Genomic DNA, 72,089 nt, shown 5'->3' with positions numbered 1-72,089 from the left:
TAACAATAGGAATAATGGTGTTTATTGATAAGTTACAAAATACAATGCTGGTCCAATTGAATATCGACCTTACGACTCCTGATGATCCTTTAAGTTTTCAAGTGTTTGCACACGAACTAGGATGAAGTATTTTTACTAGTAGATGTACATGGTTTATTGATGTTCACCAGCCCCAATGTACCATGGATATTACATTGACTGAGTTATCTGTTGGGAGTCTATGGTTGATAGGGGTGGGTTTTAATGTAACATTCTTATACTCTATCGGGTTTCATCTCTTTTATTTGCCATTCCTTCACAGAGGGTACGATATCAAGCACAAAATTGCAAAGCCAATTCGTTGACGATATCCAGAGACAACATATAGACACTGTGAGCTCATGCGAGGGTGGAGATGGCCAAATACGAGCTGAACTGAAAACAAATGAAGATGGAGTGGACATGTGCTGCAACGTACTAAGGACGTGGGAACAGTATGTAGTTATAAATCATATGCCACAAGAAAATATACGTCCATGCAAGAACTAAAACAAAAGCAAGAATTACTTCATACTACACTATCAACATACAAAGATATGGCGGACTTGTTGAAATGTCAAACATATTCTAACTCACAGACAATCCTCTGCTTGCAAATGGACAGACAGCCAAAATAAGAAATTCTATCACGATTTGGAACGAAAATCACGTGATCAAGAGAAAATGATTGCACTGAAGAATCTAAACATAGCAAAGTTAGAATCAAGGGAAACAATTTCGTACGACAGAGTTCTACTTTGGAAGATTACAGATGTTAAAAACAAAAATCAGAATGCAATCACGTTGCCTATCACCTCTCCTTACTTCTATACTGATCACCATGGTTACAAAATGTTTGCCTCCCTCTACCTGAATGGCCAGAGCCTTGGTAAAGTCACTCGCGCATCTTTAGGGGTGGACCATTTGATATACCTGGGGGGGGGGCTTGGAAGAGAAAAAAAAGATGCCAAGTGGATTTGCTTGAGAAAAAATCCGGATATGAGTGGGTGATGGAAAAAAAAGATGGACCACTGCTGCTAGAAAAAAAAATATCTTGGCAGGGAAATGACGCACAGGTTCGAGTATACTGTTCAACCTGCTCGTACCTCTCCAACCAGGACACTTGTCAAATCATGACAAACTGTTTCAAACACATGTCAGGGACCAGTCAGTTTCGTTAGCCTGTGGTACATGTATATATTTGTTCTTGTCTCTGTTTCTTTCATAAATGGTTTAAATATTACTTCATGTAAGGGTTCAAACATAACTATACATAAAATTATACATATAATACATGTATTACCTAGCTACCACACTAGTGACAGAACATGCCATGTAAGTGTCTGGCTGTTTCACAATCAGTGCTTCACTTATCTTGCACTTTGGGGCAAAAGTGAACTTGAAGGTTTTGTTATCGTAATCTTCATACTATTAGATAGTTTATAAAGAACTTAATCTAAATGTTCTAGTCTCTTCAGTATGAATTGTCAGAAGGGATGATATACTTCCTATTTCAGACACTACATGTATCGACACCACAACTCAAATTCAAGTTTCTATTGTACACTAGGTATGACCTCCTGAAGTGCTCTCACACATCAGTAACTTTACTATGCATGCAATATCAATGCCCCTATACCAATGTTACAGGCCCACTTTTATAACATGGAAAACTTATTTAAAAAGGTTATATTTACTTTAGCTTTTCGATGCTTGGCAATATATATCTCAGAGGCTATGAATAACCTAAAAATTGCCTAAATAGAAACAAAAAACTACAGATTTGGCAGGGGGAACCCCTTGGACTCGGTCACCCCAGAGGCCACTCATTCGTTAAACCAACAATACGATTCACCAAAATTGGTAAAAAAAAACTTGAAAAGCTTCTAGGGGAGACCCCCTAGGACCCCCCCCCCCCATAAGAGGTACACATGTCCAAGCCTCAAATCAAAGTTCTTCCCTCCACCTCTTACTGTCAAGATGAAACTTTATTTCAAAAATGTTTCAACCATGTGTAGTTGCTTTTTACAATTGTTAGAGCTCTCTTGTAAAGCTTGCAAATTATTGTCTAAAAGTGTCTGTTAATAGCCTGAAAATTGGCTTTAAGACTATATAAGAGTAAAAATCCTCCAGGGCTTGTAGGGGGACACCCCCTAGAACCCCCCCCCCCGTAAGAGGTAGACATGTTCCAGTCTCAAAGCTCTTCCCTCTACAGCTTACTGTCAGATGCTATGAAACCTTATTCACGGGGGTCAGTGACTTTTTGTTGGCCCAATGGAAAAAACACTGACACCCCCCCCCATCCCCCCAAGCTGGAGAAACTGACCGGTCTATCTGAATGTTTCCGATTTGTATTTTTAGTGTGTCATCATACCATGGCATAAAACTGTCAATAATGTTTATTTAATTGAAAATCGAACATGTATATAATATGTAGTTTTCTAAATATAATCTGTGTGTGATAGAACAGCATCTTTTTACTCTCTGTATTACCCTGTGCGAAAACCAAACAGAAAATTGTGGCAACAAAAGTAGGTGTTCAACATTGACGTAAAAAAAATATCCGGATATCTCAAAGAAGCAAAGAAAAAAAAAGTTGCCAGCATGGGCGAAGGAGAAAAAAAATTATTCTCAGGCAAGCAGGTGGGAAAAAAATAATGACTCGCCATCAATCTTCCAAGCCCCCCCCCCCCAGGATATCGAATGGTCTACCCCTTATTCTTGTGATAGCGAAGGGAGAATATGACGCCCTCTTGCGATGGTCGTTTCGTTTTAAGGTGCCATGACGTTGACGGATTAGCAAGATAGTAGTAGACACGACAAGGTGGAACCCGTTCATCCCGACTCAAGTATAACTTCGTTTAAACAACCGACTTCTGATATGAATGCAGAATTTGGTTTCCCGAAGTTCACTCCCCAAAGATTACTATTTGATCATAAACACTATTATATCAAAAGTGACACCGCCTTTATAAAATAAGTCGTAGACGCAAGGAAAATCATGAACTGTTTTTGATCGAAGACACAGATCACAAACACAGGGGCGTGTAATATTTCATAGATTGTTGTTTTCTTATTGCTTAGAATGTCGTTTTCTTAGGAAAATATCATATCATATCAATATCATATCCACATTGGCGTGTGTTGCAAGTTTTGATGGTCGACACCGGCCGGTGATGACGACGCCTTTGATAGTCTTTTTCTATGGAATTTTGCGTTGATGATGATGGTCCCTTAGATTTATGGGCATGTGAAGCAATGTATTAGTGACACACAAAATGGTTTTGTTAAATACCACAGTACCCAAACAAACTTGGTCAGATATGTTGATTTTCTTTCTGATTGTTTCGACAGAAAGCTACAAGTAGATTCGGTGTATACAGATTTCAGCAAAGCTTTCGATTCAGTTAGTCACAAACTACCAATTCACAGTTTATAGCTAAAACTATGTAGGCTTGGTGTTTCACTCATGGGACATTTTGTTTTTGACACAGAACTAGACAAATTTCAACTCAGACTAAAAATAACAGAGACACAATAAACACAGCAGGATCCTTTGCCCAATCACATTCAACATTGATAAGCATTGCTATTATTTCAAAGTGCATTAAAAACTTTGTTGAACAGGCTTCTAATGAAAACATTACTCATAGACTTTATGATTTTAATGGTTGCAATTGTTTATTTTCTAACTGATAATCAACATTTCAACTTGACAACTTCTACATGCCACTGTTCACAGCACCTATGTAGTTGTTTCTTTTGCATTAGAAGTTGTCTGAGGGTGTGTATTAAATGTCATGTCACATGAGATGAGTGAAACACCAAGCCTACATCATTTTAGCTGTAAGCATGGTAAGAGGGTGCGGTTATAGTGGCCAGTTATTACAATGGTTAGAAAATGTTCTACTGTTTCTGATTGTATTCTGCTACAAGCCTGGTGTACCTGGAATTTAAGAGTAAATACGTGTATACATTCACAAATACGAGAGTACCATTGCACTGCAGGCAACATAAATAGCCAATCAGTGCCATAGCCTGCCCCCCTGAGATTTTGAATACATAACGATGTCATTAAAATCGTTATTTACGTGACGATTCCTAGCATGCGCGATTTAAATTGATGGTTCAAGTCACATGCTAGGCTTGTAAATAAACCAATTGAAACAGTATACTTTTACACTTAATATGAATGCTATAAATGAGTGTAGCACGTAGAGAAAGTGCTTTACGGAAGTGTTACTTATTGTACTTGGCTCTGATGAAGCATACAGGTGTGAATTAAGATTGAATTAGCTGTTGCTTATTCCATCAAGGCCATGAGGCAACACTTCTGGTGTCTATAACAATATTGAATAATGGACACATTTTTTATTATCTCAGAATAAGTTTATCTAAATCTGGAAGACTCCAGAAAAGAATAAAGTAAAAAAAAAGTATACGGATAGATTTAGTCTGTAATGTTTTATCATTGATGATAATGGTGCAAAATCGACGTTTAGTGTGATCACGTGACAGTTGACGCGCTGCTAGCCGTGCTCGAGCTCAAACGCGCGGGAAACGGCATCGAATAAACCAATCAGAACGCTTCAAATCGAACATGAGATCCATGAATTTTCGCTCGAAGCTGGATACCACCTGCTGCCCTCTTGTGCGATATCGCAGTCTGGGGCACAGGGGTGTGTATTATTGCTTAGATTTCCGTTTTCTTAGGAAAATATCATACGAATCTTGCTGATACAAATGTATCAATCTCTGTAGTACTACGTATACTATAAATATATCTCTCCCCCCTGTACAGGTAGGAATACATATTGGTTGTTATATTTAGTCTGTAGACCTGGAAAACAACAATGTATGAAATATTACACGCCCCTGTGGTCTGGTCTAGGCCATGATCTGGGGCGCGTTTTCCCTCTCCTGAGAGCGTCGTGGAGGGCTCCCTACTGTCGCCGCCAAGACCTCTCTCCAAATCCATTTCGACGAGCGAATCAGGTTGCGAGATTGGTGTTCGAAACAGGGGAAGCAAGCTGATTCGCTGAAAGTCAGAAGTCCTAAAGGCAAGATGGCAGCCGCTTCCCATGAAGTTTTCAGATAGGCCTAGCGTTCACCTTTCAACACTGGTAATGCTGACTACAACTTCACAGCCTGTATTTGGAGTTGAAACGATCAACAGTGGATGACGAGAATACAATGTGGAGAAAACAAATCTGTAGCGGTAAGTTTTTTCGTGTGTATTACATGTAAATCAAGTCTTGATTTGAAAGTCAGTGATATCACTCAGTGCACGTACATGTATCACAACATCAGCAGACAAATTGTTCCCAAGGTTGACAGACTCTATAAGTGAAAAAATACCAATGGATATCCAGTGATGGTGTTTTAGGTTTCTTCAACTTGAAAGAGTGACCACGAGTTGTAGGGTTCACTACGATAGTGAAGAGAGATTGAGTTTTGTAGAAACCATGTGTGTATATGTAAACTTCAATCATGTCGCCACGAACACATTAAAGTTTAGTCTGTCCAGGTATGATAAATCTTTCAATCCTGGGATCAATTTTGTAGCTCTTCTTTGTACTGATTCGATGGTGTTGCTTTGACTTGATTTATATGATGTCCAGACTGAGGTCCGATTAGTCTACGATACAGAAAAATAAAAGTGTCCTGGTCGAGAAACTTGAAAGTCCTTCATACTATTCCCAATAGGCAGTCTGTACAATCTTGTTTATGTGTTGGTCAAAGATTAGTTTAGATTTCAACTAGCCCAAGTTTCAACTCGCCCCTATCTCAGTGCATCAGATTTGTGGGCTGACTGCTTGTTTTTATTTTTCATCACATGTTTCACATAAAAAATCTGGTTTTTTTTTTACGAAAACAATGGATGGATAAACCAAGTAGAAAGTCAAAACATAGTGGACGCATGATGTTCTATACCGTAACGTCTTTTACATGTACATAAGTAATGATTATAACCATATGCATAGACCCACCCACCCACTATGCCGTATGTGACTTTTACTGTTGTGCTGTTGATTTTTTTACATTCACCATCACAAACACTTTTTTTGTTAATTCCATGAAAGATTCTATGAGAAAATGTGATTTGACATCAGAATGTGGAGTCATAATGTGAAAGTTTTAGATTCATCAGAATGTGAACATAAATTCAAAAAAAAATCCATGTTACTATCACCTGTCTTTTACAATACATGTATTATGAAGTGAAAGTGAAGTACTGTGATTTAAGAGTTTAGATTTATGGTACCTCTCTTTCACTTTCATTTTTCAAAAGGAACAAGACATGATAGGCGCATAGAATTTTGTTAACTTTATGTTTGAAATGTGAAGAATTTAATAAAACACTCAGAAACATCATGACTCTGTAGTTTATTGTTAAGTTACACATTTTCATTGACTAATTAACAGAATTAATGAAAAATTGTGTTGTCACCCCCAAAACACACTCACTTTGGGTCAGTATAAAATAATCAACACCATGAAAAAATGTATACATAGTCACATTTCTGAAAATATATAGTTTCAGATAGTTACCATCATTATGTACTGAGCATCTTTCATTTTAATGTAGGTAATCATTGTGTCTAGAAACACAGTATGCGTGGTCTTGGTCGATACTACTCGAATGAATCTCAGTAGAGTCATTACCAGTAGTTACTCTTTATGTTGTTGTGTCAGGTATTATGAAGTCATCAACAAATTTACCAATGACTGTGTTTATGTACTCTTTCTTACAGATGGTCTTGCTGATGTGGATATGAGGGATGTGATGGTTTGGTTTGCAGGTAGTTGATGCCATCTCAAAGACTTTCCGCACACCCTCTATGACAAAATATTTGACAACCAGTGTCAGGAATTGTTTTACTGCATCAAAGTTCTTGTTCATATCAGCAGGTATGTTATTACATTGTAGTTCTCTCTAAAATTGCAGAGACTCTTTGTCTCGTAATGATTCCTGTTTATACATCTGTTGCCACAGTACAACAAGATACACCCTCCAGGCATGCCAGTTTTCAATGACATTTGATTTTCATGTTCAAATCATGCAGCATTAGGATGATAACCCCAATGAATGTACTTGCTCTTCTGTGCTCTTATGGTCAATTCAGCACCACCTAAGTGTATCTCACCAGATTGTTGATCAGCCTCATTGGAGACAGTGTAAAGTTTCTGAAAAGACGAGCTGTGACTAGACTGTGTACTCCCAATTCCGGCATGTGTTCGACGACGAAATATGATGTGTCTCAGAGATGTATTACTATCCATGATAAGCGGAACGTTGTCATAAACTAGAGTAAGTGGTAAGTGTGCTCTACAGAGTTTTTTTATTATGCACAGTTTACTGCTATTGAGGCTACTGTGAACAGCGCCCTCATGTGGTGGCTGATGGCGAGGTGGCTGCTACGTTCTGCTGAGTTGCCATTATAATGTACTCGAGTCTTATTGCAGTAAGTATGCGCATATGATGTACAATCGCTATAGTACCAGTAGTAATATGTAATATCTAAGAAATACACCGTCCATCCGCCGCGCCGTGTCACTGTATATTTAACATGTCCTTGAATTTGTATGTATTGTAACAATATCATATCTTTTATCACCGTTTTTGATTAATGTAGACAAGTTCGAAGACCTAGGTATGATTGAATGCTGTGGACCAGCGACATGCATCCCTTACGATAGAACATCATTCATGGTATTAATTGGCAGTCAGCCAAAATATTACGTCATCAAGTAAGTTTTGATACAATATTTTTCACAGTCGAGTCGTTAAACCATATTTGGAAGTGGTCATTTGCATATATTACCATATCATTAATTTATGTAGAACGCGTTTTGACCAATGGCAATCTGGTAATTGTGTATGGCACATAGTTCGCGCCATTTGTAACAAAAAAACATGAAATTTCTTATTTCTTTGTTATGTTAATTACGACATGAAAACAAAATTTGGGGGATGTCTTGTCTATATATCTATAAAGTAAGTTTTTCTGCCTTGCACATATTTCAGTTAGAAAAAAATTGACCAGGGAATTTTTTTTACTATATAATTATTTATGTAGGAATTTAGCATACTCATATGGCAGTATCACTACTTCCATGGTATACTGTGACACCTATGACAGCTGCAATTTCAACGACTATAACATGCAATGATGAATTCCCATGTAAAAATAATTCTTACAGCTGTAGACTGCCACATACACCTAAGACTAACCCGACAGTCAATGTTTCCGCAGTGTTCGACAGGCTAGGTAAAACCATGTGATGAGAATTGCTTGTCCTCGCTGTCTATTACCGGTATTTGTAACTTTAACCTGCTATTGGGCAGGAGAACGGTGCTCTCTACATAGCGATCATCCATATTGTCAATTTGCCCATTGAAATACCGAGATAAAAATATGAATCATGGATAATACAAGTACAGGTATACGTTCATATTATACATATCATTTTAATGGGGAAAAATATATATATATATACAATAATACATACTCGAGTTGGAAAAAAATCCCCTCTAAATTTCTCTAACATGCATCATGTCATACTACACATTGCAGTGTAGATAACTCATTGTTCGTTAATATTGGTAATTTGTACACTAAAAGTAGCAAAATTTATCTGGGCTGGCTAACACAAATCGTGCATGCCAGTAACATTGTACATGAGAGTATGTACTAACAAATCCACGTACGTACGCCAGATTCTAGCAGACTGCACGACTGTACTCGTAGCTCATTCAGCCGCAGACAACACGAGACAAGTGTGTCGTTTGTTTCCAATAACTTGATCATGTATAATTTGCTTGAACTTTACTTTCACAAGAAAATAATGTGGAGTTTTTGTATTTTTAAAAATGAAATTCGTTGCCTATATTTTCACGTAAAAATGGGTGATACGACTGTGGCGTGATTGGTCATCAGTATGATATTTTCCCAACACCACGTTGCACATAGCCAGGTACTAGAAGGTTTCCGTCAAACAAGTGAAACATGAAAACTGCTGATCTGTAGAAACTCAACAAAATTGTAAGTTTTTCCATACTTGTTAAAGGCATTGCCCTTTTTATCATAATTAGTCCCAGCCAGATTGGGTTCCGTCCATCCGTCAGTCCGTCTGCCTGTCCATCCAGAGCCGTTTCTTGGAGATGCCTGGACCGATTTCTTTCAAACTTGGTACAGGGGAAACATACAATGCCATACATATGCACGTCAATTTGTTTTATGATACGATCCAATATGGCCACCTAGCAGCCATTTTGTTTTCAAATTTTCCCTGTCTAAAGCCATAACTCAGACATGCTTGAACAGATCTCATTCAAAGTTGGTATTAGGACAGTGTTCTATAACATACATGTGCATATTCATTGTTGTTGTGATACAATCCAATATGGCCAGCTAGCAGCCATTTTGTTTGTGAATTTTCCATGTCCAAAGCCATAACTTAGACATGCTTGAACAGATCTCATTCAAAGTTGGAATTAGGACAGTGTTCTATGACATACATGTGTGTATCCATTTTCATCATGATACGATCCAATATGGCTGCCTGGCAGCCATTTTGTTTGCAAATTTTCCATGTCCAAAGGCATAACCCAGACATGCTTGAACAGATCTCATTCAAAGTTGGTATTAGGACAGGGCTTTCAGTCAAATGCATGAATGTCTGACAAGTTCATACTATTATTATTATTGTATGAGCATGATTTACTGGAGGAATTATCCATACTGGAAATGGTAATTAGTCACATGTCTACTCATACTCGGACCGCGGTCTAAAAATAAAGAAATCTTAAACGATATCAATGTAAATTGTCTGTATTCAGCGAATAAGATGACGTCAAACAAACAAGGGGATGGGATGTAAATAGAAATGATATGCACGTAACCTTGTTGATTACCGTGGACGACTGAAACCATGCTCATGACTTCAAAAGTTAGACATTTAATTATGTACTCACTCTCTACGACGAGTTGGACTTCAAAAAGCATTAATTCTATAACATTTATATTCCCAGTGACAGTTATTTTGAAGTGAAGGTGTCAGAAAATTAACGTTTCACATTTTGAAAATTTGAAGATTGCTCTCAGTCACGTTGTCTCGCTCGAAAATGTCCCCCAATCAAACTCACCTTACCTACAGCTATCGTGGTTTCTAGTATGGTGCCTAGTTTGAAAATGCAGTGGTGATTCTTTTTCTAAATCGTATATAAACTCTACTGAAAAGTGAATTTTACAAACATCTACCCGGGATATCCCCAAACTCATTTTCATGTAGTTTAAGAGAAATTAATTTACATCAAAAAAGAGTACAAGTCACCATTCAGACTGTAGTGTAGCAATGTCGGTGGGTACAGGTACGTGTATACGGTACTTGCACATTCAGAGTGATAATGCAATATTGTAATGGTCATCATGTAGCTTGCTTGTATCGACACAACACGTCTCTTATGTTCTGTGTACTTCCTGCTTCAAATTTGACGTAGATGTTCTCCCTTGCATAATCAATGAACATATAAATGAATATGTAACTGAAGGAGGTCACGTAATTTCTGATATCAGGTGAATAGTAGGGTAACTGAAAATATTAATATTTCACGAACTCCCTGGTGAAATTTTTTCTTACTCAGATATGTGTAAGGCTGAAAAGTACATTTTATGACTGTAGTTACTGGACATTCCCCAAATGTTGTTTTAAATTCGTAATTGACATACCTATTTTTAAAAATGAGTATTTTGTTGACAAATGGCACGAACGCTACGTTCGGAAATAATTTAGCACCCTCTCATTGGTTGAAACATGGTCCAACGTAATACACGTATGTAAATAGAATGCAAATGAGCACTTCCAAATATGGTTTAACGACTAGGCTGTTTCAGAGGAGGATGGAAGGGGTGCAAAGCATGATGGGTAACACAACTGTGAAAGCTCATTACACAGTGAGCCTCCAATGTGTACACTTCGATCATGCAGGTATGTTTACAATGGTGGCTGGCTCAGTGCTCACCAGCCCTAGTTATGGGCATCAACTTGCACAATAATTCATCATATTGGATACTTTAAAAGCGAAAACCTCGACTGATATTTCTCCCTCCATGCTAGAAGAATTGATTTTGGAATTATTGATAGGAATACTGTGATTTTTCGGCGATTTCGTGATGAATATTACTTGACCCCGCTGAGGTTGTAAATTTTGGCCTGGTTTTTCGCCCATTTGTTGTTTTGCCCAAAATTTACAAATTTTGCAAAATAGATGGATTCTTGTGTACTTTTAAATGGCTATAGTTAGAAATAGACAAAGTCTACTCAAGATTTTTGGTAGAAAGTGGGTTATCTGCCCTGGAGTTGAAGGTGACCTCCTTTGACAAGTGATGTGACATGACAAAGCAAACAGGTGAGCTTCTCACAACTTGCTCAACTACTGCTGTAATTTAAATCACCGTGCACACCCAATTTCAGCATTGACCCTACACGAAAGGGTATATGCATATGATTTCGCACGTTTGAGATATTTTCAAGTAACATGTAACTTGCAAATTCGATATCACCCTGCAATCATGTGTAATAGTGACACCAGAATGAAAGCAACTCGTGTAAGCAGGTCTTATTTTTGAGTGCAGTGTTGTGAGTACAGCGCCTCAACTTTATTCAGTCTAGCTGACTAAAACGTTAGATGTCTACCTTCCAAAATACAAACATTTGCTCCAAAACATAATAAATAAATAAATAAATAAATAAATAAATACAACTACAACAAGAGTTCGGCCTTTGTATTATAAAGTTTTCTATTGCCATAAAATGTGCGAGTCTCTCAGTTTCGCATATTTTAATCCGACATGGTTTTGCTCACTTGTCTGGCAATGCGACAAACATGTAGCAAAATTTGCTCAGGCTACGTAAATTGTGGTAACGTACTATGATGAGGTATTTTTGATCATGTAAGCATTGCAAAATATATAACTAGCAAGGTAGATGTAATATATGTAATTTTTAGCTGGAATGGCAAGATTTGTAGATACCAACATATATCCTCTGATATTTTGAGTGACTGACATGAAAGCCATGTGAAGAGGAAAATATTCACTACATGGATCCGTAATACGATTGTTTTCTGAACATATTAAAGCTTAGACATAAAATAGGCCTTGGAGGTCTCAATTGTCTATCATACAAATTTGTAATACATGACGTTGTTGTACATTAATTTTTTTAACAATTAGTTTGTAAGATGTAAGCTAAATTATTTCTTTAGCTATCATCAGGGGCTAGGAAAGGGGTTTACGTTAAATTATATTCAGGTCTTTTTCTCACACAAGACAAATTTATAGAAGGCAACACAGAGATGGTTTAATACGAGACAAAATGTAACATGAAGAACAGAAGAAAGTCCAGATTTGGCACAGCAAATCGACTAGCGATAGCGACGAATCTGAAAATAAACAGAAAAATGTCTTGATAAGAGTGAAAAGGACAAAATTTTAAGGATACAAGAGGAAATGCTGTCAGTGACAATTAGTGTTATGGGTAACGATCACTGCACGACACGAGAGTGTCATTAAGCACGTCCGGCCAGCAAGTGTATGACAGCCGTCAATGGTACGGCCAAGCCACTTCATGTGGGTCGACATCTTGAAAACATCCAAAATCAACAAAAAGTAGTGACAATTTATACACATTATAAAGCAGGGTATTTGGGAGATTGATGCAGAACCATGAAATTCATGAAATTAATAGAAATGTGACAAAAGCATACATAGAAACATAATTTTGTGTTAAAACGACCGAGGTGAAAAACCCGGAAATGTAGATATCGATGACATTGACTTGTCGAGTACCACAGTTTGTGTTCGTTTTAGACACACCATAAAAACTGAAAACACGATTACCATGTTGCATTACACTGGTAATGGTCATTTAAAAAATAGTGATCATCTGAACGAAATGACGCAAATGGTAATAAAATGGATAAAAGCATGAGGTACTCACCGGTCACATGGGTGCCACGTGAGACCCTTCTGGCCTCCTCTGATATTTTTGTCGTCTGCGCTATTTGTACATTTTGGCTGAGGCTGAGGTCACTGCCGGGGACACTGTATGATATATCTGCATGTACTGTATCAAAGCTATCAAAATCAACATCACAGATAACGAGTGCTAGTGCTAGTACTGGTACTGGAGCTAGTGATGGAACAAGCGACATACACACACACATTGAAGACAATGATGAAATGAGTGAATTTTATTTTGTTTTTCCACAGGATATACCACTTCAAAGTTTACTTACATTTGCACAAGATGGTTGTCATGGAAATGTGAAAGATATCTTGTGTGATGAAAATAATGATGAGAATACCAAGAGCAACTAGTACATTGCATTCTTGGGGTGGGTGCTAAGCAAGGTACACTCCTTTCTTATATGTACTACTCGCTTTGAAGAAACACGTATTGATAGGTCATCATGGCTAAAACAAAATTATGAGAGAACAAAACTTTTAAATGATGTAGACACCTTCAAAAGATGGAACTTTGTTGTAAATCATTACATAACTAAGTACAGCACTGAAAAGAGAAGAGTGTGTATGTTTTATATAATCAATGTTGTTTATAAGTTTATTTTACAATATCTTGCCAAACCAATCAGAGGTGAAAGTGATGAAAAATAGATGAACTTCAAAATATAATTCCTGATGTTGACCTTGTGATTTCTAATCATGAATTGTCAGGTAATGTGAGATATGTGGCAGGTTGGGCTGTATTCAAGACTATATCACAGTGTAGTAGAGTTGTTAAACAGAAGAGTAAGAATGTCAATGACTTCATTTATGTTTGGGAAATTTTGAAATCTTTTGTTTGTCAGTTGCAGCATAATGTAAGTAGTTCATCATACCAGTATTCACTCTCTCATATAGAACGTAAGAATGGAGGTGGTTTACTTCATATAACTGATAGTTTATTTGTTTTTTGTTTTTTTTGCAAATGTAGAGAGTGTTGCAATGAACCTAAACTGAATGGAATATTTGGAAATTTTCAAAGGAAAACTGACACAAATTGTGAGAAGTATTTTGCTAAATCATCCATCTTTGCAATGCATGTGGTTTCAACTTGTTGAGCCTTTTGTAATTTCTCTCCCAGGTAATGGAGAGGGGGGTGGGGATGGGCAAGGTAAGTTGTGTCCAAGAAGGCAGTGATCATGAATTAGCCAGTGATCAGCCAAGTGTAAATGAATTAAATGAAAATATTGACAGTGGTCTTCTTCAAGAACATGATAGTGATCTTGAAGAAAATCATAGTGATGATGATGGAGAGGGGTTGACAACAAATTATTTTCGTACGAACATTTAATTTCTTGGTATTTGAATATGAGATATAAAGCATTTAAGAAAGCCATGAGACAGCTACTTAATAAAAAAAATCAATCCCACTACAAAAAGAACTATCTGTTTCAGGGAAAAGAAAAGCGGCTGTCTGTAATGTGTCATATGTTTCCTTTCAGTCAATTATGGATGATAGTTCAACCAACAAAGAAGTGTCTCATTGTTTACTGAAAGCAGCTGCCCTGTCCGATATTAATAAATTACAGTCCCTTTCAAAGTTGTTCAGAGTTGCAACTTCTTTTTTTATCATACTGTATTCAGAATAAAGATGTGCGTATATCAATTATTAAGGAGAAACTGTGTGTCTTGTTGAAGGCAAAGGTTTTGCATGAAGCAAAGATACATCGCCCCTTTTTATTAAATCCGTTAATTTTACAGCAATTTCGTTTGAACGGTGTTTTAGCAGCCACTGACAGTGCAGCTATTTCTCCTAGCACCTCCACTGAGCCCATTGATTTCACCACTAACACATATTCTCTTTCAGATATAGCTGATATGCCAGTTTCTAAACGGAGACAGGTTCGGTTGCCCAAAGAACAGGTAGCAATACTGGAGGATGACCATAGTAATGGGAATGATGCTAGTACCTGTCAAAAAAAGGCAGAGGAATTCAGTTGTAGTATAGAGAAAATCAAGAAATGGCTTACAACTAACTGCCAACTATTGCATATAAGTAGTGTCCTATTAGTCTCACCTCATGTCATAAATTCTAACTTTTTTCCATATCATTGTCTTTTCTCACATATTAGAAAGTTGCCAACCATGGAGTGATGTGTACAGTTGCTATACCGGGTCTTGTATTCAACCATCTGGATGTACACATTTATTGCTTGGCCTGTTTGGAAATAAAATGAGTTATTATTCTAGATGAGCAAGACAATAGGTAAGGTAAAATATTCAATAACGGGAATACCAGGCTATTAAGGTTTTTTATAAAATGGTGACTATGGTATAAAAGTACAATATTTTACCAACTTTCGGTGTAAAATGTGTTTTATAGTGAGACATCATATGAAACCACTAACCCCTTTATTACATCGCTACCAAAATAAAAACTAAAAAGAACAGCGGAGCTATTCTGACCGATAGGTCGCTTGTTCTTTTATACCAACTCAGATGAGAGAGATGATGACTACATGACTAAGTGGTCAGGGTGAACTCACCCATCTATAAAGCATATACTTAGTCTAGTATATGATTGGCTGTGGAAAGCCTAAACTTGAACATTTGCTTTGGTTCAGGTGCACAGAGGATAATAGAATGAGACCAGCTTGCAATAGATTAACCTACAAAGGTAAAAGCAGAGCATTCATGTTCAGTATTCAAAGAGACCTACATGTCTATCAGCTAATCAGATTGCAAGTACACTAGTGCTGTACAAAATAAAGTCTATTTCTAATCATCGAAAAAAGTGAGACCTTGTCATGCAGTCTGGTGGTGATGAATCATCCAGATTATTTACATTGTGTGGTGTGTTTTGTTATTTTGGCATTTCACTATTTTGCCATTTATAACTAGTCCAAATAAAACCTCAACATGATATAAAGTAATTGGATTTTGTTCACTTGTACATTTTCAGAGAAACTGTGCGTGACATAATAAACATACTTCAGCCAGATAGACTTGCTGCAAAAAGATATGGAAGATTAACAAGACGACAGTACAAAATGAAAGGACCAAACCACATGTGGCACATTGATGGATATGATAAATTAAAACCATTTGGTATATGTTTCCATGCTGCAATAGATGGTTGGAGTCACCAAATTTTATGGACTGAAGTTGGAACAACCAACAACAACCCTAGAGTTGTGTCTAAGTACTATGTTGATGCAGTCAGAAAGTTATAGGGTGTGCCATGAGTCATCAGGTTGAATCCAGGTATTGAAAATGACATCATGGCTGACATACACACTTTTGAGAGAACAACACAATGATAGTTTGGTCCATGTCTCTGTCATGTTTGGATCTTTATCTCACAATCAAAGAATTGAATAATGGTGGCATTATTTTAGAGACAGTTATTGTTCCTATTATATTGATTTGTTCAAAGACATTAGAGACAGTGGAGTGTTACATGTTGCAGATCCTGTACACACTGAGTGTTTGCAATTTTGTTTCATTCCTGTAATAAGACAAGAACTGTACGGTTTGGTAGAACACTGGAATGTTCATCCTGTAAGATCAATGAAAAATGTGACATGTCCAAGAGGGAAGCCAGATTTCTTGTACTTTAACCCAGAAGCATATGAGGCCATTAACCAAATGAAGAGCTTGGACAATGACATTCTTCAACAGTGTGAAGATATGTGCACAGAACCTACTGAGGACTGTGGTGTGGACTTTGCTGAACTTGCTTTTCACTTTATGCTGTCCAACAATTGGAATTTACCTACAACAGCTGACCAAGCCATCATCCTATTTGGCAATTTGCTCGCCCAAATTATGAACTATGAGTGGATTAAAAGACATGCTTGTTAGCACAACTGAACTTATAATGTTCAGAAGTGCTATCTGTCTGTGTAGCCACACTTGCTAATCTACCCCTGTAGTCTCAATGATATCATTTCAGGTTTGATCGAGTCCTTCGGGTGGCTTTGAATCCAGGACCGACCATATAAGGCTAAAAATGAGGCCATCTGAATCTGATTCTGAATCTGAGGCTAACTTTATACTCAGTCAAGATTCTGATGCTTTTAAGACTAAACCCCCCAAAATTATGTTTTGCGTCCCCTCCACCCATATCCACCCCTGTGTGATGTTAGTCAGGGGTTTAGCTATATGATAAGATAGAAAATTAATTTTTGAATAGGGTTACTTCAGTTTACATACAGACATCATTACATTACATGAGCAGAAAGAACGTCTGGATATTTCAGGTTAAAGCCATGGTGTCATCTACCAATACACCCCATGGGGGTTCATGTGACACAATGAATATTGCGCACCCATTGCCAATTATCAGAATATACTATATAAACTGAGTAGACAATATGTTTTGAGTACTTAATAATGGCTAAATATACTATACATCAACACATGATCAGTGCAAGTTATGTTATGCAAGTTCAGTTATGTATCAATATGTAGCAGTACTTCATTGTTCATACTTTGACCTTAAGCACTGTAAGGGCACTTGTATTTAGTGGCTGTTTATAAACCAAATATTGACTGAATATAATTTTCATTTCCACAACACAAAATCACTGGACAACTTACAAAGTTGAGCAGCACAGCTGACTGTAGTATTCTATAAAATGATGGAACATCTTGACCTGCTTTATATGTTTATGTATTCAATATCAGAGATTTCTACCTATGTGGGTGAATTGATGGAGATCAGAGATTTCTACCTATGTGTGTGAATTGATGGAGATCAGAGATTTCTACCTATGTGGGTGAATTGATGGAGATCAGAGATTTCTACCTATGTGGGTGAATTGATGGAGATCAGAGATTTCTACCTATGTGGGTGAATTGATGGAGATCAGAGATTTCTACCTATGTGGGTGAATTGATGGAGATCAGAGATTTCTACCTATGTGGGTGAATTGATGGAGATCAGAGATTTCTACCTATGTGGGTGAATTGATGGAGATCAGAGATTTCTACCTATGTGGGTGAATTGATGGAGATCAGAGATTTCTACCTATGTGGGTGAATTGATGGAGATCAGAGATTTCTACCCATGTGGGTGAATTGATGGAGATCAGAGATTTCTACCTATGTGGGTGAATTGATGGAGATCAGAGATTTCTACCCATGTGGGTGAATTGATGGAGATCAGAGATTTCTACCTATGTGGGTGAATTGATGGAGACTAGCAAATATTCAATATCAGAGATTTCTACCTATGTGGGTGAATTGATGGAGATCAGAGATTTCTACCTATGTGGGTGAATTGATGGAGATCAGAGATTTCTACCTATGTGGGTGAATTGATGGAGATCAGAGATTTCTACCCATGTGGGTGAATTGATGGAGATCAGAGATTTCTACCCATGAGGGTGAATTGATGGAGATCAGAGATTTCTACCTATGTGGGTGAATTGATGGAGATCAGAGATTTCTACCTATGTGGGTGAATTGATGGAGATCAGAGATTTCTACCCATGTGGGTGAATTGATGGAGATCAGAGATTTCTACCTATGTGGGTGAATTGATGGAGATCAGAGATTTCTACCTATGTGGGTGAATTGATGGAGATCAGAGATTTCTACCTATGTGGGTGAATTGATGGCGACTAGCAAATATTCAATATCAGAGATTTCTACCCATGTGGGTGAATTGATGGCGACTAGCAAATATTCAATATCAGAGATTTCTACCTATGTGGGTGAATTGATGGCGACTAGCAAATATTCAATATCAGAGATTTCTACCTATGTGGGTGAATTGATGGCGACTAGCAAATATTCAATATCAGAGATTTCTACCTATGTGGGTGAATTGATGGAGATCAGCAAATATTCAATATCAGAGATTTCTACCTATGTGGGTGAATTGATGGCGACTAGCAAATATTCAATATCAGAGATTTCTACCTATGTGGGTGAATTGATGGAGATCAGAGATTTCTACCTATGTGGGTGAATTGATGGAGATCAGAGATTTCTACCTATGTGGGTGAATTGATGGAGATCAGAGATTTCTACCTATGTGGGTGAATTGATGGAGATCAGAGATTTCTACCTATGTGGGTGAATTGATGGAGATCAGAGATTTCTACCTATGTGGGTGAATTGATGGAGATCAGAGATTTCTACCTATGTGGGTGAATTGATGGAGATCAGAGATTTCTACCTATGTGGGTGAATTGATGGAGATCAGAGATTTCTACCTATGTGGGTGAATTGATGGAGATCAGAGATTTCTACCTATGTGGGTGAATTGATGGAGATCAGAGATTTCTACCTATGTGGGTGAATTGATGGAGATCAGAGATTTCTACCTATGTGGGTGAATTGATGGAGATCAGAGATTTCTACCTATGTGGGTGAATTGATGGAGATCAGAGATTTCTACCTATGTGGGTGAATTGATGGAGATCAGAGATTTCTACCTATGTGGGTGAATTGATGGAGATCAGAGATTTCTACCTATGTGGGTGAATTGATGGAGATCAGAGATTTCTACCTATGTGGGTGAATTGATGGAGATCAGAGATTTCTACCTATGTGGGTGAATTGATGGAGACTAGCAAATATTCAGCTTCTTTGATGTAGGACACTCTTGGCTTTAATAAATTGGATGGTATAATTATGAATATTTGTAATGGGTGTGAAACATTTATCATGTGCAGCTGTATGTGTTTGTGTGTGTATGTGTGTGTGTGTGTGCCGGGGGGGGGGGGGGTACAATGCGTCTTTCTGTAAGAGACTGCCGCATTGCAATGTTTATGTGACTTTCATAAAGGGGTGCAGTGAACAATGAATACATACATTATCAGCTGCATACAATATTTCGTGTAATTTTACATGTCAGAAGATTTTGGCATGAGGTACACACACACTCATATGATCAACCTATCACAGGGGTAAAAATACATTCTTACAGGGGGTAAAATTAGATCACAGACCAGTTTTCAGATTTAGAAAAATAAATAATGATGTAGTAAGTTTTTTTATTTACTTTAAAGTGTTCTTATACACATACCTTGTATATAGCACACTGTCAAAAGTATTTTCTTCTTTCAATAAACACAAAAATGTCTTGGATGATAAAACATGTTTCAATACAAATACAGATCAACTAGAGTTACACAGTGACTGTTACAGTTGTCTTTCAACATTTTACTCATACAACAAAAATGTACTTTATATTTTGTCAATTCTATCAATACTGTACTGTTCAGTCATCACAACCTAGTCCATACATGGTCTAACAGTATACGCCAGCTTTGTACAATTGAAAGTGATGAGATGTAATGTAGTTGCATTCTGACTGATTACTTTTCATTGCCTTTAAACACTTACAAAAGATATCAAAAACCTAACATAGAAATTCTTGCCAATTGTTACACCACCATAATGAAATATACCATTTCTTAAAATGAATAAATACTATGCATAAAAAAGGAACGTTATTAGATTATGATGTGAAGAAATGCAATCTAATACATACAAAACTTGTTTTGGGACACATTGCACAAAAATAAAAACCAAGTAGGTTTTCATGTTCTCTGATATATTAATCATGTTTTGGTTTTACTATCATTTTCATAAGTTTAGACTGCTATCCATTATAGCGACAACTACATGTATATCAATCCTATCAGTATTTTCAATGTATCTCTGTTGCTAGTACAGTGCAAGAACATCATCATCATCGACTTCAGTCCCATCTTCCAGAACTATACGGAACTCATCGATGGTATTCTCAAACTTGAACTTCTGTTAACATGCAAAGGACAAGTTTAAAAAATCCATGAATATTTAGGATGGGCACACATCAAAACCATCAACACATGCCTAGCAACAACCCAATGCCCACTGCAATAGCCAAGTGATAGTACATACAGCAAAGATAGCAACAGAGATGGATTGGCAAGTGAAAACCCATTTTTAAAACAAAGTTATACCTAGCCTAGACAACAAAGAAGTTCAACTCCAGGTGAGACAACTCGTTTGTGTAGGACCACATTAGCAGTTACTAGTAGTAGTACTATAATAGTAGCTATACTAAATATAAACAAGAAAATTCCCAGCTTTTGTCGTAGAGGGCTCGGTCGCACTTTAATATTGGCGGCAATACTTAGTATCTTGACCGTAATTTGTCAAAACTAGTCGTTGCCTCATCTGAGTCGTTACAACTCGTTATCAATCATTACTACTCGCTGCTACTCATTACGTCTCCTTACCTGATTCACAAAAACCCGAATATAAAAGCATATCTGACATTTTCCTTAGCCACGATTCAACATGCACTACGACTATCATTATGTCATCATAATTTCAGTGATTTCACACATATCCAGGGTAGATCATCCCATCGCCTATAATAAGATCAAAATAACCAATACATTTTGAAACTGGGGGAAATTATTACTAAATTTGTAAACTTTAGAAGTTGGCGAAAGTTTGCGGGTGACAAATCAGAAATCGTGTGCAGATCAACACAATCGTGCAAGAACCACGGGCAAGAATTGTTGTTACCATAAAGACACGTACCTTTTAGTTTGGTTTCTTTTATCTTTTGCCCCATCTTGGGTCCACAATTAATTTGAAGAGCATGGGCTCGGGTTTGGACATTTTCAGGGTACTAGTATGTAACTACCATGCGATCAAATGCGAGCGCACGTGATACCACATCACTTCTGGAAACGAGGTTGTAAACAAACGCGCAATCATTGAAGTGTTACAAATTGCCAAAATCAATTTATTTATATCATTTATATTAAAATGAAAACATGTCACAGTGGTTTACAAGTCGTAGGTCGCAGTTATGCAGCTCGCAGCTCGCAGTTGTACAAGTCGCAGGTCGCAGTTATAGAAGTCGCAGGTCGCAGTTGTGCAAGTCGCAGATCACAGTTGTGCAAGTCGCAGTCGCAGGTCGCAATTGTGCAAGTCGCAAGTCGCAGTTGTGCAAGTCGCAGGTCGCAGTTGTGCAAGTCGCAGAACGCAATTGTGCAAGTCGCGGGTCGCAGGTCGCATGTCGTAATCGGATTTCCAGCATTACGCATGTTGATGTTACGTCCCAGTCCGCCCTATTCTATTTATATTTCAGCACGTTTTAACACAGGCGGAATAGGCATCCAGAGTGGTGCATTTTTATTGTCTTAATAAAATGTACGAGACGCTGTGTAAATTCATGTTTACTATTGTTTCCACCAACTGATTACAGTATACAGTACGCATGCGTTCCAATGTAGCGATAGTCGCGTGCTGGATGCGATGACCACACACTGCGTTCACTCCTAAATAGTATATAGGCTACCGATTCTCTATTGATAAAATTGATACACACTTGCAATCTTTCGCCATTTTCATCTCAATTTACCGTCAAACTTAACAAAATGCCACCAGGACCCGAAATTTATCATATAAGGTCACAACAAAATTCACACTTTGGACGTGGTCACTGATTATTTTTCAAATATGAGTGGGTGATGAAAAAAAAGATGGACCACTACTGCTAGAAAAAAAATGTCTTGGCAGGGAAATGATGTACAAGTTCGAGTGTACTGTTCAACCTGCTCGTACCTTTCCAACCAGGACATTTGTCAGATCATGACAAACATTTTCAAACACGTCAGGGACCAGTCAGTTTCGTTGGTCTGTGGTACACACACACGCACACACACACACACACACACACACACACACACACACACACACACACACACACACACACACATATATATATATATATATATATATATAGTTTTGGTAGTACTGGAACTCTTTCTTGGGTGTAACCCATATATATATAGTAAATAGTATCAAACTCGTAGAATAGAGTGCTCGATGCTTGGGTAAGCAGCTGGGCGGGAATAATCAAAGTAAGTTGGTTGGAACTTGAGGTGCTTAGTTGTAACTCCAACCAACTTACTTTGATTATATATATATATATATATATATATATATATATATATATATATAATATATATATATATATATATATATATATATATATATATATATATATATAACTCGGGGAGTATCAATCTGCTAAGACAGTGCTCTATACCGCAGTGGCAGAGAGTAATAGTTTTGGTAGTACTGGAACTCTTTCTTGGTTGTAACTCGGAGTTTCACGCATAGTGCGATCGTCAGACAACTCCGAGGCTTACTCTCTGGGTGTGCTGTATATATAGAGTGTAGACAATAGATATACCATCACTATTGTCTGTGTCGGTAGGTAGGTGTTGTATGTGTGGAGGTGTTGGTTGTTATTGTGTGAGTTATTGGGTGCGGACAAGTAAGTGTTGGCGGGTTGTTACATGTTGGGCTTTGATGTTCTGTTAGTTAACGGGTTTAGTTTAGGTGATGGATGCTCTATTGAAGTTGGACAAATAAAACTTATTCTCGTGTCGGCATTTGGATATCAACTCAGTTCTTTTGTTTAGTGTGGAGCTTTTGTCTGCTTTAATAATAGTTAGTTTTTCGGTTAAACACAGGTTGCATCGTTTTGTTTTATTGGTGTATGCTTGGGCCGTCTTGCTGATGGACCAGGATACGGAAAAAGGCTCATTGTTTCTTTTCAGTTTCCAAATGTGTTTTGATAGTTCTGTGCTGTTTTCGTGTTTTTCATGTTTGAATGACTGTTTGTGGTTGGCGTGTATATATATATATATATATATATATATATATATATATATATATATATATATATATATATATATATATATATATATATATATATATATATATATATATATGTTTGTTCTTGTCTTTGTTTTTTTTCATAAATTGTCTAAATATTACTTCATGTAAGGGTTCAAACATAACTATACATACAATTATACATATATATATACATGTTTTACCTAGCTACCACACTAGTTACAGAACATGCCATGTACATGTTTGGCTGCTTCACAATCAGTGCTTCACTTATCTTGCACTTTGGGGCAAAAGTGAACTGAAGGTTTTGTAATGGTAATCTTCATACTATTAGTTTCTAAAATATCTAAATTGTTCTAGTCTCTTCAGTATGAATTTGTCAGAAGGGGTGAATATACTTCCTATTTCGGACACTACATGTATCGACACCACAAATCAAATTCAAGTTTCTATTGTACACTAGGTATGACCTCCTAAAGTGCTCTAACACATCAGTGACTTTACTTAAAGTACATGCAATATCAATGCCCCCATACCAATGTTACAGGCCCACTTTTATAACATGGAAAACTTATCTAAAAGTTCTATTTACTTTAGCTTTTCGAAGCTTGGCAATATTACCTCAGAGGCTATGAATAACCTAAAAATTGCCTAAGTAGAAACTGTTACAAAAAACTGCAGATCTGCCAGACGGAAACCCCCTGGACTCCATCCCCCCATAGGCCACTACTTCGTTAAACCAACAACTGAAGATTCACCAAAATTGGTAAAAAACTTCAAAAGCTTCTGGGGGGAGACCCCCTAGGACCCCCATAAGAGGTAGACATGTTCCAGTCTCAAATCAAAATTCTTTTCTCAAGCTCTTACTGTCAAGATGCTATGAAACTTTATTTCAAAAATGTGTCAACCATGTGTAGTTGCTTTTTAAATGTTAGAGCTGTCTTATAAAGCTTGCAAATTGCTGTCTGAAAGTGTTTGTGAATAGCCTGAAAATTGACTATAAGAGTAATAATCCTCCAGAGCTTCTAGGGGGAGACCCCCTAGAACCCCCCCCCCCCACCATATGAGGTAGACATGTTCCAGTCTCAAATCAAAGTTCTTTCCCCCACCTCTGTCAAGATGCAATGAAACTTTATTTAAAAAATGATTTAACCTGATGTAGTCGCTTTTTACATGTTATAGCTGTCTTGCAAAGCTTGCAAATTATTGTCTGAAAGTGTCTGTGAATAGCCTAAACATTGCCTTTATAAGTAATAATCCTCCAGGGCCTCTATGAGAGACCCCTAGAACCCCCCCCCCCCCCCACTCTCCATTCACACACACTTACACAAGAGGTGGACATATCCCATTTTGTTGGCCCAATGGAAAATAACACTGACACCCCCCCCCCCCGGCTGGAGAAACTGACAGGTCTATCTGAATGTTTGAGGTCACCAATCAAGTTTCCGATTTGTATTTTCAATGTGTCATCATACCATGGCATAAAAAACTGTCAATTATGTTTATTTAATTGAAAATCAATCATGTATGAAATGTTACGAACCGAAAATATAGAGAAGCCAAATAGCACACGGTTAAATACTTTCCCCACAACTTCCAGTCGAAACAACATACGGTCAAACACAGGACACTACACAGCATTACACTTAACAACTATCTTATTTAATTCCGTTGTAATGAAACAAAATATACTATAATAATAAATCTTGAAAGTGTACATGTATTACAGGGTTTACAAACTTATAAACTAAAAGGGTTCCAAATGTTCTATATATATCAAAATGTTCGGTTATCAAACTTGACTGGCGACTTGACTCGCGACTTTTAGTCTTACCGGTGGTGCACACAAACTGTTACCGAGTACAGAGCCCAGGACGGCGAGTTCGTTGAGTGTTGAAGGCGGCTACGTGGGACAAACTTCTACTCACGGTTCCTCCGTTGTACCGAAGGGTCTAAGAAGTATTTATCTCCAAACTTTGACGTCGATGTCCGCACCATTCATATCTTACGTCAGGGTCCGCTTTACTCTCAGCAATGTCCAACTTTACAGGGGAACGACACTTCTCCGGACAGCTACAGTGAAGACGGGCCTCCCTTGACGAAACCACTGAGAAAACTTCAGGAACGAGCCGTGGACTGCCTCAACTCCCACCTATTGTAGAACAGCCGACGTGGCACTGTATTCCTCGCTATTTAAAGACTATGTTAATTAACAGTAGGTGAATACACCTGGTCATTAAAATAATGCATAACAAATAAGACAAGTGGTTTAGGAACCAACCAATAAATACTCTATCATCACAGAAATATGTAGTTTTATAAATATAATCTGTGTGTGATAGAACAGCATCTTTTTACTCTCTGTATTACCCTGTGCGAAAACCAAATAGAAAATTGTGGCAACGAAAGTAGGTGTTCAACATTGACGTAAAAAAATCCGGATATCTCAAAGAAGGAAAGAAAAATAAAGTTGCCAGCATAGGCAAAGGAGAAAAAAACAATTCACTGACAAGCAGGTGGTGAAAAATAATGACTCTCCAATCTTCCAAGCCCCCCCCCCCCCAGGATATGGAATGGTCTACCCCTAATCACGTGACCATATTAGCACCTTCGACATTCGCGCCAAAGAAAATTTACGGAGAGGTTGTAGCCGCAGAACTTATAAGGTAACTTTTCCTGCTTGTGATAAAATAACTTTTATATATAATTTTTTTTTAAAAATAGACGTGTGTGGGGTTTCTCATACTACTCTATACGTTCGCCAAGTCGCCAAATGCGAAAAAAATACCTTGCTTTTTCATATTTTATAATGTACACGACGTCGACATCAAACAACATGCCCTAAACTTTAGGAACAATAACACCATATCTAGTTCATTTGATCACCGTTGGCTCTTTTTCACCACAACACTGACCAAAATTGACGCGAATATTATGTATGTCATGCCTGCAGTACGTGTTTGTATTAGAGAGTTTCGGCTGTACGTTCAACGTGTACGCGCACGTGTGACGTAGATTTTTGTGCTACTCCGTCGCAATTTTGACCTACTTCTCTGCGTTACTATTTTCGCGGGCGTTTCGAACGTGGCGACGGCTGTTTATATGTAAGTAAACAACGTGGAATATCTTTTGTAAAATCATCACAAATATAATCAGGTGGTGTTGCTGTCATTGCCAAGAAAAATCTCAAGTTTAGTGTGAACAAAACATCTTCCTTCAAGACTTTTGAGGTACTAGATGCAAATATGAATTTGGCATCATCGACAATTCGTCTGATTGTCATTTATCGACCTCCGTATTCGCATAAAAGCTGTAAGTGGACAGTAACTGATTTTCTTGATGAATTTGCAACCGTTATTGAAGGCATCATTCACGCAAGAGGCCATCTTGTCATTGCTGGGGATTTTAACATACATACTGATGACCCTAGCAATAATGATGCCACACATTTTAACGACTTTCTACACTCTTTTGGTTTGGAGCAACATGTTAAGTTTCCGACACATGATAAAGGACATACACTGGATCTCATTATAACCAGAACATCGGACGTGTGCGTTCACAACTTCACCAGTGGCTTTTACCATCAGACCATACATCGTTACATTTTGACATCCACTTAATAGACCACAGGGAGCTCAGACTCAGTTAGTTTTGATTACAAATACAAACAAACAAACAAAATACAAACAAGTAAACAAACAAACAACTAAACAAACAAAAACTAACAAACAAAATAAACCGACAAACAAGTAGATACATACATGAGTAAACGACAACAAACCAACGAACAAACACTAACCCCACCCCCACCCCCCTATGGTCACATCTGGAAATAACCCAAGATAATTCATTTTAGATACAATAAAAGTGAAAATCTCGACTGACATTTCCTCCGTGATACATTTATCAATTTTGGAATTATTGATAGGAATGATGATTTTCGGTGATTTTCTGACGCATATTTGACGCTTATGTCTTATGTCGTCAATTTCGGTCGGTTTTTCTCTCAAAATTTACAAAATTGATGGGGTCTTGATTTTTTTAAAATGGTGTCGTAAGAAAAGGACTACATCCAAATGTTTTTTCGGTAGAAAGAGAGTGATTTGACCCAAGTTTGAAAATAAACTTGTTTGACAAGCGATGTGACAATTCTTAGGCTAGCTGCAATAATCGTAGCTCAGGATGTATAGGCGTACACGGTGTTTCAACGCATCTTCTCGGCGGACAGAGAAACCTCTTATCCAGAGCTACAATAATTGTTGCGTTTGCTACACTGAAATCTGGCTTGGCCAAGTTGGGCTCTTGTACTGAAATTTTATTTTGCCATCCTACAAACAAGATTGGATTGATACATGTATGAACATAAAATAATCTATAATAGTATAAATCTTGCCTCGAAGTGTCAAGCAGGGTTTGTGAGAGAATGGATTTGTTGTACCGTCATTCGTGAGTTTGTAGCAAGTACCGAAGTAGGTTTACAATGTGGATTATCTCAATAGGGCCATGGTTACAACAAGCCAAGATTGGCTGATTCAAGCCAGTTCACTCAAGATAATCTTAATTCCATTCATAACTTGTAGTAATTGAAGTGTTGTTTACCATACTCTTGATTTTACAAGGAACTAAACCTGTGCTGAACGCTAATTAAAGTACGACCTTTTAGCACAGTGTCTTCGGACACACGAGTTAAGAACACCGGGACGACTGCATTCATCACCCGTATTAGCACATTACCTGTTTATCAGCCCTTAATGTAAATGTTCAACAAATCTTTCCCCGTTCTTACTTTATATTCTTTAACACCATCAAATATTGGTTATCCTAGTAGATTTAAATGAGACTAGTAACTTTTACTCTGGTCTTTTGACTCACTCTTTCACATTCACTCAGTGCATGCATCTGTATACTAGTACATTGTATACCGTACGTTTGCTGTTCACGCTAGCTAGTTGTGTTGCAATCTGATTAAAATCTGATGTTAGATAGGCCGGTATTCCTGTATTTACCTTTATTCCATCATTATTGTGTCTTTTACGTGATTTTTTTTTCCAGCCTATCTAACATCAGATTTTAATCAGATTGGTTGTGTTGGGACTCCGTTGATCATCGTCGCGTCGCTAACGCTAACCACAGCTTCTTTTACTGCAGTGTCAACAAATCACTGTGTGAAAGTCCATCATTTAATTCTCTTGTACTCCCTAATTATAGTTTTTAGGACTTCTTGTTGAGGAAGTTGTATGTGTGAGATACCATGTAGTTTTTCTGTGTTGCCGCAAACTTTGCGGCAGTTGTAATGATTCGCCATGATTGATGAGGCTGTTGTTATCTGAAACGTACTCTTTGAGAGACGGACTTTGATTGGTCAGATTATCATGACATCATTGCATATGAATATGTATTACGTATGTGTGAGATACAAATTTGACAGCCGTAAAATGCCAAGAGTTTTATTTCAAAATGTAGTGGTAGAAATAATAACTCTTGTTTGTGAGAATGACACTTAATAATGGCTAATGTATTCATTGAAAGAAGCAAAGTTAAACACTTTCTGAGATTCACTAATTCAGTGGCTGAATGTTTGAATTTGCTGCAATAGTAGTACATGTGTATAAATTTTATCATTTATTTATGTCTACACAGATGTCGGTAATGAAGATTATTATGAAGTATTTAAGGAAATTAATAAAACGGAAAAAAAAGGGTAAGTATTATGTTGCACAATATGTAACTCATTTTTAGCACAACCGAACTGAGGTTCAGTAGTGCTATAGGGATCGCCCGGCGTCTGTGTGTGTGTGTGTGTGTGTGTGTGTGTGTGTGTGTGTGTGTGTGTGTGTGTGTGTGTGTGTGTGTGTGTGTGTGTGAACAACTTAAACTCAAAAACTGCTGAACCGATTGCCATGATATTTGGTGGGTCCATTACCTTGGGTGTCTAGTTGGGAAATTGTTCAAATCAAAATGATCGCATCACAGATGTGTGATTTGGGTCAAAAAATGTGATTTTTGGTAAAAAAACTTAAACTCAGAAACTACTGGGCAGATTGGTGCGAAATTTGGTGGGAACATTCTTAAGGGGATGTAAAGTAAGATTTGTCCATGACGGGATGATTCCATCAGTGATATGCAAATTAGGGCTAAAAATGTGTCTTTTTGGTTAAAAATCTATAATTCCAAAACTACTGAGCAGATTGGGCTGAAATTTAATGGGAATGTATCTAGGGATGTATGGACAAAGAAATATTAAGCATACCATGATTCCATGAGTGATATGCAAATTAGGTGTAAAAATGTTCATTTTTGGTCAAAAACTTATATCTCAAAAAGTACTTGGTCACCGAGTCTGAAACTTGGTGAGATGTTTCTGCATGTTATTCTTCAAAACATTTTAACAAAATTGGCCCTAGCAACCATGACCACGCCCTTAGCAACAACCAAATGGCAGTATATTTTGGTCAAATAACAACATCATATGGTAGGCAAATGAATAAACATTCAAAAAATGTATGCAAATACCGTAGCAACCATGACCACGCCCATAGCAACAGCCAAACGGTCGTGTATTTCACAAAGATAACAACAGGGATTAATAGACAATTGAATAAACATTAAAAAAAAACGTATGTAATTGATATGATATATGATATATATTTTATTACCCGATCAAAAATAAGTACAATACAAACGTAAATTATGCCTAGCAACAAGACCACGCCCATAGCAACCAAATAATCACATATATTGCAAAGATAACAACAGGAATAGAAGACAAATGAATAAACATTCAAAAAATGTATGCAAGTGTGCCTAGCAACAAGACCACGCCCATAGCAACAGCCAAATGATCACATATATTGTGAAGATAACAATGGAGATTAATAGACAATTGAATAAACATTCAAAAAATGTATGTAAATATGCCTAGCAACAAGACCACATCCATAGCAACAGCCAAATGATAGCATATATCGTAAAGATAGCAACATGGTTGGATAGGCAACTGGATAGTCATTCACCAAATGAACACTTATTGTTCGCATGTTAGCATTTTTAAAAACTACAGTTGTGCTACAACGCCATTGGCGGTATTTTTAGACTTAGAACAACTGATCTTCTTAGGTTCATTAGTGTTATAGGCATGGCAAAGTGGCTGTCTGTCTGTCTGTCTGTAAATGCAATCTGCTTTTCTGTTATTGTCACCTCCAGTTCTAGTGTTCTGAACAGTGTACAAAGCTGGGAAAGTTTTAGGCCAATTGTACTGATTTTGACCGAGGGAAATGAAGCTTGTTAGCCCGTTTAAACATTAGAAATGAGGATATTTGTAGCAGACATTAGCATTACTTCCAACAATATAATTATTTTACCTGTGACATTGAAAGTACAGGCAGAAGATAATTTCTAGACAACATTTTCTTCAGAACTAAAAAAGTACTGATCATCATAAAATAATGTCCGGGTTAATATCAAAGTACAACTGATGTTCATTGGGAAACCATATTGAAATGACAATAAAGTTGATTTAGGTGTGACGGTAATCAGGCTATATTTGATAAAATATCAGTCATCATAGAATGAAAAGAATAAATGTGATTGGCTAAAATTTATTGGACATCTGATGGTTGTTATGTATATCTCAGTGGATAAAAAACAAACACTAATTTGTTTGCGATAGACTTCCATGGTAACATTTAAAATAGCACCAGTCATAGAATATATCAATGTATGTTAATTCTGAGTTTGTTAAGGGTCAATTAATGTCAAACTTCCAATCAGAATGATGCGAGAAAATGAGACAGAAAACAAAACTGCGTACGTACCAACAGTTTAAAGGAGAGTATAAAACTGAAAAATATGTGTTGTTAAATCTGTCACAGAGTGAACGTTCATTAATGGCATAATTTCGCTCCGGTGTATTGCCTCTCCGTATCGAAACTGGTACGTTTCGTCATGAACCGGTTGAAAGGAGAGTATGTGAGCTTTGTGATGATACAGATACTGTAGAAGATGAAAGCCATTTCCTCTTTCACTGTAAATTTTATTCAGATCTTCGAGCTTTGTATTTTGATTTCTTTGACGTAGCGACCTGCAATATTCCTCCTATTGGTGATAAGTTTAAGCTATTACTTCAGGATAATTTGAAAGCTATGGCCAAATTTATTGAAGTGGCATTTCTTAAACGCAAAAACTGTTTATTCAGGTTAAGTTGACTTGTTATTCGAATTTCTGTGCTTAGCTGTTTGACTACCTTTTGTTTTGCAAATTACTGTTGAGGTGACTTATAAGTCCACTTGTTGGGCTGGGAGGTGTTATTATTTAGTGTTCTTTTTTTTGTCAATGTAAACTTTTCAGGTAAACCTCATGTCACTATAATAAAAAATAAAAAATTAAACATAGAATAAAATTTAAACAAGAAATGTTGGTGACCAAAATGTGATGTTTTAACTCGGACCACTATTTCTTATATTCTATATTGGGGTGAGGTTTCAATGAGGTGGAAGTTTTCTTTAGGCATCATTTGATTCCCGGAATGACCAAACTTTGATGTAAACTTACTAATTATCATCCACTAAAAATGTCATCACCTACATTTTAATGTACAATCCATAAAAGAATGTCTAACTCATAGAATTGACTTGAAATAGATTGCTTTTCAAACTGGACGATGCCAAACAACCCTATATGTATTTTATCATAGATGTATCAGGAAGTGTAACATGTTGTTACACATGATGCATTGCTGTGATTTTTGTGAATGCTGTGATCAGTAGCCAAAAGTTTGCTTTAGAAGGAAAAGTAGAAATGATGTTTTGGCATACATTTATATAGTCAACATGAATTCTATAGCTTTTAGTTGTATAGTTTCCTTGGATATTACCATGGCAACCATCATAGTATCCATAGCACCTTTCCAGTTTACAGATATCACTAGTTTTGCAGTATCAAAAATATTTGCATGGGTACACACCCAAATTTTTTTTATTTCAAATATGAATAAACACTATTTGGAGAAAAATGTTTGCAAAAAATATAGATGCAGTACTGTATTGATTATGCTGTGTCGCTGTGGGTCCTATGCTAGAATTTAGAAAGGCTAAAGATCATGTGTATGCTCCCATCACAGGATGTGTTCAGGATCCTTAACAGGTATTCAAACTGTTTTATTGTAGACAATATCCCTCACCTATTTGAAAGTATAGCATGTTCTATATCATTGTCTATGAATGTATTGCTCTCGACCAGATTAATGCTTCCTTGCTGTTATTTTCAAGTGGAAATCGTACTATATTTTGGATGCCAGGGTTGTTAATAGAACTTTGCAAACCCTGTAAGAAAATAAACAGTAAAACGAACAATGTTGTGTCACACAAAAACAATATATCTATTTAAAAAAATGGAAAAGTATTGTAGATAAAAACAGAATTAAAATTATTGCAGCTAGAAAAAATTATAAAGTTGAAATATCTTGCTTTCATTTATTTCCACTTCTTTATTATCAAAATTATTACCGTTTGATATTAACGTATTAATACATATTCATATCATGTGCTGAAATACTATGTTTTGTAATTTAGTACATTTAAAATCGCCTGCAAACTCATTTCAAATAGTATGATGCAAATGCTAGAATACATAAAAATACTCACTAGAGGGCGCTGTACTTCAAAAATTAGTGTGGGACACTGAATATTTTTGTCACATTTTGATTTTTTAAGTCTTTGATAAATTGATTACACCTGTAAAAATTTGGGAGAACCTGTAGTGTCATTTAAGAAATAATACTGAGCCTCCTTAAAGTAAAAAAAAAACGTGAACCCCATATTTGGTGGGACCCCGTATTTGGTTGGTATATTGTTAGCACAACTGAACAGAGGTACAGTAGTGCTATAGGCATTGCCCGGCATCTCTGTCTGTCTGTCTGTCTGTCTGTCTGTCTGTGTGTGTAAACAACTTAAAGTCAAAAACTGCTGAACCAAATGTGCATTTGACGTTTGATAATGTGATATGTTGTATTACAAAATGCTTTGACTTCAGCCTGGAAATAAAAAATTCTTGTTTTATTGATGTAATGAAATCATTAAATCTTTTATGGGCTACTTCACACATCAGTGTGAATGGCATAAAGATTAACATCTGTTTAAGGTTGCTTGGCAACCTAGGCCTGTTTTTAGCACAGCTGAATTAAATCTTAGACACTATGATTAAAACAAGTTCATATAAATGCACACAATCCTTAGGCATTCAAAAAACAGTTTGTACAAAGAATAAGAAGTCAAACATTTTATGGGGAAAGAAAAATAGTCATATCAAGACCTCCATGATCATACTGTGTTTGGCAGGGTAATTTCCTGCGTGTACCGCTTGCCATGATATTTGATGGCTGTATTACCGTGGGTGTCTAGTTGGGAAATATAAACAAATACTGGGAGAAAAATAGTTGGTATGGATGAGGAAGGAAAGAAAATATATTGACATGGTGGGAAAGGAAATACTTAGAAAGATTTTACATCAGTGTTGAAATAAATGTTAATTCTTATATTGATAGCTTATGAAAGTGCTGAAAAATTATTTTAACAACTACATGTACTTTTTACAAGTGAACAAAAAATTGTATGCTATGCTATAGTATGAATATTAATTAGGCCATGAAAATTAATATTATTTAGGACACCTATTGTGGAGAGAACTTTTCAGTACCCACAGAAACTTTCAAAGTGACATTTTTTGATAATAAACAAAAGAAAGACCAATCAATCACAACAGTGCATTTGTAAGCCACACAAAAATACCCCTCTATTTGGAATGAGCAAGCACTTTTTGATTAGGGCAAGTACTTTTTGTTTTCTACTTGCCCAGTGGACAAGCAAAATTGTTTCATTATTTTGACCCCTGATTATCAGGGATAAATAGACAAATGAATGTATGGATAATCATTCAGCAAATGAATGCCTATACCTAGCATGGATCAGCATAACGGAAAACATTTTAAAAAACTGTACAGTTGTGCTACAACGCCATTGGCACTATTTTTCAAATACAAATGACCTTGTGTGTGATTTTGGCAAAAAAATGAGGTTTTTGGTAAAAAACTAAAGTTGTGCTATAATGCCATTGGTGCTATTTTTGAGAAACTTCCTGAAAAGGTAGCCAGAAAAATATTGCCACCTGACTGAATTTCCTGTGATCATAGATAATTTGAATGATAAACAAATGTATGGTTACTATGATTTATAGTGTTATCATGTGTATAATGTTGAATATTCCATTTCTTTACAGTAGTGGAGCCAGAAATGATTGAAATGAAAGTTCTTAAATTGGTAAAAAAGGTAATTAGAAATTAAGTTGATTCAGATGTCTTTATTTAAATTTATAATTAAGGCTGCTTTCACAAAAACTTGTTAGGGGGGGGGGGGGGGAGGTCGGGAGATTTTTTGTAAAACCCTAATTTTTTTTCAAGTACCCCCCCTGCTATATTCCAAAATTTTCCAAGTACCCCCCCTGCCAAAGCCCAAAATATTTCAAGTACCCCCCCCCCCCCTACCCGAATAAATTTTCAAGTACCCCCACCCAAATATTTTTTTTTTTTGGAATACTCTTCCTGTGCGTTAACATTCCATACCAAGTACAAAACTGTACATAATACACTTAATACCAACTTTGTCCATTATATATATAATCAATTTGTATATTGTGTGTGTGTGTGTGTGTGTGTGTGTGTGTGTGTGTGTGTGTGTGTGTGTGTATATATATATATATATATATATATATATATATATATATATATATATATATATATATATATATATATATATATATATATATATATATACATACACAAACACAATTTAAAACAAAATGTTATGTTAACCTGTGCATTGCCTTTCCAAAAAACAATATATACTTGTAAATGAATTACACTTTGAATAACTCTTGTAAAATGATCAGCAGACCAACTGAGTCATTGTTTTCTGTTCAATATTGTATTAGTACATTATACTAGTAGTGTTACAGTTGAATGTCATTTTAGTTGTATTTGCAAATATTGTGATGCACATGTTATCTAAAGAGAGTTTTATACTGTGTTGTTCCAGTTCAGTTTCCTAAATGTGTGCTAAAAGAAATCAAATTGGTCTAAATAACACTGAAAAAACTCTTAATAAAATGCATTGCCATGTATCCCGTTCTTGTTTGATGTAAATTAGTTCAATATAATGTCAAAAGAAAATAAATGTATGACTCAAAAATGCCAGCCACATTTCATCTAACAGAATAGGAATCAAGTGATATATATTAGTGGTAATGATAATTAAGATGGCCCTATTATCATAGTAATTGTATATCTTAATGAACCTGGTAATACATTTACCTTGTAAGAGCCTGATTATTGGACTGGTTTTGACGTTAGATTACAAAGGTGAATGCAGGATTTTAAACAAAGTCTCAGAATGTGTTTATTTAAATTTTTAATTTCCAAGTGGTAGCTCTCCTTCCAGATCTTGTGTATATAAACATGGCATTGTCATCATCATCATCAGACCCAATTTCTCCTTCAACTTCATCAGAGTTGGAACTAGCTGTATCATCATTCTCACTGTCACTGTCATCAGATGACAAATCACTCTCACTTTCTTTAGATTGATAATAGTGGCATCTTACAGCCTCAACTTTGTCTATTTTGTGCATTCCTGCCACAGCTGGAATTTCATAGTTGGAAAGGTACTTATCAAGTTCTTTCACTTTCAATTTGGAAATGTCACCGTTTCTGACAAGCGCATCCCAGTCATATTCATCAAATTTTTTTTCAGCACATTGCTCCCTTTTTCTTTCCCTCATAGAGGCAAGTGTTCTCTGTTGTTCTAAATGAAGGATTGCTCCCTTTAATATCTCTTTCTTGACACACAGTTTCTTGCTTAATTCATCAAGTTTCTCAACATTTTTACTTGACACTAACCCTTTACTATACAGGTTCACTACCTCATTCCTGCCATATATCTTTAGGGTAACTTTATATTGAGAATTATGTCAAAGTTTATTTATTTATCTTTATATTTACAAGTAATAGTATATTCACGCAAAGTTGAAAAGTATGTGCAAAAAACTTAATATAATTTTTCTCAGCTTGTGAGATATTGTCTTCTGTTTCACATGTAGCAGACGTTGCCAATATGCTAATTTTAGGAAAAATTTAGAATGTGTTATTAAAAGTTTATGTCATATCTATAGGATGAAAAAATACCTTGCACAGAAGTTTTTGATACTTGTCAAGTATGTTTTAGTGCAGGTGCATCTTTTGCATTTTGATGGCAGGCTGAGATGAACCTTTTCCAACTCTTTTTTTTTAACTTCCAAGAGCTGCAAATGTAAAATGTTGTCTGTCATATTTGTCTGTCATTTAATACTAGTAAGAATTTACATGAAAAAGTTACATATCATTGTGATAACCACAAACCAAAACACAGTCATGTCACAAAGAATATTTTCAGTACAGTGTAAAGGTAATTTCACACATTAAAGGAACCAAATTTCAGTAGATAGTAGTGTACATGAAAGACACTGGTATTTTCAGACAAAAAACAATCTGTACCACTCAATTCGCCCATTTCAATTTATCATTACATTAACAGTTTATTAAAAGAAAATTAAAATTTGACTTTTTGTTTTTCATTTTACTAACTTGTGAGCAACTGTTGTTTGTTGTTGTTGTTGTTGTTGTTGTTGTTGTTGTTGTTGTTGTTGTTGTTGTTGTTGTTGTTGTTGTTGTTGTTGTTGAAAAAGGAAGACCAACATTTTAAAAGCTTATTTTCCCATGTTTGAAAAGTCATGATGTCAATTTATTTTCAGGTACCCCCCTACAACCCATAACATTTTTTCAGGTACACACTACCCATATATTTTCAAGTCCCCCCCTAAAATCTCCCGACCCCCCCCCCCCCCCCCAACAAGTTTTTGTGAAAGCAGCCTAACTATTACAGTGGACAATGTGACATAAATGGGGGAATGTTATCCCACATTTCTTTTCAATGTTTATGTTGATTCACTTAACAGGTCACTGTCTCAGGGTTGGTTGTGAAATGGGTAGAATTGCAATTAATAATTTGTCATATACGGACGATATGTGTCTCATCTGTCCATCTATCAAAGGCCTCAGGAAACTTATTAATCTCTGTGAACAATATGCTGATGATCATTATATCATTTATAATGCTAGAAAATCTAAACGTGTATACATTAAGGCATCCACAAAACTGTCTGTCATTCCCCCGATCAACCTTTGTGGGAATATTCTTGAATTCATATCAAGTTTTAATTACTTGGGACACATTTTTACTGATGACCTGAAAGACAATCGGGATATTTTGAAACAACGTAGAGCACTTTGTGGTATTGAGAAAGTTTTCTGCATGTACTATATCGATGAAACTGCGTCTCCTCACAGTATTTTGTAATAACATTTCTGGAAACCATTTATGGTGTGACTTCAATGTAAATAGTGTGCAAATTGTCTGTCACAACTATACGTTCCGGAGGCCGATAGTACTTCCAAGTTCTGCCAGTGCATCTAGAATGTTTGTTTTCAATTCAGTTATTTCTCTCTCTGTTTTGAGAAGAAGGGCGGCATTTAGGTTTATGTTACATCTTTTTGACAGTCAAAATGTTCTGATTAATCATGTTGTTACACGTGATGTATGGTTTGGTGGGCTTCAGGCCCAATGGTTGAAGATTTTACATTGATTTTTTTCTTTTAAAATAATACCCTTTGTCATATTTTTTGTTTGTATTTGTCTGTTAGGTAACAATTAAACTGTCTTGTAGTATGTTTTTGTTCTTCTCTGGACTATGGGTCTGTAATAAAGTTTAAATAATAATAATAATGATAAATGGAAAAAAGAATGAGTTTGTGGTTGTAATTTTTGTCCACCAGGGTAACCCCCCTTCCAGGTTAGCGTCCTGACTATTGGACTTACCTCCTGGCTCTGTAATGCATTGTAGAAATAATATTTTGAGGTTGTAATCCCATATGTATGAAAAGTTGGATTGACAATATAGTTATTCGAGTCATCTTCTATAGAATTAGGTGTAACTTTATCATCTTGTAGTATGTTAGTCTGCAATGTAAATAACATTTGGCAATGATCAGATAAAAACCAGGTTCAGTGGCTGAACACAGAAAACAATGGATCAATCCTACTGAACAGACTATGACTGACAATGGTACATGTATAATCTATTGTACTACTACCTTTTGTTTGGTGACATTGAAATTTACCCATAGAGTCACCAGGGCAACAACCATTTAGAATTACAATTTCTGAGGAGTCAATACACAGATAAAGAAGTAATTCACCATATTGGGTTTTTTTTTGTAATGTCCTGTGACTGTCTTGGTTTAAAGTCTATGGAAGCTGCTGATGAGTAATAGTTCAGGTTTGGATGGATCACTTTATCATTTTCCATTTTAGTACAGGCATTGAAATCACCTATCAGGATGATCTGTCCAAACTTATAATATTTTATAACATCTTTTTCTAGTAGCTGATACAAATTTGCGTCTTTCCATTTGAAGATGCTGGAGCCTTGAGGACTCATATACAAACTAAACAAAAATATTTTCGTCTAGATTAAAAATGTTTTTATCAAGACGGGTCCAAATAAATTCCGCAGCTGCTTTCCATTTGCCTTATTCCATGTTAATATAATTATGCTTCTGTAATAGAATGCCAACTCCACCAGAGTGTGCACAAGCATTTTTATGTTTTTTCTTTCTATATGAATGAAAGTAGCTGTATTTAGGGATTTCGATCTCAGAGTCAATGCTCGTTTTTGTTTCAACAAAACTGATAAAATCAAAATTGTTCACAGTATTTAAGAAGTTTTTATCATTAAGTTTGCGTTCAAGGCTACATATATATTCCATGTGGAAAACTTCAGCATGGTTTTACCAGCTGGTTGTATGTTACTCACAGTCTTCTCCCTGAACAAGGAAACAGGGGCGCAGTGCCCTCTAGTAAATTCTTGGTGCCTCCTTGCAAGTTTTGACAAAAAAAAATGAATTGAATATTTTTTTTCAACAAATGGGGCAAAACAAATTACTTCTCTTACAGTTTTGCTACGATCTCATGATCGCCATTTTGGAAAGTCAAATATCTCGGTAAAGCGGCTACTAATGTCAAACTTTGTGCGAATCACATTCATGCATACTTTTTTCAAATTTGTCATTCATTCTATAGCTTTCAAACAGTCAACATGTCTTCTCTTCTCCTGTGAGGAGAACAGAAGTTACTCAGCTGTTATGCATAAAGGCAAAGTTATCTTCACCCTTATGTGTTGGACTTTTGTTTGTTTTGGTAGTGGTATGGTGATGATGCAATTAAGCTTTTGAAAATGGATTTCATTTTGTAGTAAACACTACAACTGTCTTGAAACATCTTGAAAATTGCTGCAATTTTTTTATTTTGTTTTGTTACACTCTCAGCATTTGTGTTAAAAAGAGCTATTTAAGCATTGCCAACTATTTAGGACAAACTATTAAAAAACTAATTTTTTGACACAGGTAAATTTGGCTTAATTCTGTCACTATTTAAACATTAAGATATCAAAAACTCACTTTGACACTTCAGTTGTGTTGAAATTCACATGATTAAAGTGGGTTAAAATGGCTAAAAAAAGTGCCACCAAAAGCCACCATTTCAAGATGCAAATTTCAACCCCAGAGTGTTGCGCGCTTTTAGTGCTTTGCTCTGCTCAGCAAGAATTACCCCCTCTTGTGACAAAATCCTGGGGAGAACACTGCCTCATACTAACAGTTTTCAGATGAGAATAAAGACAAAGGCACAAAAAACAAAACACAAAACCAACAAAGCAAATCAAAAAAGAATTACGTATTTAAAAAGGGTATATTTGTATGTACCACGGTTTTGACCCACCCAACTTTTTCAACTCATGTAGACTTTTGAGTCTTGATTTTTAAAGCATTATGTAGAGATATGACCCTGGCCCCTCTTTGAATACACTTATGACTTTTGACCCCATATGAACAAGGTTGTTTCCATAGGTTGTTTAGGTCATCTTTATCAGAGGTAGATGCCCCTCTGCCTGGCCCTGGGCAGCCAATGAACTAGCGGTGATTAAAGCATGTATATGTAACATGAAAGTGTATCAAAAGTGTTCAAAACTCATGACATTTGACCCCTTTTGCTGGCTAAAATGTAGACTATTGACCCCTATTATTTGAATTTTTGTAAAGTTTGTGGTTGTAATATTTGTCCACCAGGGTACATGTGTACCCATTGCCCACCAGTATACCCCCCCCCACCCCCTCCCCCACCCCCGGAATTCTTGCCATCAACCAATTGTGAATGATTGACTTGTGACACTGCTAGGATCTTAGGGCCTAGTTACAGGATGCAACTCGACGAGCAGTGCACCAATGAATTGCATCATGTACTCGCTCCGTCATAGGGTCTTGTGATGTCACTAGGTGTGTAGCAAGAAAACCGACATGTCAGTTTTTCTGCGACTTGTCGCAAGTTGCTTCATGAGTTGCACCATGTAACCACATCATTGTGTCGCAAGTAATAACCTTTGACATATACAATGTACCGATGTGTTAAATGACGTTCAATGTTATGGCCGCCATGTTTTTAGTGTAAACATTCTATTTGGAAAGTCTTTTTGATTTATCACCATGATTACCACTTATCAATAGTATACAACGTCTATGAATGCTTGATCTCTGCTGAATATCATTTTATTTCCAACTTGAATGCAAGTAGTGACGTCGGAAGGATCACCATCGCCATAAACAAACTTTCAATTGAATATGGTTTTACTATCGATACCTCAACAAATTTTCAGTCATTTTATTGGTAAATATTAGCAATTTTATGGCATTTCTACCAAATTCTTACAACTAGAAGACTTGACCTCTATGACCTGTAACTTTTATATATCTACGCAAGTACAGCAGTTAGCTCTTGCGACTTGCGACTTACCATGCAACTAGTTGCTTCGTGTATGCGTTCTGTTGCAGTTGCTAGCCTTGTCGCATGCAACGAATTGCTTCGTGAGTTGCATCGTGTAACTGGGCCTTTATACTATAGACGTGAAAACACAAACTGATACAAACTAAACTGAATGAGAGGGTTATTCCCATACAGAGAGGTCTACAGTGTTTGCTGTCCAAATGAGTCATTTTCAGGAAAGAATCCCTAGACATGGGTCAATTTATGAATCATCGGTCTATAACTTTGGCAACAACCTCATGCTTTAGAAAAATTCCCACGCGGCATCAGAAAAAGGTGACCAAGTGGAAGATTTTCCTCGAAAAGTCCCTAACAATGTGTCTTCATTTTGCCTTATACATCATACATGGGTCGATGTTTTCAGCATGGGCGGCACACCCCTGTCTAAAAATTTTCAAAATACCCTTAAATTTGGAAATTGCCCTTATTTCTAATTCCTTTATTGCAGTGTATATTATTAGAAAATGACTTGGCCACTTGATGTTATGCATTCACTTGTTCATAATTCTGTTCATAAATGTTAAGTTTAATAATGGCACTGACTCAAACTCCCCTCTCTTCATTGAGCAAACTGGTAATTTTAGTGAAAATGTTTTTAAACAGGTTTGAATAATGAAATGTGATGAATGTCCTCGATTTCAAAATGGAAATTAAAAAATGTCATCAAAAAGTTTTCTGTACTACAACTGTTTCAGAACTAGATACTAGTAATTCAATTCACTTACTACTGGCTATGTTGTCCACCTTATGATATTTGCTGATAAAATTTTACTCAAAGTATATAGTCACTCAATGAGGATACTCAATTTAATCCTGACTTTCTCTAAAGTGATAGTTGTTTGTACACAAGTTAATACTGTTTGGGAAAGACAGGATTCCATATGACTTGGGGAAGATGTAAAATCTAATTTTCCTGATAGCTTTGCACACACTGTGTCTGTACTATACAAGTCCTGGCTAGAGTAAGTAGCCCTTTAGTAGATCATCATAAAACAAGTTTTTTTTTTTATATTTATAAGATTTTATTGGTAACTTCAGTTGTTTACAATATAAGTTGCTCTTGTTTTACATAATAAGATGGTGTATTGTTATCCATTTGTTACAGTGCCTTTCAAGTTTGTCTTTGTTAACAGCTATAATATACTCACAGTGATAATTGTATTTCACATGGTTCAAGTATAGTGCAAAGTGCGGTTTCATGTTTTGTGTTTCTAATTTAGTTTATCAATCATTCATATTAATATATTCTCCAAGAATCCCGGGTGATATTGTGTTCACCTTGGAATATATTTCATTCTTGGTAGTTTATGGCGTAAAACAAAAATTTAGCAAGCCATTAAAGAAGCAAGTCCACTTGTTATCAAAGAGTACCAATATTTACACATGTGATGATGGGCTCTTACATAACACAAGTAAACAGTGTAGTTCACAGCGTAAGATCATTTCTAAGGAGTGGGTCAATTGAGGCAAACCTTATCTCCGTCTTATATCAGTTGTTATCAATTTATTAGGCTATTATAAGTAACACTACAAACAGCTTTAGAGATGCAAACAACTTTTATGACACCCGTTTTCGTCAGGCAAGCCCGCGGGTTTGTTGCACTTGGACCGTTAATGGCTTGTGAATGTCATGAGGAGGTTTCATGTATTAAACTTGGTGACAGTCATGGATATCAGAGAAAAAGTGAAAGACAAACACATTTTTTTTTTATGATAAGAAGACATGTAGTTCATACCAAACTATATAGTCCAGTCAAAATAAGGTTTGACCCAGACATCATTGCAACAGAAATTATTTTTAGTGCATCTTACTCGAATTTTATGCTGAACAACATATCAAAAGGCTAGAAAAATAAGTGTTGGAACATGGGGAAAATAAGATTTATATTAATTCCCAATCTTTTTTCTTTTTTCTTCATTCAGCCAGAAAATACTTGTGACCGAAGGGTTGTCACTACCCATTTAGCTAGTACTTGAAGTGACAAAGCCCCTTAGGTCACTCTTATTTTCCTTGAATGAAGAAAGAAAAATAGTGGGGGGGGGGGGTGACATCTAAGTACATATAATAATGACACTTTTCCTTGGTATTTATTTCTCTAATCAGAAACATATTGATCATTTTGTTTTTCAGTCAGAGGAAGTGGTGGTGGTTAGTCGTCAACCAATGAACCAGGAAGAAATTGCTGCAGGGCATGAAGGAGTGATTGAAATGGACATCAACAGTAGAAAACCACTCAGGTAAAAAAATTATGTTTGCAAACCCACCAATTTAATGTTTGAATTAGACCAATTCATATATACTCAGACAATATAACAACCTTATGATAATATGCCTCATCTTATGTCAACAGTGCAGATACATAACCGCAACTTCACCTGGGACTACTTTGCATCTAAAGCCTTCAAACATTCTGATAAAATGAGTTCTAATCCTGTGTCCAAAAACATGTATTGGAAAAAGTACAGTTCACAGAGATTTATTTGACCCATACTTTAATTCTGGCAACATATTATTATTTGCCAGCAGTTGAGTATAATATTTACAAATTACTAGGAAGTTTGGTTTCTTTGAAGGAACATGTACATCTTGTGTGCCTCATGTCTATAAGTTTGTATACATCGTGACTGTCTGGTAACTACCCCTTGCTGTCTATGAATCTGTGATTTTCAGGGACAATGAGTGCTCCATACAATAGATAATCACAGAATATGTGTAATGTTTTGGCATAAAATCACCATCACTGAGGGGTTTATGTATGAATTCAATTGTTTGTCTGCCAATGAAGAGCTGAACATGTTTTTTGTTTCTGACCGACATCTGTTCAAAATTATACGAGCAATTAGTAAGTTAAACATACATGTACATGACAAATATGAGCTTCATTACACAATAGTTTATGAAATATCACTTTAAAATGACAACAAGTTCTGAAAATACAAGTACAATAAATGAATGATTTACAGAAAATAGAATTATAGTAAAATTCACCAATGGTAAGTTGCACCTCATCTCTTATGGGGTCAACAATTTCCATTGTGACTTCTTCCCCATTGTAAAGAAAAGTATTACCACCTATCAGCTATGATGACCTACAGCATGAGGTATCAATTATACCACATGTAAAGATGAACATAATCAGTGTTTTTAAATCGGTAAACGTTCTGGGGTTCACGATCAATTTATTAAATTTTTGTATGTGGCCATGGTCAATGTGAAACAACAGCAAACACGTACAAATGTAAAATGCTTTGAAAATCGTGTTTCAACTAATAAAGAAGGCAATTTTTTACAAAACAAAGATAGTTGATGACGGTACCGCACCACACCACTGAACTGAGGCCAGCCACAAATCAGAACTAGTTTTACCACCATTGATTATATGCAGAAAACTTGCCATTAGCTACATGTACCATCATTTTATTAGTCCCTGCCGGACGAATAGATTGGGTTCCGTCTGTCCATCCATCCGTCCGTCCGTCTGCAGCCGTTTCGTGGAGATGCCTAGACCGATTTATTCAAACTTGGTACAGGGGCAACATACAATGGCATACATATATGCACGTCAATTTGTTTCATGATACGATCCAATCTGGCCACCTAGCAGCCATTTTGTTTGCAAATTTTCCCTGTCTAAAGCCATAACTCAGACATGCTTGAACAGATCTCATTCAAAGTTGGTATTAGGACAGTGTTCTATGACATACATATGCATATTCATTGTTGTCATGTTACAATCCAATATGGCCGCCTGGCAGCCATTTTATTTGTGAATTTTCCATGTCCAAAGCCATAACTCAGACATGCTTGAACAGATCTCATTCAAAGTTGGTATTTGGACAGTGTTCTATAACATACATGTGCATATCCATTTTCATCGTGATACGATCCAATATGGCTGCCTGGCAGCCATTTTGTTTTCAAATTTTCCATGTCCAAAGCCATAACTCAGACATGCTTGAACAGATCTCATTCAAAGTTGGTATTAGGACAGTGTTCTATGACATACATGTGCATATTCATTGTTGTTGTGATGCGATCCAATATGGCTGCCTGGCAGCCATTTTGTTTGCGAATTTTCCATGTTCAAAGCCATAACTCAGACATGCTTGAACAGATCTCATTCAAAGTTGGTATTAGGACAGTCTTCTATGACATACATGTGCATATTCATTGTTGTTGTGATACGATCCAATATGGCCGCCTGGCAGCCATTTTGTTTGTGATTTTTCTATGTCCAAAGCCATAACTTAGACATGCTTGAACAGATCTCATTCAAAGTTGGTATTAGGACAGTGTTCTATGACATACCGGTACATGTGCATATCCATTTTCGTCGTGATACGATCCCCCATACCTGACCTTTCCTTTATTGTTGTAGGCATGTTCCATGTCCAACAAGCAGACACAACATATCTAAGTCTGTTTGATTTAGGTTCACAAGTGTTGTTGCGTGATCAGAGTAGTGATAATTCCTTAAAACCCAATCACAGCGGGGACTATGTCATTCTCAATGACTTGTTTTGATAGTTATACATGCGGATGTACATGCCTGAATCATTTCTCTATTTAAATGAATTTTTCAGTATTATACAAAGAGGATTGTACGACGAGAGATTCCGTGTTGTAGTCGACTCTGTACTAGAGGACTTTAATGTTACAATATCTTCATACGGACAGATTGGTATGGGCAAGACGTTTACTATGGAAGGTCAGTTATTTAACATATCAATTATTTGTTGAATTAAATGGTGGGATCGTCTTTGCTTATGTCAGGACCTTTCAGGAGAATATGTAAGTCTGTATAATATGTAATGTTCCAGTTTCTAGTACATAGCTTAGTTTTGTGAGTTCTTGCTACTGTTTTTATTAATCAATAACTAATTGTAAAGAGGCAACGCTATTAATCAGTAACAAATTGTAAAGAGGTAACTATTAATCAGAATGATTGAATAAATTTCATAAAGATGTTTGATGCATTTTTTTTCAAGACTCATAAAAGTTAATTTAAAAAAAAAATAGCAAAAAGGTTGCATTTTGCAAATTTACCTTAATCTTGAATTGATGTGTTAAACTCCAAGTTTAACTTGTAGTTGTCAAGATAATGTCAAATATTGAGAACGAATACAAAATGCTCAAAATTATCTGAGCAATGGTAATTGTAAACTTACATGTACATGTATGATATCATGTTTCAGGTGTATGGAGTGATCCAGACCTCCGAGATTTGATTCCAGATTCCTTTGACCACAAATGTACACACATATCCCAGTCAGAAAATCCACAGTATTTAGTGAGAGCATCATACTTGGAGATCTATCAGGACAAGATCAGTGATTTGCTTTCCAAAGTCCAGAAGGAGATGTTAGAATTGAAAAAACGACCAGATACTGGTGTTTATGTTATGGTGAGTATTTAGAGTAAAATAGTTTAACTTTTCAACTTGCAAACTGCACTAGCTGCAAGTGGGACATTATTGTTTGATATCAGGATCATGTTTGATCATTGATTTTAGGGTACAGAACCAAACATCAGTTTGATGGTATTCATTGTAATATCATAAATGTATACATACATTTACCCATAGTTTGTTCAATATTGTTGAAAGTGTATGTTACGAGTACGGCAAAACATCTTTAAAAAAAACATTTCCTGTTTCAGCTAGTGTAGATTTAACATTGCTATTATCATGGCGTTCAAAGCTGTAAAACCAAAGTATATGTAGCTATAAAGTCATATTTATATGCATTATTATCTGTTTAAAAACACTTAAATTGAAAAATCATAACTTTAATATTTGATGGATTTATGTAATGTTATTTGTTCTCACTGTTTTTTAGTCCCCGCGGACGAAGTCCGGAACGGGGACTTATGGATTGGGTTCCGTCTGTCCATGCGTCCGTCTGTCCGTCCGTCCGCAGCCGATTCTTGGAGATGCCTGGACCGATTTTTTTCAAACTTGGTACAGGGGCAACATGCTATGGCATACATATACACGTCAATTTGTTTTATGATACGATCCAATATGGCCACCTAGCAACCATTTTGTTTGCGAATTTTCCCTGTCTAAAGCCATAACTCAGACATGCTTTAACAGATCTCATTCAAAGTTTGTATGAGGACAGTGTTCTATGACATACATGTGCATATTCATTGTTGTCATGATACGATCCAATATGGCCAACTAGCAGCCATTTTGTTTGTGAATTTTCATGTCCATGGCAAAGCCATAACTCAGACATGCTTGAACATATCTCATTCAAAGTTGGTATTAGGACAGTGTTCTATGACATACATGTGCATATCCATTTTCATTGTGATATGATCCAATATGGCTGCCTGGTAGCCATTTTGTTTGCGAATTTTCATGTCCAAAGCCATAACTCAGACATGCTTTAACAGATAATCTCATTCAAAGTTGGTATTAGGACAGTGTTCTATGACATACATGTGCATATCCATTTTCGTCGTGATACGATCCAATATGGCTGCCTGGCAGCCATTTTGTTTGTGAATTTTCCATGTCCAAAGCCATAACTCAGACTCCATTTTCATTGTGATATGATCCCCCATACCCAACCAATCCTTTATTGTTGGAGGCATATTCCATGTCCAACAAGCACACACAACATATCTAAGTCTGTTTGTTTTAGGTTCACAAATGTTGTTGCGTGATCAGAGTAGTGATAATTCCTTAAAACCCAATTATAGCGGGGACTATGTCATTCTCAATGACTTGTTTCATTTATTTACAGGATCTCATCTCATTTGATACAAAAAGTGTGACAGAAATTGAGCATGTGGTGAATGTAGGTAATCAGAACAGAACTGTTGGGTAAGCAAGCTTCTTGTTATTCTCATTGAATTACAAGCATGAACTTGGTCTTTGTTGTTTCACATTGTGTTGTTTAGAAAAACAATAATGAAGTAATTTTTGTTAGCACAACGAAACTGATAAGGTTCAGTAGTACATGAGGCATGGTTAAGTGTCTATGTGTCTGTCTGTCTGTCTGTCTGTCTGTCTGTCTGTTGATGTGTGTAAACAACTTAAAGTCAAATACTGCTGAACTGATAAGATTCAGTAGAGCTAAAGGCATTGCTAAGTGTCTGTCTGTGTGGATGTGTGGAAACAACTTAAAGTCAAATACTGCTGGACAGATAAGGTTCAGTAGTGCGAAAGGTATCACTATCTGTGTCTGTCTGTCTGTCTGTCTGTCTGTGGATGTGTGTAAACAACTTAGTCAAATACTGCTGAACACATAAGGTTCAGTAGTGCTATAGGCATCACTAAGTGCTTGTCTGTCTGTCTGTCTGTCTGTCTGATTTAGGTAAAAAAATGTGGTTTTTGGTAAAAAAAATCTTAAGCTAAAAAATATAGCTGTATAGCAGCATATGTCACAGGTTTCAAGACGTTCCGCCTGCATGCACACATCAAGTTGTAGATGATGGGATACGTGAAAGTAGGTCAAATTCCATCCTCAAATTTGGGGAAAAAATTTTGGTCTCATAGTTACCTACATTCCACCAAATACCATGTGAGATATTTAGAGGTTGGTCAAAGATCATCCCCCATTTTTTTGAGGGGAGGGGGGATGAAATTGGTTCTATAGTACACCATTTAAACCAAAAACTGCATCCCCAGCCCTATTGGGTTGCCTAGAATTAGACATGTGCATAATAATTAAATTCTAAGGTCAAAGGTCATCCCCTATTTTGAGGGAAATATTTGGTCCCATAGTTACCCACATTCCACAAAATACCCGGTCTGCACATGTTGTACACCAGGGATCAGCGAGCATGTAATTGATTTATCGATTGATTTGTCATTAGGTTGAATGATTAATCGATTAAATGATTGATCCAGACAGTCAGACACTGACTTTGCCAATTGCCTATAGCATTTCTGAACATTATCATATCAGTTCAGTTGTGCTAAAAAGAGCTGTCTGGCAGGCAGAGCTATATTAAAAGTTAGTCCTGCACCAAGAGCATAATCGTGTTTAGTACCTGTAAATCCCTGTAGCTCCACTGATAACATCATGTAATTGTAATCCAATAATGTTTGCATTAGCCATTATGGTTAAAAGAGATATAAAGACAATATAATAATTTAAAATGAACGTTCATTTTTTTTTCAGTGCAACTAACATGAATGAGCACAGTTCTAATTCCCATGCTGTATTCCTTACATTAGAATGTAGAGAGGTAAGTAGTAGTATCTAATTACTGTGTTTTCACTTTAAAATTGTGTTTCTTTTTACAGCCAATTCAACAAATTAAACAATGATAATGTTTACATAGATGTTGCATGTTGATAGATTAGTAGTATTGGTTTCCAAGTTTACAATGTATTTCACTTGTACAGTAAAGTACTTGAAAATTTTAGGACCTTATCACAGTTGGATACTGATACTAAGCAGTCAATGGTTTGTCCAGTGAATAGACTTTTCAAAGAGTTTTGTGCTTTTTGTATCTTAATGTTCAGGGAGAACGTTCGAAAGAAGCAACAAAAATTAATTTGCCTTTGGCAGTGTTGGATAACGTAACCTCAGCTACTCTAGTTAATGGCAAGAGTACACACATTCCATATCGTGATTCCAAATTGACCAGACTTAAAGATTCTTTAGGTGGTAATGTCACGAAAGAGATGGTAGCTAATATCGGTCCTGCTAGATACAACTATGATGAATTTCTGACAACATTGAGGTATGTGATAGTTTTCTTTAGCTTAATCAGTTGGCTTCTCACCTGGCATGAGGAGAGAGAGGTACACTTCAAGTTAGTCTGGAAACTAATGTGGTCTCTAACTATTAAAATGATGTCTGGCCAAAGTCTCTCAATCAGCAAAAAAGGCATGGTTAAGTGTCTATGTGTCTGTCTGTCGATCTGTCTGTCTGTCTGTCTGTCTGTCTGTTGATGTGTGTAAACAACTTAAAGTCAAATACTGCTGAACTGATAAGATTCAGTAGAGCTAAAGGCATTGCTAAGTGTCTGTCTGTGTGGATGTGTGGAAACAACTTAAAGTCAAATACTGCTGGACAGATAAGGTTCAGTAGTGCGAAAGGTATCACTATCTGTCTCTCTTTGTCTGTCTGTCTGTCTGTCTGTCTGTCTGTGGATGTGTGTAAACAACTTGGTCAAATACTGCTGAACACATAAGGTTCAGTAGTGCTATAGGCATCACTAAGTGCTTGTCTGTCTGTCTGTCTGTCTGATTTAGGTAAAAAATGTGTTTTTTGGTAAAAAAAATCTTAAGCTAAAAAATATAGCTGTATAGCAGCATATGACACAGGTTTCGAGACGTTCCGCCTGCATGCACACATCAAGTTGTAGATGATGGGATACATGAAAGTAGGTCAAATTCCATCCTCAAATTTGGGGAAAAAATTTTGGTCTCATAGTTACCTACATTCCACCAAATACCATGTGAGATATTTAGAGGTTGGTCAAAGATCATCCCCCATTTTTTTGAGGGGAGGGGGGATGAAATTGGTTCTATAGTACACCATTTAAACCAAAAACTGCATCCCCAGCCCTATTGGGTTGCCTAGAATTAGACATGTGCATAATAATTAAATTCTAAGGTCAAAGGTCATCCCCTATTTTGAGGGAAATATTTGGTCCCATAGTTACCCACATTCCACAAAATACCCGGTCTGCACATGTTGTACACCAGGGATCAGCGAGCATGTAATTGATTTATCGATTGATTTGTCATTAGGTTGAATGATTAATCGATTAGATGATTGATCCAGACAGTCAGACACTGACTTTGCCAATTGCCTATAGCATATATATACTGAACATTATCATATCAGTTCAGTTGTGCTAAAAAGAGCTGTCTGGCAGGCAGAGCTATATTAAAAGTTAGTCCTGCACCAAGAGAATAATCGTGTTTAGTACCTGTAAATCCCTGTAGCTCCACTGATAACATAAAGTAATTGTAATCCAACAATGTTTGCATTAGCCATTATGGTTAAAAGAGATATAAAGACAATATAATAATTTAAAATGAACGTTCATTTTTTTTTTCAGTGCAACTAACATGAATGAGCACAGTTCTAATTCCCATGCTGTATTCCTTACATTAGAATGTAGAGAGGTAAGTAGTAGTATCTAATTACTGTGTTTTCACTTTAAAATTGTGTTTCTTTTTACAGCCAATTCGACAAATTAAACAATGATAATGTTTACATAGATGTTGCATGTTGATAGATTAGTAGTATTGGTTTCCAAGTTTACAATGTATTTCACTTGTACAGTAAAGTACTTGAAAATTTTAGGACCTTATCACAGTTGGATACTGATACTAAGCAGTCAATGGTTTGTCCAGTGAATAGACTTTTCAAAGAGTTTTGTGCTTTTTGTATCTTAATTTTCAGGGAGAACGTTCGAAAGAAGCAACAAAAATTAATTTGCCTTTGGCAGTGTTGGATAACGTAACCTCAGCTACTCTAGTTAATGGCAAGAGTACACACATTCCATATCGACGTGATTCCAAATTGACCAGACTTAAAGATTCTTTAGGTGGTAATGTCACGAAAGAGATGGTAGCTAATATCGGTCCTGCTAGATACAACTATGATGAATTTCTGACAACATTGAGGTATGTGATAGTTTTCTTTAGCTTAATCAGTTGGCTTCTCACCTGGCATGAGGAGAGAGAGGTACAATGTACACTTCAAGTTAGTCTGGAAACTAATGTGGTCTCTAACTAAATGATGTCTGGCCAAAGTCTCTCAATCAGCAAAAAAGGTTCTTCATCCAATCAGTGAACCCCAGCAGCTATAGTGATGTAAACAGTGTATAAGTAGCATCCTGAGCTGACAAATATACCATATTTAGATATTACATAACTGCCCTAATAAACGCTAAGATAGTAGATTCACCATAATCTACCGACTAGCCCACAGGTCTTCCTATATTTTTAATACAACATGCTTTCCTCTAACCAAATTACTGCTCCTGTAACATAGTAGGATAAATAAAGGATCACCACTGAGAATATTAGAAGGTAAAGTCTATTGGTTTCTATAGGGTGCTGGTGCACAGACAGACCCAGTAGCCTTGCCATGCAAATGTATAGTAGATTCACCATAATCTACCCAGTAGCCCACAGGTTTTATGAGTTCAATCTTTCCGTTTTTATAGGTGTCATAACTTGACCAATTTTCAGTTGTTTTTTAAATAGTTTATATTTTTGGAGAGGGCAACATCTGGTAATTACAAAAATATCAAAGTTTACCACTGAAACCCCAGTTATATAACTGAACACAGGCGTTTTCGGCGCCCGCCAGTGTCAATATACAAGGTTCACACATTCTCAAAATCCTTTAACTCCTTTCTCCAAAGTTATAGGTATATCTTAACTTGACCAATTTTCAATTGTTTTTTAAAAAGTTTATATTTTTGGAGAGGCCAACATCTGGCAATTTCAAAAATAGCAGTGTCCACCACTAAAAACCGACTTATATTACAAAAACTGGCGTTTTTCGGTGCACGCCAATGTCAATATACAACGTTATACACAAACCCGCTTAGTTTAACTACTCTCTATGCTTTACTATAGGAAAATAGTAAGTCATATACATTTACACTTGTGAAATTAAAACCGCCGAGTCATTCACATAGTTTTTTAATGTGGTAATTCTACATTTATTGTAGAAAGTAAGAGTGCTAATATTTAGTCTGTAAGGCTGCTTTCACAAAAACTTGTTGGGGGGGGGGGGGGTCGGGAGATTTTAGGGGGGGGGGACTTGAAAATATATGGATAGTGTGTGTGTGTGGGGGGGGGGGTACCTGAAAAAATGTTATGGGTTGAAGGGGGGTACCTGAAAATAAATTGACATCATGACTTTTGAAACATGGGAAAATAAGCTTTTAAAATGTTGGTCTTCCTTTTTCAACAACAACAACAACAACAACAACAACAACAACAACAACAACAAAAACAGCTGCTACAAACAACAGTTGCTCACAAGTTAGTAAAAATGAAAAATAAAAACAGTCAAATTTTAATTTTCTTTTAATAAACTTAATGTAATGATAAATTGAAATGGGCGAATTGAGTGGTACAGATTGTTTTTTGTCTGAAAATACCAGTGTCTTTCATGTACACTACTGAAATTTGGTTCATTTAATGTGTGAAATTACCTTTACGCTGTACTGAAAATATTCTTTGTGACATGACTGTGTTTTGGTTTGTTCATGTAAATTCTTACTAGTATTATATGACAGACAAATATGACAGACAACATTTTACATTAGCAGCTCTTGGAAGTTAAAAAATAAAAGAGTTGGAAAAGGTTCATCTCAGCCTGCCATCAAAATGTAAAAGATGCACCTGCACTAAAACATACTTGACAAGTATCAAAAACTTCTGTGCAAGGTATTTTTTCATCCTATAGATATGATTATAAATTTTCAACACAAACTTTTAATAACACATTCTAAATATTTCCTAAAATTAGCATATTGGCAACGTCTGCTACATGTGAAACAGAAGACAATATCTCACAAGCTGAGTTAACAGAGAAAAAGTAAAATAAGTTTTTTGCACACACTTTTCAACTTTGCACGAATATACTATTACTTGTAAATATAAAGATAAATAAATAAACTTTGACGCTATATGGATGTATTCTCAACACCATTAACAAGAGATGATGGTAGTGAAAGACCACCAGATGACTTCCAACCCCGTGCACGACTAAAACACCTGTATAGTAAAGGGATAGTGTCAAGTAAAAATGTTGAGAAACTTGACGAATTGAGCAAGAAACTGTGTGCCAAGAAAGAGATATTAAAGGGAGCAATCCTTAATTTAGAACAACAGAGAACACTTGCCTCTATGAGGGAAAGAAAAAGAATGAAAGAAAGGGAGCAACGTGCTGAAAAAAATTTGGTGAATATGACTAGGATGGGCTTGTCAGAAACGGTGACATTTCCAAATTGAAAGTGAAAGAACTTGATAAGTACCTTCCCAACTATGAAATTCCAGCTGTGGCAGGAATGCACAAAATAGACAAAGTTGAGGCTGTAAGATGCCACTATTATCAATCTAAAGAAAGTGAGAGTGATTTGTCATCTGATGACAGTGACAGTGAGAATGACGATACAGCTAGTTCCAACTCTGATGAAGTTGAAGGAGAAATTGGGTCTGATGATGATGATGATGATGATGATGATGACAATACCATGTTTATATACACAAGATCTAGAAGGAGAGCTACCACTTGAAAATCAAAAATTTAAATAAACACATTCTGAGACTTTGTTTAAAATCCTGCATTCACCTTTGTAATCTAACGTCAAAACCAGTCCAATAATCAGGCTCTTACAAGGTAAATGTATTACCAGGTTCATTAAGATATACAATTACTATGATAATAGGGCCATCTTAATTATCATTACCACTAATATATATCACTTGATTCCTACCGGTATTCTGTTAGATGAAATGTGGCTGGCATTTTGAGTCATACATTTATTTTCTTTTGACATTATATTGAACTAATTTACATCAAACAAGAACGGGATACATGGCAATGCATTTTATTAAGAGTTTTTTCAGTGTTATTTAGACCAATTTGATTTCTTTTAGCACACATTTAGGAAACTGAACTGGAACAATACAGTATAAAACTCTCTTTAGATAACATGTGCATCACAATATTTGCAAATACAACTAAAATGACATTCAACTGTAACACTACTAGTATAATGTACTAATACAATATTGAACAGAAAACAAAGACTCAGTTGGTCTGCTGATCATTTTACAAGAGTTATTCAAAGTGTAATTCATTTACAAGTATATGTTGTTTTTTGGAAAGGCAATGCACTGGTTAACATAACATTTTGTTTTAACTGGTGTTTGTGTATATATATACACACAATATACAAATTGATTATATATATAATGGACAAAGTTGGTATTAAGTGTATTATGTACAGTTTTGTTCTTGGTATGGAATGTTAACACATAGGAAGAGTATTCCAAAAAAATTTATTCGGGTGGGGTGTGGGGGGGGGGGTACTTGAAATATTTGGGGCTTTGGCAGGGGGGGTACTTGAAAAATTTTGGAATATGGCAGGGGGTACTTGAAAAAAAATTAGGGTTTTACAAAAAAATTTCCCGATTCCCCCCCCCCCCTCCCAACAAGTTTTTGTGAAAGCAACCTTAAGGTATGGTAAGAAAAAAAAGTTTTTTTTTCAGACAATGTAGCAATTTGGGAAATCTGTGCACTACTTTATACTAATGACCTGTGATCTCATTTTGCCTCTCCACATCGAAAGTATATGCGTCATAACTTCACTAATATTTAATTGTTGTTTAAAATTTTTACATTTTTGAAAAGGAGAACATCTGACAATTTCAGAAATAGCAGTTCTCAAAATCCCTAACCTTTGTCCAAAGTTATAGGTGTCATAACTTGACCAATTTTCAATTGTTTTTTTTAAATACAGTAGACCCTCGCTAACTCGCGGGTGTCCGGGTCCATCAAGAAACCCGCGACTTAGCGAGGGCCGCGACTTAGCGAGGTGCTCATTATATATTCCTAACGACACATTAACACACGTCACCGACTCACACGTCAGCTTTTCTTCATTCTTCAGTAATGTGCTGGTGAAACTAGTACTGTACATGTTTTTATGAGTGCAAGTTCATGGGCGATATTCATTTAAAAAAAAGATACGCACGAAATCAAAGTTTCAATATTCAGTAAATCTTTTCACGAACATGACGGTATGTACTAGTATTCGAAATTTATTGTGATGGACGCATGGACGTAATATTTCCGGGTTGCGGAAGTGCAGTTTTGACTTTTATATCATCGAATAACGGGATTTGTTTTATATATTCTAAAACAACAACTAATTTGTTATGTTTCTCAGTACAGTAACATTCCTAAATGATGGGGTTGAGTTGAGAAATCGCAAGGTTCGGCAACACGTGGCGTGATGCATGATGTCGGTAGATAAACATAGAGACGCAAGTGATGAACGTATTCAGTTATTCGTAGCCCGAAATTTCGTTATATAAATGACGTTTTTCCTCAAAATTTTGAAGAAACAAAACGTTTTTAGGTGACTTCTAAATCAATCAAATCAAGCGATATATTAATGAGAGACAAGCTTAAGTTATTAATTTGTTTTTGTGGACAATGTTTGAATTCGACTGACGAATCCTGCGACTCGAATCTAACACGATCAATGCACCGTTCACCAGCCAGACGAAAATGGTCGACATGTTTGTTGACTAGCCGAGAAGCGCATACGGAACTTATGAGGCAGTCCGAATAAATAGAAGGCGATTGCTAACATCAAAGTCAATCCGCGACACCTCTTCATCGAAACACGAACGAGTTTGAAATTGGCAGGTGTGCCATTTGTTTAAAAAAATACACAAAGAGGAATTCCGAAAACAATAGGAAAACTAAAGAAAAAATGGGATCCAAGGTGACACCCGCGACTTAGCCGAATCCGCGACTTACCGAGGCGCGAGTTAGCGAGGGCCCACTGTAGTTTATATTTTTGGAAAGGGCAACATCTGACAATTTCAAAAATAGCAGTGCTCACCACTGAAAACCGATTTATATTACCAAAAAAGGACATTTTTTGGCGCCTGTCAGTGTCAATATACAAGGTTCACACATTCTCAAAATCCCTAACCTTTGTCCGAAGTTATAGGTATCATAACTTGACCAATTTTCAATTGTTTTTTAAATAGTTTATATTTTTGGAGAGGGCAACATCTGGCAATTTCAAAAATATCAGTGTTTACCACAAAAAACCGACTTATATTACCGAAAACGGGCGTTTTTCAGCACGCGCCAGTGCCAATATAAATACACAAACCCGCCTATTTACTACTCTCTTAAACTTTACTAGAGACTGTGGTATATTGGTTAGAATTTGTGATTGATTAACAAAGACATGATGTTAATGACTGTGTGGGTGGCTGTGGATGAATTTTAAATTGCATCTCATGCATCTCAGGACTTCTACAGTAAGGACTTCTACAGACTACAGTAAGGACTTTGACTATATTATATATACTGTGAGTGGATATGTAAATGGTAATGATAGCTAGTGTATAGCTATGTGAGTGGATATGTAAATGGTAACAATACTGTATAGGAACTAGACTATGTGAGTGGAGGTATAAATCGTAACAATACTGTATAGGGACTAGACTATGTGAGTGGAGGTATAAATCGTAACAATACTGTATAGGAACTAGACTATGTGAGTGCATGGAGGTATAAATCGTAACAATACTGTATAGGAACTAGACTATGTGAGTGGAGGTATAAATCGTAACAATACTGTATAGGAACTAGACTATGTGAGTGGAGGTATAAATCGTAACAATACTGTATAGGAACTAGACTATCGTGAGTGGAGGTATAAATCGTAACAATACTGTATAGGGACTGGACAACACTTCACTAGAGTTGCATGAAATGTACCGTACCAGTAGACGTTAACTGGTTACAGTACTTCAGGTGGAATTAAAGGGATGTAGGTTTGACTCCTCCATGTGTCACTATATATGCTCATTATACTAAGTCTTTGATAACTTTGACTGGGTAACACTTGCACAATTAACTTGCCAATGCCATGATACACTAAGCGATACCATCTCTTAGCTAGCTTTCTAATAAATCCTGTGAAGTGTTAGAGTCCTTAATACCCATCATTAGATTTATCTTGAATGCAAAGATATCAATTCAACAAGCTTTCATTTCTTGTCTGTTTCTATAGATATAATGGCAAGAACATGAAGAATAAACCGAAGATTAACGAGGATCCAAAGGATGCTTTACTTCGAGAATTCCAAGATGAGATTGTAAGACCCAAATCACAGCTGGATAAGAAGGGAGGAGGTGGTCAGGTGACATTAAAGAAGAGACAAAGAAGGATGACTGCAGGTATGAATTATGATTAGAATAAAAAACTTTCCATCAGATGTATATCAGTATAAATGAAATAGTATATAGGAAATAGGAACAGAATATATCAAATACTCCATAAGAAACGAGATATGTATCATTGACATGACGGAAAGCCCTTTTAAAAAGTTGGACCTCACTTCCTCACATTGTTATTAAGTGATTAATTAAATTCAAATATTTGAAGGGGTTAAAAACTACTGATAAGGAACTGTTAATAATGTCAACAGATACTTGTCTACTGGTACTACTTTTGAAGGATGCTGGAGGTGGATGTGTAGTTGTTAAAACTAAAACCTGAGATTGAAAACAGCTGGTTATGTGTAGTAAAATGTGGTGGCCACTGCAAAAAGAAAGTTTTATTTGTTTTTACCATGTTAATGTTCGATAAAGATTTTCACTGCAGTGTACTAGCTACTACTTTCAGTTTTTAAGGTGACGACGGGGCTGGGACACTGTCAAGTTCTCGATCATTTCACCGTGACCTCGCTGTTATGTTTGGGTCATAGCAAATGTACCTCAGACCACTAAATAGATGTTAGTGGTCTGAGACTGTACACAGTACTAGTACAGCCAGTGCTTGTGCTCGTACTGGTACTTGAGCACAAGGTACAATTGTTTCCTGAGATATGTATCAGAATGGTTTCTATCAGAATACAATAAAATGGCAATAATATCAATATTATTGACGTATTTAGCCAACTGAATATGAGGGGTAAAATTGTTTCTGTGATAGAGCAAGCCAGAAGCGCAAGTCCACTCACCGCGACAGCAAGATATATACATACTTGAGCTTGTATTTCAGGGTTTTTCTCGCTGAGATTGGGCTATCAATACATCACTTGCCTAAAAACAAACTCATTTAAATTCAAACTTAAATAAACAGCCGCTCATATTCTGAATTTCAACTGTTAAATATCAAAGGAACTTTCCCATGTGGTCCTAATAAGTCAAACACAGACTTACGATCTGTGCATTACTGGGACAAGCCATTAGCCAAGCAAGTGGACTTGTTATCAAAGAGTACCAATATTTACACATGTGATGATGGGCTCTTACATAACACAAGTAAACAGTGTAGTTCACAGCGTAAGATCATTTCTAAGGAGTGAGTCAATTGAGGCAAACCTTATCTCCGTCTTATATCAGTTGTTATCAATTTATTAGGCTATTATAAGTAACGCTACAAACAGCTTTAGAGATGCAAACAACTTTTATGACACCCGTTTTCATCAGGCAAGCCCGCGGGTTTGTTGCACTTGGACCGCTAATGGTTTGTGACTGTCATGGGTTTAAATGACAACTTAGGGGTTTAAACCTAGTCCAAAAACTCAAAAACTGAAGTTCGACTACTGAACGAATAAGGGGTTCAGTAGTGCTGTAATCATGATGTGGTGTCTGTCCATCTGTCTTGTTTGTGAGTGTGTGCAACCGCCATGCCAATTGTTTTGAAATTTGGTGGCGATGTTCCCTTTGGTGTGTCTAATTGGGAAATTGTTGAAATCAAAATTGATTGGACCAGAGGTGTGCGTTTTGGGTAAAAAAAAATGTATAGAGAATCAAAACTTGCAGTCTCAGTAAAAGAGTAAGTTATAGTTTTATTGATGTCATGAAATCATGAAATCTTTTATAACGACTTTGCTGGATAGGCATGTGAATAAACATTAAACAACGACAAGACCCCACCCATAGCAACAGTCAAATAATGGTGTGTATTGCATAATAGGTATAATAATATGTATTGGCGTGTGGATAAACATTTTTTTGAATATCACAAAGTTTATAGCTATGCTACTATCCCAGTAGCGCTATGATTAGCTGACACATTTACAGACATCTCATGTCGTTCTGAAAACTCCAAATTGATGAAGATAAACATTTAATCAACATCACATGCACAATGTAGGAAACCAGGTCTTAATCAACATCACATGCACAATGTAGGAAACCAGGTCTTATTCCTTTGTTATACATTTTAAAGAGTTTGAGAATTACAATTTCCACATTTTATGTGTGAAATACCCAGCTGGTCACTGTGATCAATACAAGACTGTAATGACACTGGATACCATTTCCTACTATTCAAAGGTCATTCCCTTCTTTCTAAATATATCGCTACATTTTTTCCTGTCTAAATAACTACATATATTGCCAAATTGAGTGGAATTTAACACTTTTTAGGATAAAATGATCTGCCAAGCTCTTTCACTTCTGTACTGAAGCAAGTTCAGCATGGCCAAGAGGGCCACCAGTTATAACTTTTGAAGTACAAACATCCATATTTATTTATTTATTTATTTATTTATTCATGATTGATCTAAAAATTACAATGAATTATTTTATTAATCTATCATTTTATTTCTCCATAACCTTAGTTTGATACACATTACAGTTTGTGGACTTCACTTATGTAAACAGAAATTTATATAAAAGAAATTTGATAAATTAAATGCATATGATTGATTGATTGATTGATTGATTTTTATTACCTGTACAAGAAATAATTACAGATCACTTGGGAAGAAAATATTTATACACAATTTATACAGGCAATAGGAGTCAGAAAATAGCTTTGCTAATCAAGTCTGACCCCTTACATTAATGGTTAATGGTTAAACATTCACGGGTGTTACTAAACGCACTTGCCCCTCCCCCCAACCCCCATCCCAATCCAAGTCATTTTAAAAGTGATAGATAGATATAGAAAACGAAAACAAGTATTGCAGTAAAATATACGTATGTCAAAGTAGTATCATCAACCACCTGTGAAATATACGTATGTCAAAGTAGTGTTGTCAACCATCTGTGAAATATACATATGTCAAAGTAGTATCATCAGCCTTCTGTGAAATATACGTATGTCAAAGTAGTATCATCAGCCTTCTGTGAAATATACGTATGTCTAAGTAGTAATATCAACCATCTGTGAAATATACATATGTCAAAGTAGTATCATCAGCCTTCTGTGAAATATACGTATGTCTAAGTAGTGTTATCAACCATCTGTGAAATATACGTATGTCTAAGTAGTGTCATCAACCATCTGTGAAATATACGTATGTCTAAGTAGTATTATCAACCATCTGAGAAATATACGTATGTCTAAGTAGTATTATCAACCATCTGTGAAATATACGTATGTCTAAGTAGTATTATCAACCATCTGTGAAATATACGTATGTCTAAGTAGTATTATCAACCATCTGTGAAATATACGTATGTCTAAGTAGTATTATCAACCATCTGTGAAATATACGTATGTCAAAGTAGTATTATCAACCATCTGTGAAATATACGTATGTCTAAGTAGTATTATCAACCATCTGTGAAATATACGTACATGTATGTCTAAGTAGTGTCATCAACCACCTGTAGATGTTGCAGCCTTGTAATGCCTAATGTTCTGTGCAACGCCTTATATATCTAGAGAGTCACATGTTTATAGTTCTACAAGCCCATTTAGTTCCAATATACTATTGCAGGTTACTCACCATACACTAGAATCATCTGTCTGTTGCCACACCGATTTCAAAGCCACAATGTCCACAATCCAAATAAAGTATCAAATGAGAAATCATGCTATCAGTCCAGAAGAATGTTTCATCAACTTTCATGTCCAACTCTTTCTTTATACTTTTGTCTACTCGCACTGCTAATGTTGCTGCAGACAGTTCCATTTGTGGGATGGTGACTTGTTTTAGTGGAGCTACACATGACTTTCCTAGCATGAAAGTACAGTGTACCTTGTCCTCATTGTTTACCATGCGTATGTATGACACAGTACCATAGCCGGACTTGCTTGCATCAGAAAAGTGACGTAAGTAGCTATGTTGATACAGGTTGTACACATCCTTCTGGTTTCATACATCGGTTCACTGACAAACTGTACTCTTACTTAGGCAAATCTTCTAGCCATTTCTCCCATTTCTTCTGTTGCTTAGTTGGTATTTGTTCATCCCAACCAAGCTTGTCTTTACATAAGTCCTGTAGAATCATTTTTGGTGGCAATACTGCTGGTGCCACTAATCCGAATGGATCATAGACTGAGCTGACCACTGATAGGATACCCTGCCTTGTAGCTGGTTTGTCCTTTATTTGTATAAGGAAGCCAAACTTATCTGTTTCGACGTCCCAGCACATACCAAGTGCTCTCTCCATAGTCAGGTTATCTTGGTCCAAGTCTAAATTCTTCATTTCTTTTGCTCTTTCTTCTTCAGGAATGGACTCCAACACAGGCTGATGGTTACTTATCTATTTAGTCAGTCTGAAGCCTCCTTGTTTGCATATTTTAGTTAAGTCTCTAGATAGTGATACTCCTTGCTCATTTGTTGACATGGATTTCAACATGTCATCAACATAGAAGTTATTTTGTATTGTATTGTATTGGTGACCTCTGGCCGGTAACACTGCTTGCTGTCTTCAGCTGTCCTTTTCAACACATAGTTGGCACAACTTGGTGATGATGTGGCCCCAACGATGTGTACTTCCATACGATACTCCTGTAATGGTTGGACACTGTCCCCCTCATAGGAAATGTTGAAAATTGTGGTACTCCTTTCATACTGCAACTTGTGAAAACATGGCTTCCATATCAGCCATCAGTGCTACTGGTTCTTGACGAAATCGTATAAGTGTTCCCACTAATGAATTGGTGATATATGGTCCTTGCATCAGCTCTTTAATTAAATATGTCCTTTGAAAGTCTGCTACACAATCAAACACTACCCGTATCTTCTTTTTCTGTTGGTGGTACACCCCATGATGTGGTATGTACCATTTCTTTCCATCTTTACCTTTGAGTTCTTGATCTGGTATCTTTTCAGCATAGCCTTTATTTATGATAGTTTCCATAAATACCTTGTAATCTTCATGATATTGGTGATCCCTTGCAAATCTTCGTTTCAGATGTTTTATCCTTTGTTCAGCTACTGATCTGTTATTTGGCATTTTCACATCAGGATGTCTAAATGGTAAATGCACCTGATAATGACCATCTTCACATTTAGTATTGTTCATCATAATTTGCATGAACCTGGTATCTTCGACAGATCTTTCTGGTTTGTCATCTATGGACTTTTCGCTGAATTCTTGGTTGAAGTAGCTTGCAAGATGTTGCTCTATCTGTACGTCAACTTTGATCCAATTCACTGATCTGCAACTTCTCCGGCCCCATCCATTTACAGCCCATCCTGGTAAAGTTTTGACTGCATATGGTCCGTCATCCTGACTGTTGATGACTTCCTATGGTTCTAATGCTTCGGGTACATTGTATCCTATCAGCAAGCCAATATCTGCATTAATACTTGGCAAATGTGTATCACACAAATTGATATGGCCATCTTGTGTCTTCTTACATTTAACAATGTCCTTCATTCACACAGGTATTTCACTATGTGTATAAGTTGTTGGAAGCTGTATAACATTATTTCCATCCAAGTCGGTGACTTCCAGCCCCTTCAGTATGTAACTATTTACTACTTTAGTCTCTGTCATTGTGCGTATGTTTAGCTTTGTCTTCTAACCTCCGGTATTTAGTTGCTGCCTTATTGCCTCTGTACAGAATACTGCATCACTTCCATTGTCAAGGAATGCATATGTCTGCACAGATGCACTTGATTTACATCTCAGCACCACTTCTCTCGGTGCTGATGGCAAAGCTGGAACGCTTCGGCCTTGCACTTGACCTTCTTCCTGACTTCACATTTGACTTATCTTCCCTTCGTTGGGTTGCATGATTCAAATTGTCAAATACAGCATTCAACATAACATCAGCCTCTTTCTGTACAAAACTGCACAAGCTCTCTGAACTCTACTGGCCTATGTTGCAGCAGGCGATACGTCTTTCTTAACCATTTTGTATGGCAATTTCTCAACCAGCATTTGTAAGTTCTTATGATAAATGGGTTCTTTCAGATGTACTTCACCGTCCATCACATTTTCACACTTTGCCAGGAAGACAGCAAACTTGTTCATTGCTGTCTTGTCTTCAGCTTTGATATCTGGCCATTGTTCTGCCTCTTTGGTGTATGCCATACCTATAAAACAGGAGTTACTATACTTTTTCTCCAGCAAGTCTCTGGCTCTTTTATATCCTTTATTTGGATCCATGTGGATGCAACTGGCAACTAGTTCTCCTGGTTCATCTGTGGTGTACTGTTGCAGATAGTAGAGCCTGTCACCAGAACCATGCTTTCTTGATTTCTTACACTATTTCTTCCTATATTTGAAATACTATCATCTGGTTCCACATCAACTTCTGTTTTAACAGTTATATTTGATTGCATAACTGTCTCAACAGGCTCTGATTTCACAACTGTCTTTTGCCTCACAACTTGTTCTGAACTCACAACTGGAAGTGAGTTCACAACCTGCTACGAGTCCTCAACTTGTTCTTTATTCACTCACAACTTGTTCTTGATGAAACTGCTGTTGTGCCTTTGTAGCAGTGTTTACTTTGATCTTCTGTAACATGTTGATCTTCTGTACACTCAGTATCTGGTGTAGCACTTTCCTCTGCCATGCTTTGCTGCCAATGATTAACTTTTCTTCTGAATTTGTTGAATTCCTGAAACTTATGAACTACTTATTTTGCATAGTCCGTTTTCTGTTTATCTTCATCCAGCTTACTGTGTGTATCCTGTAAGTTAACAAACGCCTATACCCATTCATCCAATTTTTCACTGACTGCCTCCACATTTTCTGCATTCTTCAGCAGAACCTGAATTTCACGTGTTCTTCCAGTTACCTGTCCACAGGCACCTGACCTTTGACCTTTTAGTCTTTTCCTTTCTTCCTCCAAGAATGCCGGCATGGTTTGTGTGGCCTTTTGGGATCTTCAATTTCTCCCCCTACAGCACCAAGCTCAGCATACTGTTCTGATTCTTCACTGTCCATGATGATATACAGTAGTTTGCTGTCCTTCAATTTTCACAAATAAATAAGTTATTTATGTGTGACCTTTCACCCTTTGTATTGTAAGATTATAAAGGGAGTGTCTCTTTTCCAGTACAGGATGTTATGTAAAACAAACGGGCCCAGTACTGACCTTCAGAATTCCAATGTCTGTTTACCTTTGATTCTATTTGTAAATACAGGAAATTGATGCCAAGTTGGTGAATTTTCCCATCAAAGTTCTGTCCAATTCTGTGTAACAAAGTCTTTCTGGAATAGAAACTTGCTGACGTCTTGAGAATTCCTTCTTACACTCAAAGTACTTTTACTATGGTGTGTAAGCCTTTCCAAGTCCTTCGGCACATTAACTTGTCTCTCCTGGAGAAGTGTCTTTTGTAACAGCCTTTACAAACACAACTTTGTCCAACAATAGACTTCACTATAGTTCTCACTATAGCCTAATTTCCACATGTAGACTTTCCCAAACAGTTTTCAATAGTTCTTATTTTCACAATCATAGTCCACAATAGTTTTTACCGTAGATGTTGCAGCCTTATAATGCCTAATGTTCTGTGCAACGCCTTATATCTAGAGAGTCACATGTTTATAGTTCCACAAGCCCATTTAGTTCCAATATCCTATAGCAGGTTATACACTAGAATCATCTGTCTGTTGTCACACTGATTTCAAAGCCACAATGTCCACAATCCAAATACGGTATCAAATGAGAAAACCATAAGTTTAATCGATGAAATCAAATATAACAACTTCTAGAAACTATTCTAATGTCCTACAATTATTGGTAAGTCTAGATTCGTCCGATGTCGATTCACAGTCAATATTGGTTGTTCACTGTACCTGTTTCCACAGCGTCTTAAATGATAATCAAACAAGTTATTCACAGTCTTCGAGGTAATGAAGTCACATAGCCTTTGTTATAACTGGACTAGCTGAGCCTTGTAATATTGTAACATATCATAATGTATTGGAGGGGTACATGTCTAAGTCGGGGGGGGGGGTGAAATATATGTATGTCTAAGTAGTGTTATCAACCATCTGTGAAATATACGTATGTCTAATATTGTAACATAATATGTATTTGAGGGGTACATGTCTAAGTAGTGTCATCAACCATCTGTGAAATATACGGTATGCCAAAGTAGTGTCATCAACCACCTGTGAAATATACGTGTCTAATTAGTATCATCAGCCATCTGTGAAATGTACGTATGTCTAAGTAGTGTCATCAACCACCTGTAGATGTTGCAGCCTTGTAATGCTTAATGTTCTCTGCAACGCCTTATATATCTAGAGAGTCACATGTTTATAGTTCCACAAGCCCATTTAGTTCCAATATACTATAGCAGGTTACTCACCATACACTAGAATCATCTGTCTGTTGTCACACTGATTTCAAAGCCACAATGTCCACAATCCAAATACAGTATCAAATGAGAAAACCATAAGTTTAATTGATGAAATCAAATATATCAACTTCTAGAAACTATTCTAATGTCCTACAATTATTGGTAAGTCTAGATTCGTCCGATGTCGATTCACAGTCAATATTGGTTGTTTTCACTGAATGTAATACCTGTTTCCACAGCGTCTTAAATGATAATCCAACAAGTCATTCACAGTCTTCGAGGTAATGAAGTCACATAGCCTTTGTTATATCTGGTCTAGCTGAGCCTTGTAATATTGTAACATAACATAATGTATTTGAGGGGTACATGTCTAAGTAGGGGGTGGTGAAATATACGTATGTCTAAGTAGCGTCATCAACCAGCTGTGAAATATATGTATGTCTAAGTAGTGTCATCAACCATCTGTGAAATATACGTATGTCAAAGTAGTGTCGTGAACCACCTGTGAAATATACGTATGTTTAAGTAGTGTCGTCAATCACCTGTGAAATATAAGTATGTCTAAGTAGTATTATCAACCATCTGTGAAATATATGTATGTCAAAGTAGTATTATCAAGCATCTGTGAAATATACGTATGTCAAAGTAGTGTCGTCAATCACCTGTGAAATATACGTGTCTAAGTAGTGTCATCAACCATCTGTGAAATATACGTATGTCTAAGTAGTATTATCAACCATCTGTGAAATATACGTATGTCTAAGTAGTGTCATCAACCATCTGTGAAATATACGTATGTCTAAGTAGTATTATCAACCATCTGTGAAATATACATATGTCAAAGTAGTATCATCAACCACCTGTGAAATATACGTATGTCTAAGTAGTATTATCAACCACCTGTGAAATATACGTATGTCTAAGTAGTGTCATCAACCACCTGTGAAATATACGTATGTCAAAGTAGTGTCATCAACCACCTGTGAAATATACGTATGTCTAAGTAGTATTATCAACCACATGTGAAATACTTATGTCTAATTAGTGTCATGAACCATTACTGCCACTTGAATTACCCCTTCTTGAACATTCTCTAATTTCAAGCACAAAGTGAATGAATGGTTCATGGTAAAGTCTGGCTGTCTACATGTCTGTCTTGTTGATGCTGCAGGTGATATTGGTCTCAAGCTACTGGGGATGAAATTGGTAATGATTCTAAAATTGATCATCTGTAAATTTTGAGTGGGTTATACTTACATAAGTGGCCCTAGCAACCATTGCCATGCCCTAAGCAACAGTCAAAGGGTTTATTGCAAATATAACAACAGGGATGGGTATAGGCATTTGGTGAAATGTTAGGATAACACAATATTGATGTACTTATTTCACTGGGCAAGTTATGTGTGTCTTTCTACAATCCAACATACGGGTGAAAGTGTCAGTCTGCCTGGATGTGTGTAAACAACTTAAAAGTCAAATACAAGGGTTGTTGGTGGCTGAGTGGTAAAACCACTTGCCTCTTACCACTGCAGTCAGGGTTCGAACCCATCATTCAGGGTTTGATTCAATTTACCACTCTGAAAGTAAGAAGAGTGTCGTTCAGTTTGACTCTACCGAACAACTCAGGTTTCCCCTGGTACTCAGTGGTTTAATTGGGTAAAAAAATGGTAAAAAATGTGATGTTTGGTCAAAAAACATATTAACTCAATAACGACATATATGACAGATTATTCTGAGATTTGATGGGAACATTCTTAAGGATGTATTCCACAAATATTGAACAGATTGAGCTGAAATTTATTGGGGATGCATCTGGGTATGTGTAGATGAAAATGTTCTTTAAAATAAAATAAAATTGACAGGGAGTTTCTTTTTGGCACTGTATTTGTAATTGTGTTCATAACACTTAAAACTTTGTAAATGTACCCAGATTGTGACTGGCATTTAAATACATTTATAAACAAGTACAATCATGTAATTTGAGCCCTCGAAGTGACCATGGTTGCATTTCTGCAAGTGGACACTTAGACAGCAAGGCCGGCAACATGACCACAGGGTGACCATGGTTGCATTTCTGCAAGTGGACACCGAGACAGCAAGGCCAGCAACATGACCACAGGGTGACCATGGTTGCATTTCTGCAAGTGGACACTTAAGACAGCAAGGCCAGCAACATGACCACAGGGTGACCATGGTTGCATTTCTGCAAGTGGACACCGAGACAGCAAGGCCGGCAACATGACCAGATGGCCAATTGGCACAACAAGGTTGCATGTACAGCACATATGTGTGTGACCCTTGATACTGTTTGTGCAAGACTCTCATCAACCAAGACATTTTTTGGAGTTAGGCGCCAAGCTCACATGCTTAATGAAGACTCAGAAATACATCACATTTATACCATTTTTTAGGAGAGAAAGGTGGGTTGGGGGTTTTGGAGGCGCGATGGGGTGGGGGGTTGGAGCTTGTGTAAGAGTGTTCGTGTGTGTGTGTGTGTGCGTGTGTGTGTGTGTGTGTGTGTGTGTGTGTGTGTGTGTGCAGGTATGTATGTATGTATGTATGTTATGTATATGTATGTGTGTGCATGTATGTATGATTGCGTATACCCTATGTATGTGTGTATGTATGTGTGTATAGATACATGTATGATGTTAAGTAGAATGCTAAGTTGGTGGGTGTGGGTGTGTGTGTGTGAGTCAGGAGATAGTTATAGGCATTTAGGTCAATAGGATTGTATGTTAGGTTGAATTGATAGGCTGGTGTGTGTATCGGGGAGGGGGGGTCTCTATGGGTTGATACTGTGATAGGTGTAGGTAGATATATGTACATTATACAGATTTAAGATATGATATTAGGTCGAATGGTGGGAGTGGGGTGGGTGGGTTGATGAGTGTATGTGTAGTTAGATGTAGTAAGGTAGGTATTCAGGTCTTTAGGATGGTAGATATGATGTTAAGTATAATATCGAAAATCTCAATTTTCTTCAAAAAGGTACATCTCAGAAATTACCTACACTGTGAATTAGGGTGAAATTTTAAAGGGATATTTTTTGAGGAGGAAATTTTGTTCAAAATACATCGACAAAACTTACCCTAGCTACCATGAGCCAGGCCTTAGCAATAGTCACATGCGTGGGGATCAGGGGTGGGTCTGCTGCCTGGCTTGATACTATGTTAGGTGTAGGTAAATATATAGATAGGTAGGTTTATTGGGGTACTAATCAGGCTTTTAGATATCATGTTAGGTTGAATGGTGGGGGAGGGGTCAGGTGGGTTGATACTATGATAGGTGTAGGTAGATATATATAGATAGGTAGGTTAATAGATGTATTAATTACTGGCTTTTAGATATCATGTTAGGTTGAATGGTGGGGAGGGGTCAGGTGGGTTGATACTATGATAGGTGTAGGTAGATATATATAGATAGGTAGGTTAATTGAGGTATTAATTAGGCTTTTAGATATCATGTTAGGTTGAATGGTGGGGAAGGGTCAGGTGGGTTGATATTATGATAGGTGTAGGTAGATATATATAGATAGGTAGGTTAATTGAGGTATTAATTAGGCTTTTAGATATCATGTTAGGTTGAATGGTGGGGAAGGGTCAGGTGGATTGATACTATGATAGGTGTAGGTAGATATATATAGATAGGTAGGTTAATTGAGGTATTAATTAGGCTTTTAGACATCATGTTAGGTTGAATGGTGGGGGAGGGGTTAGGTGGATTGATACTATGATAGGTGTAGGTAGATATATATAGATAGGTAGGTTAATTGAGGTATTAATTAGGCTTTTAGATATCATGTTAGGTTGAATGGTGGGGAAGGGTCAGGTGGGTTGATACTATGATAGGTGTAGGTAGATATATATAGATAGGTAGGTTTATTGGGGTACTAATCAGGCTTTTAGATATCATGTTAGGTTGAATGGTGGGGGAGGGGTTAGGTGGATTGATACTATGATAGGTGTAGGTAGATATATATAGATAGGTAGGTTAATAGATGTATTAATTACTGGCTTTTAGATATCATGTTAGGTTGAATGGTGGGGAGGGGTTAGGGGGATTGATACTATGATAGGTGTAGGTAGATATATATAGATAGGTAGGTTAATTGAGGTATTAATTAGGCTTTTAGATATCATGTTAGGTTGAATGGTGGGGGAGGGGTTAGGTGGATTGATACTATGATAGGTGTAGGTAGATATATATAGATAGGTAGGTTAATTGAGGTATTAATTAGGCTTTTAGATATCATGTTAGGTTGAATGGTGGGGGAGGGGTTAGGTGGATTGATACTATGATAGGTGTAGGTAGATATATATAGATAGGTAGGTTAATTGAGGTATTAATTAGGCTTTTAGATATGTTAGGTTGAATGGTGGGGGAGGGGTTAGGTGGATTGATACTATAATAGGTGTAGGTAGATATATATAGATAGGTAGGTTAATTGAGGTACTAATTAGGCTTTTAGATATCATGTTAGGTCGAATGGTGGGGGAGGGGTTAGGTGGATTGATACTATGATAGGTGTAGGTAGATATATATAGATAGGTAGGTTAATTGAGGTACTAATTAGGCTTTTAGATATCATGTTAGGTCGAATGGTGGGGGAGGAGGAGGTGGGTTGATAGGTGTATGTAGGTAGTTAGGTGTAGACTAAGGTACTAGGTATTTTAGTCAGTAGGTTGGTAGATATGATGTTAAGTATAATATTGGTGGATTGGTGTGAGTGGATGTGTGTGTGTGTGTGTGTGTGTGTGTGTGTGTGTGTGTGTGTAGGGATGGCTGAGGTATGGGGGTGGGGATGGGTGTGGGGATGGTCGGGTGGGTACTTTCTCGGCCTATAAAATGGTGTATCTGTGAAGTCTTTCTCAGTTCTCATTGAGCATATAAGCTTGGCTGCACTTACTCCAAAATATGTGTTGGTTTGGGACTCCTGTGCAGACAGTGTCAGGGTCATTATATCTGTGGGGTATATGCAGCCTTGTTGTGTTACCTCAATGGCCACTGTAAATTGTTGCTGGACTTAGTGACCATGGTTGACCATGAACTACCATGGTAGTTCATAGTCATATGCCCTTGGTTGAACATGGTCATCATATTAAACCAATAATGGTAAATGGCAGAATCACAGGGTTTGTACAGACTACACCTGACTG

General features: G+C 36.6%; 1 protein-coding gene across 1 annotated transcript; it reads left to right on the top strand.

Moving 5' to 3' along the window:
* Nucleotides 1-43,382: 43,382 nt before the first annotated feature.
* Nucleotides 43,383-58,668, top strand: LOC144440754 (kinesin-like protein KIF3B). Its single transcript, XM_078130133.1, has 10 exons — nucleotides 43,383-43,400; nucleotides 43,848-43,954; nucleotides 46,301-46,425; nucleotides 46,913-47,121; nucleotides 48,470-48,549; nucleotides 49,853-49,919; nucleotides 50,200-50,420; nucleotides 51,750-51,816; nucleotides 52,097-52,320; nucleotides 58,485-58,668. The coding sequence occupies exons 1-10, from the start codon at nucleotides 43,383-43,385 to the stop codon at nucleotides 58,666-58,668; spliced, it is 1,302 nt and encodes a 433-aa protein (XP_077986259.1).
* Nucleotides 58,669-72,089: the final 13,421 nt, after the last annotated feature.

Source organism: Glandiceps talaboti, chromosome 10 (genome assembly GCF_964340395.1).
Source record: "Glandiceps talaboti chromosome 10, keGlaTala1.1, whole genome shotgun sequence".
Taxonomy (NCBI): Eukaryota; Metazoa; Hemichordata; class Enteropneusta; family Spengelidae; genus Glandiceps; species Glandiceps talaboti.
This window is presented reverse-complemented; position numbering and strand designations above follow the sequence as displayed.

Bases quoted from the DNA above. Each gene is read 5' to 3' on its own strand.
- LOC144440754 (XM_078130133.1), top strand. The intron at 47,122-48,469 runs GTGAGTATTTAG...ATTTATTTACAG, and splicing joins ATACTGGTGTTTATGTTATG to GATCTCATCTCATTTGATAC. The intron at 48,550-49,852 runs GTAAGCAAGCTT...TTTTTTTTTCAG, and splicing joins AATCAGAACAGAACTGTTGG to TGCAACTAACATGAATGAGC.